The sequence below is a fragment of the Scyliorhinus canicula genome, chromosome 12 (assembly GCF_902713615.1).
Source record: "Scyliorhinus canicula chromosome 12, sScyCan1.1, whole genome shotgun sequence".
Taxonomy (NCBI): Eukaryota; Metazoa; Chordata; class Chondrichthyes; order Carcharhiniformes; family Scyliorhinidae; genus Scyliorhinus; species Scyliorhinus canicula.
Genome location: NC_052157.1, coordinates 70,469,406 through 70,541,494, shown reverse-complemented (window position 1 = coordinate 70,541,494; position 72,089 = coordinate 70,469,406). Strand labels below are relative to the sequence as shown.

At 46.6% G+C, this 72,089-nt stretch overlaps 1 protein-coding gene across 1 annotated transcript; it reads right to left on the bottom strand.

Moving 5' to 3' along the window:
* Nucleotides 1–28,503: 28,503 nt before the first annotated feature.
* On the bottom strand, nt 28,504–67,689 carry LOC119974277 (Schwann cell myelin protein-like). Its single transcript, XM_038813049.1, has 8 exons — nt 67,574–67,689; nt 66,486–66,850; nt 65,585–65,842; nt 49,767–50,057; nt 39,151–39,441; nt 37,885–37,969; nt 33,915–34,002; nt 28,504–28,668 (listed from the first exon to the last, which is right to left on the bottom strand). Exons 1-8 carry the CDS (start codon nt 67,687–67,689, stop codon nt 28,504–28,506), a joined length of 1,659 nt encoding a protein of 552 aa, XP_038668977.1.
* Between the last annotated feature and the right edge of the window lie 4,400 nt (nt 67,690–72,089).

Here is a 72,089-nt window from a genome sequence, read left to right as displayed (position 1 = left end):
CAAAGTGACAGACGAGTTAAGAGTGATAGAGGTGACAGAAAAGGAGTGGGATTGAAAACAAGCACAGAGGCGTGCGAGAAGGTCAAATGGATAATTGGATTTATTGAAATGATAATTGGAGGTAACAGTTCTTACACACACTCATTCACACTCATTCTTGAATTCTGCTAAACTTGGAATCCCAGTCGCTGAATTACACCGAGTGCCAGGGTAGTAATTCATGAAACCTGCACTGCAACATCACGGAAATACCTATTTCCAGCTTTGTAACATCATATATTCTCAACCTTATGACTCAACTAGGCCTTTTTCCAACTCAGTGAAATAACATAACTTCCAGACCACTGTCTGTACCTTTAACTCCCTGTGTTCTTCATTAAATTTTATGGTAAACCAGAAGTAACTGCACATACCCAAGATGAATGATCAGTTATTTCAATGCCATTGGATTGAATGTCAGTTATCCCAATCCATAATTTTTATCCTTTGGTCACGTTCTGGCTACATTATCTGCATCGAATGACTCACGATCCCAGTACTTTTGCAAACTCCTTCAATCTGATCAGCAAACATATTTGGTGGGATTCTCTGTTCCTGAGGCTGTGTTGACACCTAGGCAGGATTTGTGGAGTTCCATGACAGAAAAACAGGTGGCACACCAGGACCGATTCAACGTCCATTAAGGGGCTAGCATTGGCGCCATGTGAAACACAATCAATTCCAATAAGAAACTGCAGGATTCGCCAGATTCATGATTGACACTCAGGAGGCTGACAAGCTGCAGCCACATACACACTTCACTCCCCACACACATCATCTCAGCCAACAAGGTGACAGCGAGAAGAGCAGCACCCCCTTTTATGGACACCGAGCTCAAGACCATGTTGGCTGCAGTGGAAGAGAGGAGGGTGACCCTGTACCCCGGCTCAGGAAGGAGGCTGTCAGCTGCCACTGTTCTCCGTGCCTGGACACAGGTGGTAGAGCCTTCAAGTGCCAACAGCAACATGGTGGCCATTGAAGCCACCAGCTACCCACACCCTGGGCAGCATGCGTCGGACTGTCGAACACTGTGCATTTTCCGCTTCTCCAACTCCCCCCCCCCCTTCCACTCCCCCAGCCAGGAGAAGGCCACCCATAACCGCTGGGCGTGGGAAAAGACTGGAGGGGGACCGCCAGACCAGTGGCCATTCACTGCAGCAGAGCGGGCGACAGTGGACATGGTCGATGGGCCTGAGGAACGGGCGGTCATTGGGGTGGAGATCTGTGCCGGGAGAGAAAGTGAGACCTGCTGAGTTGTGGTTCACCGTGCCACGTGTGTCAACCCACCCCAATACCACCTGCACCCCCCACCCTCACCTCCACACCACACTCATCCACACACCACCGTCACACAGCCCTTACCCCGACCAACCGCATTCTCCCCCACCATCCCAGCCCATGCATATTGTCTTGTGTCTTGCAGGAGCTGCTGGTGATGGGACGGGTCCATCTGTTGTCCCCCTCCCCCAGCCACAGCAAGAGCCCCAGATACTGAGCAGTGACGAGATCACCTCCACGGACGCGAGCCATGGACTGAGACCCAGGACACCCAGAGCTCGAGCCCGAGGATGACACTGATTTCCCATTACAGCCGTCTCCAACGTCCTCCACCATCCCAAAGACACTCCGCTTGGTTGGGTACTTCAGTGAAGACTCCTGGGACACTGTCTGGTGCGCACCACACAGATGTTCCGGCACAGCAGGTGGAGGTAGGAACTCCCAAGGGGCTGGACAGTTGGAGGGTGGGCCGACCCCAGGGACTAGCTGACGTCCAGATGGGTTTGAGGCTTCTGGAATGGGCAGTCCCATTAATTGTGGAGATGCAGTGGCAGAGCCAGGGACTGCATGCGGGGTTGTCGGCGAGCATCTGCTTGTGCAGTTGGAGGAGTCAAACCACATGCAGAAGCAGGAGGTGGTGCCAGGCTGCCGGCCATGTGTGTGACCCAGGCTAACACCGCACGGGTGGCGTTCATGGTGGAGGCCTTGGGGATTTGTCCGTGGATCAGCATGTCCAAGGCCTAGGGCAATCTGTGTAGGTGGTGACTGAGGCCCAGGACAGGGCTGCCCTCTCACAGTCAGCCATGTGCCACAGCCACGTGGACATTGCAGCAGCGCTCCTGAGCGTGGCCCAGTCACAGCGGGCCATGGCTGCGTGCATCACCAGCATTGCCGAGGCACTGGCCGATGTGGTGCAGACACCGTGGGACGTGGCCCAGTCCCCGAGGGAGATGGTTCAGTCACTGGCCGATGTGGTGCAGACACCGTGGGACGTGGCCCAGTCCCCGAGGGAGATGGTTCAGTCACTGGCTGATGTGGCACGGACCCAGAAAGTGATTGCACAGTCAATGGGTGATGTTGTACAGTTCCAGATGAAAGTAGTCAGCTCCCTGTGCTCCACGGCCCTGAGCATGCAGACCCTGGCTGAGATGAGAGTGGAACTCCAGGACTGGTAGCGCCAGGTGGCAGGGCAGCCTCAGTAGATAGGTACGCTCGCACCCTCGTCCCTTAGCGGACCATTGGGCACCCTGAGGGAGGAGGAGATGATGGGTCCTGTGCCAGTACACCCATAAGGAAGCTGCCTGAACACCTGGGCACCTGGGACACCCACCTCCTGTCCCTGGTACACCTGGTCAGCAGCAATAAGAACAGGGTGACACCATCCCACCTTGGATGCCCGAGCAGCAGCTGGGCCCATGAAGGCCGGGTTAACCCAGAAGATCTCGGCCAAAAGGGGACACAGGTCGCAGGGTGGAAATCACAGCACGCCGCTTCCACTCCTGATGTATCATCTGCAAATCCATCTAGGCGTAGTGTTAGGGCCGGTGAGGTCAGAAAAGTAGACACCAGTAAAGTTGGTATTTGTGCAGGGCACAGTTTAGTGATAAGGGTTAAGGCACGTATCTGCATATATGGTTTTACAATGTTACATCCTGCCTCAGTGCTCTGTCAGATGTGTGTGAGGGATGGGCTGATCTGGGTAATTCCTATGCAGCGAGCAAAATACATTTTCAAGATAAAATAAGCCAAGGACAAGGCAAGCATGTGATAAGAAAGCCAAATCGCATTCCTAGCTAATACAAGAATACATTTTAGGTTAATGTTGCCTATAAATGAGTGACAACTAACCCTCAAATCAAACTCATTTGGTTAATCCAAACCAATTAGGATTACATAGGGGTGTAATCAGATGGCTGAACACAGATATGATTCAGCATAACTGTGAAGTTTCGTTCAGCCATTTTTAGCTGGATCATTTTCTCTCTCTCTCTCTTTCCGGAATCAATCTATACTTAGACTTAACTGTTCGCTGTCTTTCATATTTCACTTTCTGACTTGACTTTTGAAGTTATTGCGAGCTGTTTGCCTAAGCAAGAAAATCATTTTTGTGATTCTTTGAAAGTTTCAATTGTCTACAAATTGCCTTTTAAATGACTCTCAATTGTAATCAATAGAAGGTAAATAAAACAATTCTTATTTGCACCTAAGAAGTTTTAACTTAAATTTCTACTGAGATTTAGTGATTCGGATGGTAGCTCTAACACCCCCCCCCCCCCCCCACCCCCTTTCCACCACCCTAGGGAATCTATGAGACCAAGTGATGGAATGGCCAGCACGCATGTAGGGATCACTCAGGTGGATGGTGGAAAGTGTGTGGTGAATGTATTATGCCAGTAATCCACCATTATATTTGTATCTGTGCTGTTACCCTTGTATTTGTATCTGTGCTATCCTGTTGCTTTTGTGGGCTCCTCCGATGGGCCATTGTATGGCATTATCCATAGGGGAACATGTTGGGGCATGTATGGGCTCCGCCTATTGGCTCCTTGCCTTGAAGGGAGGTATAAAGAGCAGTCGACCTGTAGGCGGTTCTCAGTATTGGGTCAGTAGCAGGCAGGCACTGTTCTACGTTGATTAAAGCCACTTTACTTCCACTCTTCACTCGAGTGAATTGATGGTTGCATCAATTTAATCAACTTAAACGCAACTATGGAATCGGCCCTCAAACTTACTGACTGTAACTCGATCCGCAGGCCGCGGAGGCAAAATAAATTTTTTCGCACTGCTTCAAGGCCTATCTCGCAGTCTTCTCCATGCCTTCCGTCACCGACGAACAGAAGCTGAGTCTCCTCCACGCACGGGTGAGCCATCGAATCTCTGTTCAACTCGAAGAGGCCTCCTCCTACGCAGACGCCCTCGCGATGCTCGAACGCCTCTATGTATGGCCCGTGAATGAGGTCTATGCGCGACACATCCTCACCACTCGCCGTCAGCATCCCGGGGAATCGCTAGAAGACTACCTACATGACCTCAAAGTCCTCGCATGCAGCTGCAACTACCACGCCGTTACGGCCACTCAATATATGGAACTCGCCGTCCGAGATGTCTATGTGGCGGGAGTCCGGTCCAACTACGTGAGACAGCGCCTAGGGGGGCCCTGGACCTGGATCAGACGGTAAAGTTAGCCTTCTCTCTGGAAGTTGAGTTCCAGAGCCTTAACGTGTTCCCGGCTGATCACGCGACCCCCCTCGTGGACCCCCGACCAAAGACTACCCCAGACCTGTGCTGCACGGCCGCCCGCCCATCATGAGGGGGCTACCCTGCTATTTCTGCGGCCAGTCCCAACACCCCCGGCAGCACTGCCCGGCCCGTAATGCGAACAGCAGCAGCTGGGGGAGAAAAGGACATTTTGTCAAAGTTTGCCTGGTCAGGTCCGAGAACTCAAACTCACAGGCCCGATCCTCAGACTCACAGGCCCGCAGACCCCGCAGTGTGGCAGCATGTCTGCCCACTCCGCCCCCTGCAGATGCGTCATCAGCCTCGTGCTATCTGTGGGGGCAGCCATCCTCCAGCCCTCACAGCACGTGCGACTCATGGGGCCCGCCATCTTGGACATCCTCCCCCACGCGGTCGGCCACGTGCGATCCATGGGGGCCGCCATCTTGGATGCCATGTTCCTCACCACCCGCCATGCTCGACCAACGGGGGCCACCATCCTGGCCACCATCTGCTCCGCCGCTCTACGCGTACGATCAACAAGGGCAGCCATCACGGAGCCGCCCCAGCCCCTCCGACCACGCCGGCTACCCGCAACTCAGCGCGGTCACCCAGGACCAGTCGTGACCCAAGCACCGCCGGAACTCTATGATGACCGTCCGGGTAAACGGGCACGAGACGCCTTGCCTCTTTGACTCCGGGGGCACAGAGAGCTTCATTCACCCGGACATGGTAAGTCGCTGCTCGCTCACAATTTTTCTGGCGCACCAAACCATCTCCCTCGCCTCTGGGTCGCACTCGGTGCAAATCCAAGGGTGCATTACCGCAACCCTGGCAATACAGGGCGCTGAGTACACCAAATTTAAATTATATGCACTCCCAGGCCTCTGCGCTCCTCTCCTATTGGGACTAGATTTCCAATGCAACCTCAGGAGCCTAACCCTGAAGTTCGGGGGGCCCCTACCCCCACTCACCATATGCAGCCTCGCGACCCTAAAAGTCGAACCTCCCCCACTCTTCGCACAACTCATCACTGACTGCAAACCAGTCACCACCAGAAGCAGGCGGTATAGCATCCAGGACAGGACTTTTATCAGGTTTGAGGTCCAGCATCTCTTGCGGGAGGGAGTCATCAAGGCCAGCAATAGCCCCGGGAGAGCTACGGTGGTGGTCGTCAGGACCGGGGAAAAGAACCGGATGGTTATAGATTACAGCCAAACCATTAACCGGTTCATGCACCTTGATGCGTACCCCCTCCCCCGGATAGAGTACATGGTGAATCAGATCGCACACTACCGGGTGTTCTCCACGGTGGATCTGAAGTCTGCGTACCACCAGCTCCCAATCCGCCCGGAGGACCGCCACTACACGGCTTTTGAGGCAGACGGCCGCCTTTTCCACTTCCTCGGGTCCCCTTTGGCGTCACAAACGGGGTTTCGGTGTTCCAAAGAACGATGGACCGAATGGTGGACCAGTACGGGCTGCGGGCCACATTTCCGTACTTGGACAATGTCACCATCTGCGGCCATGATCAGCAGGACCACGACGCCAACCTCCACAGATTTCTCCAAACCGCCCAAACCCTAAACCTCACTTACAACAAAGAGAAATTCGTTTTCCGCACAACCAGACAAGCCATCCTCGGCTACATCGTGGAAAACGGGGTTCTAGGACCCGACCCTGATTGTATGCGCCCCACCTGCAACTTCCCCTCCCCCACTGCCCCAAGGCCCTGAAGAGGTGCCTCGGGTTCTTTTCATATTACGCCCAGTGGGTCCCCAACTATGCGGACAAAACCCGTCCACTAAACAAGGCCACCATCTTCCCACTGGCAACTGAGGCCCGCCAGGCCTTCAGCTGCATCAAGGTGGACATCGCCAAAGCCGCGATGCGTGCGGTGGACGAGTCTATCCCCTTCCAGGTGGAGAGCGACGCATCAGATGTCACTCTCACCGCTACCCTCAATCAAGCAGGCGGACAGGTAGCATTTTTTTCGCACACCCTCACCTCCTCTGAGATTCGGCACTCCTCAGTCGAGAAGGAGGCCCAAGCCATCGTGGAAGCCGTGTGGCACTGGAGGCACTGCCTCGCTGGTAGGAGGTTTACCCTCATCACCGACCAACGATCGGTAGCCTTCATGTTCGACAATACGCAGCGGGGCAAAATCAAGAACAATAAGATCTTGAGGTGGAGGATCAAACTCTCCACCTAGAGCTACGATATAGTATATCGTCCTGTGAAGCTCAATGAGCCGCCAGATGCCCTGTCCCGCGGCACATGCGCCTGCGCGCAAGATGACCGACTACGAGCTATCCACGACGACCTCTGCCACGCGGGGGTCACCCGGCCTATCCACTATATCAAGGCCCACAACCTGCCCTACTCCACCGAGGAGGTCAGAGCCATGACCAGGGACTGCCAGATCTGTGCGGAGTGTAAGCCGCAGTTCTACCAACCAGATAAGGCCTACCTGGTAAAGGCATCCCGGCCCTTTGAGCGCCTCAGTATCGACTTCAAAGGGCCCCTCGCCTCCAATAACCGCAATACATATTTCCTCTATATTATTGACTTTTCCCGCTTCCCCTTTGCAATCCCTTGCCCCGACATGACCACGTCCACCGTCATTAAAGCCCTACATAGTGTCTTCACCCTGTTTGGTTTCCCCAATTATGTCCACAGTGACCGGGGCTCGCTGTTCATGAAAACAAAAATGAAAATCTCTTATTGTCATAAGTAGGCTTCCAATGAAGTTACTGTGAAAAACCCCTAGTCGCCACATTCCGGCGCCTGTTCGGGGAGGCTGTTACGGGAATCGAACCGTGCTGCTGGCCTGCTTGGTCTGCTTGCAGCATGGTTCGATTCCCGTAACAGCCTCCCCGAAAAGGTGCCGGAATGTGGCGACTAGGGGCTTTTCACAGTAACTTCATTTGAAGCCTACTCGTGACAATAAGCAATTTTTATTTCATTTCATTTCATTTTCACAACAAATAAACTGAAATCCATGCCAAGGAGAATTGCCCAAACCTCGTGGACATCTTTCGTCAAGGCAAAGAGTGCATTCTGTTATTTCACCGCTAATTACACAATTTGGGTTATTGGATTGTTTTAAATGCAACACAGACTCACCAGAAGATTAGCAGCGCTCCAAGCATGAAATTATGGGAATGGTTCATATAGACCAGGCTTTTATTCACTTTGAATTATCACGCAAAATGAACACTGAAGATTGTAAAAGGAATTAATAGGGTTGATAGAGGGTTAACTTTGACCATTGTTCGAGAACTCCAGACTAAGGAATCTCACTGTCACCTATCTCGCTCTGCTGGAAACTTTCTGTATCACACACAGGCATGCAGAGCTCACCTTCAGCAATCTTCACCTTCAGCAATCCCCTCTGTTGGAGTCTCTCTGCATGCACATAAACGTGCACACACCGGCTCACATTCAGCAATCTCCCTCTACTGGACGCTCTCTGTATTACACACACACAGGTTCACCGTCTAAAAGCAAATTACTGCGGATGCTGGAATCTGAAACCCTCTACTGGACGCTCTGTGTATCACATACGCACAAACAGGCTCACCTTCAACAATCTCCCTCTGCAGTACTCTCTCTGAACCACACACAGACATGCGCGCGCGGGACACACAGGCTCACCTGAAAGCAACCTCCCTCTACTGGACGCTCTGTGTATCACACACAGGCTCATCTTCAGCAATCTCCCTCTACTGACGCTCTCTGTATCACACACACAGGCTCACCTTCAGCAATCTCCCTCTACTGGACGCTCTGTGTATCACTCACGCACAAAGAGGCTCACCTTCAACAATCTCCTTCTGCAGGACTCTCTCTGAACCAGACAAACATGCGCGCGCGGACACACAGGCCCACAATACAAAAGCAAATTACTGCCGATGCGAGAATCTGAAACGAAAGAGAAAATGCTGGAAAATCTCAGCGCTCCTGGCAGCATCTGTAGGGAAAGAAAAGAGCTAACGTTTTGAGTCTGATGACTCTTTGTCAAAGCTGTAATGTGTACATTTGGTGTAGTTATCTGCTGCTAATCCCATTCAGAATGGAATAGACAAACATTGCTGTACTTTGTAATTCCTCTGTTAGACATTTCCAATCTTTTTTTCAATGTCTTTTTGTTGACATTTTCCAGTTTTTACAGTTGAAACAGAAGAGAAAAAACCTAGTGTCAATGCAAAACTGGTGCAGCCCAGAACATAAGTCGTTATAACCAAAACCACAGCCCAACACCCCCTCCCCTGAGCACCAAGAAACCCACCACACCACAGCACGAGAGAAGCATGAGAGGAGCCAGGAGATGGTAAAGAGGAAGAGGGGAGCCGGGAGATTGAAAAGAGGGAGAGAGGGAGATTGAAAAGAGGAAGAGAGGAGCTGGGAGATTGAAAAGAAGAAGAAAGGGAGATTGAAAAGAGGGAGAGAGAAGCCAGAGATTGAAGAGAGAGAGAGAGGGAGATTGAAAAGAGAGAGAATGGAGTAGGGAGATTGAAAAGAGGGAGAGAGGAACCGGGAGATTGAAAAGAGGAAGAGAGGGAGATTGAAAAGAGGGAGAGAGGAGCCAGAGATTGAAGAGAGGGAGAGAGGGAGATTGAAAAGAGAGAGAGTGGAGCCGGGAGATTGAAAAGAGGGAGAGAGGAACCGGGAGATTGAAACGAGGAAGAGAGGACCAGGAGATTGAAAAGTGGGAGAGAGGGAGATTGAAAAGAGGGAGAGTGGAACTGGGCGATTGAAAAGAGGGAGAGAGGGAGATTGAAAAGAGGGAGAGAAGGAGATTGAAAAGAGGGAGAGAGGAGCCAGGAGGTTGAAAAGAGGGAGAGAGGAACTGGGCAATTGAAATAGCCAGTGGATAAATACAAATTCAGAAAATGGTGTGGGACCAACCATATCAGCTGACTGGTGAGTAAATCCTGGTGAGTATTTTCTTTCAAACTAATTAATTGCTAATACTAAGGTAGGAAATATAAAATAAAGTAAAACAGTGTATGGAATAGTACTGTACAATTATAATAGAAGTGTTTGGTAAGAAACAAGGTTCCTGGTTAAAGTAAATAAGGCCCGAGCTAACTTAAATTTTTGTTCAACGAGTAACTTGCTTAATCAAGAGGGGCATCATGGCAGGAGACCCTCCTGCACAATGTGGGAAATTAGGGATACTCCAGCTTCCCTGGTGACCATGTGCGCAGAACATGTGTCGAAATGCAGCTTCTAGCAAACTGGATTTCGTAGCTGGAGCTGCGGGTGGACTCATTCTGGAGCATTCGCGATGCTGAGGAAGCAGTGGACAGCACGTTTAGCGAGATGGCCACACCGCAGGTGAGAATTGCACAGACAGAAAGGGAATGGGTGACCATCAGGAATAGTAAAAGATTCAGGAAGGTAGTGTAGGAGCGCACTGTGGTTATCCACCTTTCAAACAGATATACCACTTTGGATATTGTTGGGGGGTTGGCCTCTCAGGGGAAAGCAACAGCAACCAAGTTCAGGGCACCGTGGGTGGCTCTGCTGTCCAGGTGGGTGGGAGAAAAACAAGTGGCAGGGCTGAAGTGATAGAGGATTCAATAGTTAGGGGCACAGACAAAGGCTGGCTGTGGCCGCAAACATCATTTTATTATGTTTTTAAATTTAGATTACCCAATTAATTTTTTCCAATTAAGGGATAATTTAGTGTGACCAATCCACCTAGCCTGCACATCTTTGGGTTATGGGGGCGAAACCAACGCAAACACAGGGAGAATGTGTAAACTCCACACGGTCAGTGACCCAGAGCCAGGATCAAACCTGGGACCTCGGCGCCGTGAGGCAGCAGGGCTAACTCACTGTGCCACCGTGCTGCTCGTGTGGCTGCAAACTTGAATCAAGGATGGTATGTTGCCTCCATGGTGCCAGGTCCGGCATGTCACAGAGCAGTTGCAGAGCATTCTGGGGGGAAGGTGAACAGCCAGTGGTCGTGGTACACATTGGTACCAACGACATAGGTAAACTAAGGGATGAGGACCAGCCAGCTGAGTCCAGGAAGTTGGGAGATAAACTAAAATGTAAACCTTAAATGTAGTAATCTCAGAATTACTTGCAATTTCTTGTGCTTGAGAGAGCAGGAATACAAGGATAGATCAGGTGAATGTGTGGCTGGAGAGATGGCGTAGCCGGGAGGGGTTCAGATTCTTGAGGTACTGGGACTGGTGCTGGGGAAGGTGGGACTTGTACAAACCAGATGGGTTGTATCTGGGCAGAGATGGGACCAATGTCTTTGCAGGGGCTTTCGCTGGTTCTGTTGGGGAGCATTTAGTGTGGCAGAGGGATTTGATCCCAGGAGTAGGATCAGATAGGACAAACTCAGATCAGGAAAATGGAGGTAGAACATTAGCTAGTGATGTAGAAGATGGTGTGATTGACTTGGATTTACAGGAAAAGCAAAGTTTAAAAAGTGTCCAGCAAGGAGAAATGGTGGGGTTAAACTGTTTATACTTCAATGCAAGACAGATGAGCTAAGAACACAGGTAGACACATGGCAACAGGAGGTCATTGTTATAACAGAAACCTGGCTAAAGGAGGGGCAAAATTCACAGCTCAATCTCCCTGGTTACAGAGTTTTCAGGAAGGACAGAGTGGGAGATAAAAAAGGAGGTGGAAGTAACACGAATGGTTAAGGAAACAATTCCAGTTGTGAGAAAGGATGATATACTAAACGGGTCAACAAACAAAGCTTTATTTGTTGAACTTAGAAATAGAAAAGGGGCAGTGACAGTACTGAGAGTATACTATAGACCCCCAAATATTGAAAGGGAGATAGAAGAACAAATATGTGGACACATTTCTGCCTGTAAAAACAAGAGGTCAAGAGACTTTAACTATCCCAATATCAACTGGGAATCAAACAATATAAGAGGAACTGAGGGAGAAAAACTCATGCCGTGTGTCCAGGAAACCGTTCACTCAATTAGTGGCAAACACGAGTGGAGATGCAATTCTAGACATAGTCTTGGGGAACAAAGAATGGCAAGTGGTTGAAGTGACATTTGGTGACCTTTTCAGGGATAGTGATCACAATTCAGTTCGATTCAGTATTACCATGGGAAAAGATACCAAGGACAAAGATAAAGAAGGAGTAAAAATGTTGAACTGGGAGAAGACACATTTTGCAGAAATGAGAAGGGACTTGGTTGAGGTGGACTGCCCAGCACTGCTAGAGGATAAATCCGTGGAAAACCAGTGGGACGCACTAACAGGAGAGATACTAAATGTATAAAGTAGACATGTCCCCTCTGTTGTGTTATGCTTCTTCATGTAGCATAAGCTGCTTCCTTGACATATGCTCTGACAAAGGAAGGTTCAGACTTGGAGATAGGTTGAACACATTTATTGAACAGTTAACAATTCTCCTACTTGAGTTCGACTCTCCTGCTCATCTTGCTATAGTAACTCAATCTAACTAACCAGTCTGCTCTAAGCCATGCGGTGGGTGTGATGCTTCTGATCTGCCCCTGTCCTTTTCTCTGAGTGTCGCCTGTGGAAAGAGAAAGAGCATGTGTGCCCTGTCCTTTTATATGGGTTGCCCCCTTGTGGTTGTCTCATCTCTGGGTGTCTTGACTGCCCATTGGTTGTGTCCTATTCTATATGTTCATTAGCTGCATGCCTGCATGTCATGATATCTCCAGTGCTCCCTCTAGTATTTACTTAGGTGTAGTGTATTTACATTAACCCCTTGTGTATATACAGTGATGCATATCACCACACCCTCCACTCGACCCCCCCCCCAGTTGGATTGGATTGGATTGGATTTGTTTATTGTCACGTGTACCGAGGTACAGTGAAAAGTATTTTTCTGCAAGCAGCTCAACAGATCATTCAGTACATGGGAAGAAAAGGGAATTAAACAGAATTCAAGAAAATACATGAGAATACATAATAGGGCAACACAATATATACAATGTACTACATAAGCATTGGCATCGGATGAAGCAGACACGGGTGTAGTGTTAATGAGGTCAGTCCATAAGAGGGTCATTTAGGAGTCTGGTGACAGTGGGGAAGAAGCTGTTTTTGAGTCTGTTCGTCCGTGTTCTCAGACTTCTGAATCTCCTGCCGATGGAAGAAGTTGGAAAAGTGAGTAAGCCGGGTGGGAGGGATCCTTGATTATGCTGCCTGCTTTCCCCGGCAGCGGGAGGTGTAGATGGAATCAATGGATGGGAGGCAGGTTCGTGTGATGGACTGGGTGGCGTTCACGACTCTCTGAAGTTCCTTGCGGTCCTGGGCCGAGCAGTTGCCATACTAGGCTGTGATGCAGCCCGATAGGATGCTCTCTATAGTGCATCTGTAAAAGTTGGTAAGGGTTAATGTGGACATGCCGAATTTCCTTAGTTTCCGGAGGAAGTAAAGGCGCTGTTGTGTTTTCTTGGTGTTAGCATTGACATGAGTGGACCAGGATAGATTTTTGGTGATGTGCACCCCTAGGAATTTGAAACTGCTCACCATCTCTACCTCGGCTCCGTTGATTCTGACAGGGGTGTGCACAGTACTTTGCTTCCTGAAGTCGATGACCAGCTCTTTAGTTTTGCTGGCATTAAGGGAGAGATTGTTGTCGCTGCACCACTCCACTAGGTTCTCTATCTCCCTCCTGTATTCGGACTCGTCGTTATTCGAGATCCGGCCCACTATGGTCGTATCGTCAGCAAACTTGTAGATGGAGTTGGAACCCAGTTTTGCCATGCAGTCATGTGTGTACAGGGAGTAGAGTAGGGGGCTAAGTACACAGCCTTGTGGGGCACCGGTATTGAGGACTATTGTGGAGGAGGTGTTGGTGTTCATTCTTACTGACTGTGGTCTGTTGGTCAGAAAGTCAAGGATCCAGTTGCAGAGTGGAGAGCCAAGTCCTAGGTTTTGGAGCTTTGATATGAGTTTGGCTGGGATTATGGTGTTGAAGGCGGAGCTGTAGTCAATAAATAGGAGTCTGATGTAGGAGTCCTTGTTTTCGAGATGCTCTAGGGATGAGTGTAGGGCCAGGGAAATGGCGTCTGATGTGGACCGGTTGCGACGGTATGCGAATTGAAGTGGGTCAAGGCGTTCCGGGAGTATGGAGGTGATGCGCTTCATGATCAGCCTCTCGAAGCACTTCATTACAACTGATGTCAGGGCCACCGGGCGGTAGTCATTGAGGCACGTTGCCTGCTTCTTCTTTGGTACCGGTATGATGGTGGTCTTCTTGAAGCAGGTGGGGACCTCGGAGTGGAGTAGGGATAGGTTAAAGATGTCTGTGAAAACCTCTGCCAGCTGGTCCGCGCAGGCTCTGAGTGCACGACCGGGGATCCCGTCCGGGCCCATCGCCTTCCGTGGGTTCACTTTCAGGAAGGCCGATCTGACTTCGGCAACTGTGATGGTGAGTATGGGTGAATTATGGGTTGCTGGGGCACTCGATAGCGGATTGTTGGTTACCTGCTCAAACCGAGTATAGAATGCATTAAGTTCATCGGGGAGGGGTGCACTGCTGCCAGAGATACTGCTCGGCTTCGCTTTGTAGCCCGTTATTGATAGAGGAATACAGGGGGCGATCAAACAGAAAAGGAAAGTGCAGGATAGGCACAAAGAACTAAGCACTGCAGATAGCCGAGGTGAATATTGAGATGAAGTCAAGAAGGAAGTCAGGAAATCGAAGAGGGGGCATGAAAAAAGATTAGCAAGTAAAGTTAACGAAAACCCAAAGATGTTTACCAATTTATTAATGGGAAATGGTTAGTTAAGGAAAACATGAGACCTATCACTATCAGAGAAGAAGAAGGGAACTTGTGTGTAGATGCAGAAGCTGTGGCAAGGGCTTTAAATGAATATTTTGTCTCTCTGTTTACAAAAGAAATCAGTGCTGCAGATATAGTAGCCCAGGAGGAACACTGTGAGATATTGAATGGGATATTCAAAAAGAGAGAGGACGCACTCGAAGGATTAAAATCCTTGAATATTAAAAAGTCGCAAGAGCCAGATGGATTGTTTCCAAGGTTACTGAAGGAGGTCAGGAAGGAGATAGCAGATGCTCTGAGAATGATTTTCCAACCCTTATTGGATACAGGAGAGGTACCGGTGTACTGGAGAAATGCAAACGTGTGGCCATTGTTTAAAAAAGGATCAAAGGAAATGCCAAATAATTCTAGGTCAGTTGGTCTTTTGCCAGTAGTGGGCAATTTAGTGGAACTAATCCTGAGAGATAGGATTAACTGTCACAAAGAAAGGCATGGGCTAGTCAGGGATAGTCAGCATGGATTTGTTCAAGGAAGATCTGGCTTCACAAATATGATTGAATTCTTTGAGGAAGTGACAAGAAGGGTTGATGAAAGTAGTGCAGTGGATATGGTGTATCTGGATTTTAGCAAGGCGTTTGGCAAAGTCCCACATGGCAGATTGGTCAAGAAAGTGAAAGCCCATGGGATACAGGGAAATGTGGTGAACTGGATAAATATTGGCAAACAAAGAGTAATGGTCGATAGCTGCCCTTGCAATTGGAAAGTTGTTTCAAGTGGTGTCCACGGGGCTTGGAGTTGGGATCTGTACTGTTTGTGTTATATATTAATAATTTGGACATGAACATGGGGAGCACGATTGGGAAATTTTCAGACAAAAACAAAGATTGGCCGAGTGTTGGACAGTGTAGAGGATAGCTACAATCCTCAGATTGATAAAGATGGATTGGTGGAGTAGGCAATAAAGTGGCAAATGGAATTTAATACATAGAAATGTGAGGTCATGCATTTAGGGAAGTCAAACAGTTATAGGAAATAGACAATACATAGGAATATACTAAGAGGGGTAGATGAAGTGGGGGATCTTGGTATACAGGTACACAGGTCCCTGAAGACAGCAGTTCAAGTAGTCAAGGTTGTTAAGAAAGCATATGGTATACTCTCCTTTATTGGCAGATATAAAAGTAAGGGGGTGGTATTCTCTCTCCCCCCACGCCGGGTGGGAGAATCGCCAAGGCACCGTGCATGTTGCGCCATGCCGCCCCGACACCCGCACGTGATTCTCCCACCCCCCCGAAACCAGCGGCACGAGAATCACACCGGGCTGCTCAGGGAATCACCGCAAACGGTGAGCGGCGATTCTCTGGCCCGGATGCCAAGTGGCCGCTCCGACACGACAGGGTCCCGCTGGTGCCATCCACCCCTGGTCACTGCCGACGGGCACTCTGCAGGAACGCTGGCCCCAGAACCACGGCGCCATGTTGGTGAGGGGCCGGCGCATGTAAGACGTTCCCCGCGCATGCGCAGGATGGCGCGGCACAACTGCGCATGCGCAGGAATGAGCTGCCCCAACTGCGCATGCGCGGGTTGGCGTGGCGCCCATTTGGGGTGCCCTGTGGGGGCCAGAATAGGTCGTGCCTGGGCCCTGTTCATGCCGTCATGAAACGCAACGCCATTCACGACGACACGGGCACTTAGTCCCGGGAGCGGAGAATACCGCCCAGGATATAATGTTGGAATTGTATCAGACACTGGTGTGACCACAACTGGAATATTGTGTTCAATTCTGGTCACCACGTTACAGGAAGGACGTTATTGCTCTGGAGAGAGTGCACAGGAGGTTTACAAGAATGTTGCCAGGGCTAGAAAAAAGTAGTTACGAAGAGAGATTGGATAGGTTGGGGTTATTTTCCTTGGAACAAAGAAGGCTGAGGGCTGACTTAATTGAGGTGTACAAAATTATGAGGGGAAGAGATAGAGTGGACAGGATAAAATTGTTACCCTTCTTTGAGAAATCTAGAACCTCGGATTCAAGATAAATGGCAGAAGTTGTAGAGGGGACATGAGGAAGAACCTTTTTACGCAGAGGGTAGTGGGTTTTGGAATTCACTGCCTGAGTTGATGGTGGAGGCAGAGACCCTAAAAACGTTTAAAAGGTTCCTGGATATGCACCTTAAGTGCTCTAAGCTACAGGGTTATGGTCCGGATGCAGGAAGGTGGGATTAGAAAGGGCGCATGGGTGTCCTTGGGCTGGCATGGTCAAGATGGGCCATATGGCCCCTTCTGTGCTGTAACCTTTCTATGCTTCTATGACCACTCAGAAAAAATGAGTGGGGCTACCACAAGAACACTTATCCAAAAGGGCCGCTCATTCATGGTGCTGAGATCACCACGTTAAAATCCCCATACGTGCTAAACAGAAAACCAAGGGCAAAGTGAGGGATTCAATGGAACCGCAAAGAAGAAACAAAAGCCGAGACAGAGCAAGTACTATGAGAACTAATCATTCCAGCAACACAGCTGCCCAGGCTAGTGCTCAATTAATTAAAAATGGAAGGGAACCTGCTAACGTAACCATAGAGGGACCTCGCTCCTACTCCGGGTAAACAAAAAGGATAATACTTGGGTACAACGCTTGTCTGCTCAATGCTCGCCCAGGTGCCAGAACCACCCATACCAGCCTGCTCCCCTGCGGGCACCCTGAGAGAGGGCACCCCCTCCCCTCGTTCCTTGTGGATACCAGGATACCAACCAGGGCATTGGGCCTGACCTAGCACAGCATGATCAGAAAGGATTGAGAGCCTCCCCCTCACCCCCGCCAGGAACTTGGATATAACACCAATTCTTGCACCCCACCGAGGTTGCACCAAACCAGTCTTCTTCAGAAGACACAACCCCTCCATCCCCACCTCACCCCCCCCCCCCCCTACCCGCCACCCCCCCTCACCCCATGTAAAACCTAAGGGACATACAAATTGACCCTAACCAATGGGGAAGATCAGCACTGAGGAAGAAGACTCATCGAGACACCCACTGGGAGAGGAAAATCTGGTCCTCTCCACCTGACACCATTTGGGGAGGGGGGGGGGGGGGGGGGTGGACAGCCACCAGGATCACGGAACTACCATCTCAAAAGGGATATTCAGGGCCATCCTTGCCCCCAGTCAGGTTTCCACAGCAACAAAAGCAGTCAGCAAGGGAGACCCATCTCAACCCAAGGGAAGAGATAAATACAACGCAATCCTCTTCTGGACAACAGGAAGTCTGTGTGGGCCTAAAAAGGCAAAAGCATCGATGCTCTGAATCAGAACTGAAAGAAAAACTAAACAAAACTGGTTAGCTCTAACTGGGAAGACCTCCATCGATCAGAACAAGGAAAAACTAACCTGACCAATTATGCACATTTTACAGCATTTATATACAAACAACTCCCCCCCCCCCCCCCCCCCCCATTTGCCCTGCCAGTTATAAATCTCCACAAAAGCTCAAACAGAATTGTCAGGGTTGACTCTGGTGACACATGTAGGGCCGTTCCCCAGACACAATAAATACAGAGGCTAAACAATAGCTCTGTTATTCCTGGAACTGTTAATATCCAAAATACACAGGTTGGTTAAAGTGATTCTGTTCCAGAAGTGAAATGTTTTTCTTTTTCAAACTCTCAATCTCAGACTGCACACATACACACATTGAATATGTTGTAATCCATTATGAAGAAAGTAACAGCAGAGCGTTTAGAAATAGACGATTTAAAAAGTCAGAGGTAGCATGGCTTCCTGAATGTAATCTTGCCTGACAAATTCAGCAGAATTATTTGAGGTGGTAACAAATAAGATGTAAGAGGGGAACCTGTTACTGTAATATTGCGCTGGATTCTCCTCCACCCCGACACCGAAATTGAGTTCAGCGACGGGGCGGAGAATCCGTTTTGACGCCCAAATCGGGAAGGGTGGCGGTTTTTGGATTCTCCGCCCCCTGGAAAGCGGCGTACTCCAAAGGTGCACCGCGTATCCACGGCCTCAGGCCATAGCCTCAGGCTTCATTGGGGGTTGTGGCCACTGTGGGAGGGCGGTCCGGGGCGTGCGAGCGGCCGAAGGGGGGAACTATTTTGGCGGTCCGGCTCCGCGGGCTGAGTCACCGTGAAGCACGGCCGCGGCAGGCCGCCACCGTGCGCATGCGCAGTCACGGACCCGGAAATGCTGCAGGCCGTATCGGCAGCTAGAGCTGGGAGCCAGAGCTGCCTCCCTGCTGGCCTCAAGCAAACTGGGCAATCGGTGGCTGTTTTGCACCAGTTTTCCTGGCGTAAAGTACCACCGTTTTCACGCCGGCATGGAGACTTAGTCTCACAAACGGAGAATCCAGCACCAGACACTTGGATTGCCAAAAAGGATAAGGTACCGTGCAAAAGGCTGCTTAATAAGATATGATCTCATGGTGTTGGCGGTACTGTACTAGGATGTATAGAGGATCGGTAAACTGAAAGAAGATGGAGAGTTGGGATAAGAAGGATATTTTCAGGATTGCAACCTGTGACTCGTGGAGTTCCACAGGGACCAGTGCTGAAGCCGCAACTAGTTACATTATGTTTTAAGGACTTCGATGAAGCATGTGAATGTGCCGTTGCCAATTTTGCAGATTAGTATATTACATGTATTTACGGCACTCTCCGTATAGTAGAGGTACATGGCGGTGTATAAATGTGTGTGCTCTCCTGTGCTGCAGCCATTCTGGTTCCACCTACAGGAGGCACCACATCTTGCTCAATAAAGCCTCGATTATTCCACTACTCTCGTCTTTGTGGTAATTGATAGTGCATCAATTTATTGAGCAAGAATTTTTAAAACGATGGATCTCCGCATCAAGCCTGATCGCCTGCAGCTGAGCCCTCAAGCAGCCAATGCTACATCTGCCTTTGACCACAGGTTAGTCTGCTTCGAAAGATACCTCCAAACATCCACGGACTTCCAGAAGCTCCAAGTCCTCTATAGGAACTGTGACTGCCAGGCAGTTTTGGCAGTCCAGCACACCGAACTTTTAATGAAATTTGCGTGCATCCGCCAACGGCTACTGGAAGGGGGTATGCTTGATCTTGCGGGAACTAGGCAGCCCGCTAACTCATTAGAAATGGCTTCCCGTAACGTTCAATCCTATGCCCCCTACCCTCATCGTGGGCCCCACCAGCTGCCGACTCCAGCTCACCACAAGCCTGCGCCGTGCGAGAGCCAGCCAACTCTGGGGGCCCAAGTGCTATTTTTGCGGACAAAGCAAACACCCCAGGCAGCGCTGCCCAGTGCGGAGCGCGACCTGCAATGGCTGTGGGAAGAAGGGGCATCTTGTTTGTGTTTGCCAGGCATGGTCAGTCGCCGCTGTTTCCAGGCCCGGCGTTCCTACACCCCCCACATGCGACACAGGGGCGCCACCATTTTTCCCTTTGCAAGCCACGTGCGGCCCGTGGGCACGCCATCTTTGATGACACCCGCCATGTGCGCCCCGTGGGCGTCACCATCTTTGCCGCCATTTTGGACGGCGCCTCAGGACCACTGCTCATCTGGCCGTTCATCGTCTGCTGCTGCCTCTGCCACCGCTGACCAGCCCGGAGCCTCCCAGCATCTGCCGCAGCTCGACTCTATCACCCTGGATCAGTACCGACCCTGCAACCTCGCTACGACGATGGTGAAAATCGATGGGCACGAGACAACCTGCCTTTTTGACTCCGGGAGCACAGAGAGCTTCATCCACCCCACTACGGTAAGGCGCTGCTCCCTTGCTGTACACCCCATCACCCAGAAAATCTCCCTGGCCTCCGGATCCCATTCTGTGGAAATCCGGGGGTACTGCATCGTGACCCGCACCAGCCAAGGCATAGAGTTCAGCAACTTCCGGCTGTACGTCCTCCCCCACCTCTGCACTGTCATGTTACTCGGCCTGGACTTCCAGTGCCACCTCCAAAGCTTAACCTTAAAATTCGGCGGACCCCTACCCCCACTCACCATTTGCGGCCTGACGACCCTTAAGGTCGATCCACCTTCCCTGTTTGCAAACCTCACCCCGGATTGCAAACCCGTCGCCACCAGGAGCAGACTGTACAGTGCCCAAGACAGGACCTCCATCAGGTCGGAGGTCCAACGGCGTCTGCGGGACGGCATCATTGAGGCCAGCAACAGCCCCTGGAGAGCCCAAGTGGTAGTAGCGAAGACTGGGGAGAAACACAGGATGGTCACTGACAGCAGTCAGACCATCAATCGGTACATGCAGCTCGACGCGTACCCCCTCCAGCGCATATCTGACATGGTCAATCAGATTGCACAGTATCAGGTCTTTTCCACAGTGGACCTGAAGTCCGCCTACCACCAGCTCCCCATCCGCCCGGAGGACCGCCAATACACTGCATTTGAAGCAGATGGCCGCCTCTATCACTTCCTTAGGGTTCCCTTCGGCGTCACTAATGGGATCTCGGTCTTCCAGCGAGAGATGGACCGAATGGTTGACCGATACGGACTGTGGGCCACCTTCCAGTACTGAGATAACGTCACCATCTGCGGCCACGATCAGCAGGACCACGACGCAAACCTCCAAAAATTCCTCCAGACCGCCAAACTCCTTAACAATAAGGATAATAATGCGTGTTCCGCACCAACCGCTGATGCACCATCAATCCGGCATGAGACGAGAGGTAGTTCCAAACGACAGGCTTTAATACACTAGATACGTCCCCGACAGTAGACGTACAGAGAAAGGCCGACTGCCAACCGGTACGGGTTCTTATACCCCACCTCGTAGACGGAGCTACCTACCTCTCAGCCAATCGGAGGGGAGGCACATGACTAGCCTCAGCCAATTGCCAGAGAGGCACATGACTTGCCTGGGCCAATGGGCAGCGAGTCTTCTGCACCAATGGCAGCTTGGTTCTAGGGTACCGTAATCTCCCTCGTCATACTACCACAACCACTCAGCCATCCTCGGCTATGTCATGGAAAATGGAGTTCTAGGGCCCGACCCCGACCGCATGCGTCCCCTCATGGAACTCCCACTCCCCCATTGCCCCAAGGCCCTGAAACGATGCCTGGGGATTTTGTCCTACTATGCCCAGTGGGTCCCTAATTATCGGACAAGGCCCGCCTACTCATTCAGTCCACAGTTTTTCCCCTGACGGCTGAGGCCTGCCAGGCCTTCAACCGCATTAAGGCAGACATCGCCAAGGCCACGATGCACGAGGTCGACGAGTCCCTCCCCTTTCAGGTCGAGAGCGATGCATCGGATGCATCTGGCCGCCACCCTCAACCAGGCGGGCAGGCCCGTGGCCTTCTTTACCCGCACCCCCCATGCCTCTGAAATTCGGCACTCCTCTGTCGAAAAGGAGGCCCAGGCCATTGTGGAAGCTGTGCGACATTGGAGGCATTACCTGGCTGGCAGGAGATTCACTCTCCTCACTGACCAACGGTCGGTTGCCTTCATGTTTAATAGCACACAGGGGGGCAAGATCAAAAACGACAAGATCTTCAGGTGGAGGATCGAGCTCTCCATCTATAATTATGAGATTTTGTATCGCCCGGGGAAGCTCAACAAACCCCCTGATGCCCTATCCCGCGGTACATGTGCCAGCGCACAAGTGGACCGACTCCGGGCTGTCCACTCTGACCTCTGCCCCGGGGGTCACCCGGTTCTTCCATTTCATCAAGGCCTGCTACCTGCCCTACTCCTTTGAGGAGGTCAGTACCGTCACCAGAGACTGCCAAGTCTGCGCAGAGTGCAAGCCACACGTCTACCGGCCAGATCGAGCGCACCTGGTGAAGGCCTTCCGCCTCTTTGAGCGCCTCAGCGTGGACTTCAAAGGGACCCTCCCCTCCACTGACTGCAACACGTATTTCCTGAATGTGATTGATGAGTACTCCCGGTTCCCTTTCGCCATCCCATGCCCCGATATGAATTCTGCCACAGTAATCAAAGCCCTGCAGTGTCTTCACTCTGTTCGGTTTGCCCACCTATATCCACAGCTATCGGGGATCCTCTTTTATGAGTGATGAGCTGCGTCAGTTCCTGCTCAGCAAAGGCATCGCCTCGAGCAGGACGACCAGCTACAACCCCCGGGGAAATGGGCAGATGGAGAGGGAGAACGGGACGGTCTGGAAGGCCGTCCTGCTGGCCCTGCGGTCTAACAATCTCCCGGTTTCTTGCTGGCAGGAAGTCTTCCCCGATGCACTCCACTCCATCCGATCGCTCCCCTGCACGCCTACGTGGTGCACCCCGACTGGCACCAGGAGACAGTCTCCCTCTGGGACCTGGCACCCACTGGATCCCCATCCACAGCCCGCGACCTGACACTGCCCCCCCCCCCCCCAGTTGCCTCATTCACCCCTGCGCCACTCACCCTCCCTCCAGCAAACCACACCGCAGCCCCCACCCCAGTGAGATCCGTCCTCCCACTGGTCCCACTCAGGGTTGACGAAGACGAGGACAACACGCTCCCCGAGTCACAGAGGACCAAGTCGGCGCCCACATCACCACCAGGACTGAGGCGATCACAGAGGAGGGTCAAGGCCCCCGACTTAACTTGTAATGTTTTCCACCAACCCCAACGGACTCTTTTTTTTAACAGGGGGTGAATGTGGTAGTCACCACTAGTTGTATATTACATGTATTACGGCGCTGTCCATATACTAGAGGTACATGGGTAAATCCCTGCCTGCTGGCTCCGCCCAGTAGGCAGCGTATAAATGTGTGTGCTCGCCGGTGCTGCAGCCATTCTGGTTCCAGCTACAGGAGGCACCACATCTTTCTCAATAAAGCCTCAATTATTCCACTACTCTCTTCTTTGTGGTAATTGATTGTGCATCAGAAAGCAAGTGGTGAGGATTGCCCAAAAAGGCTACAATGGTTAAGTGAGTGGCCAAAAGCATGGCCGATGGAATATAGGCCTGCAGCGGGAAGCCAGGGGTTCCCATTTAAAAATCTACACACTTACCTGTCCTCCGATGATGCGTGAGACCTTCCTTTCCCTTCGGGAGCCTGGGGCCTCCTGGAGGGGTGCAGCTCCGCCCTCTTATGACAGTTTAGGAACGCCCACTGAGGGCAGGCATTAAAACAATAGGTTTAGGTAGAAAACAACAGGCAAGTATTTTAACATGTGTTTTAAAGGTATGTAGACATTTCTAAACAGTTTTTTTTGCTCTTTTAAACAGGCATTATTATTGTCGTTGATTCTTTTAAAGAGATTTTAAAACATTTTTAGGATTCAGGGTGATTATTTATAAATGAACATATGTTTGGTTACTTGTTTTAAATCTGTGAACCTATTTAAGTCTGCACTATATTATTATATAATTGTACATGTGGCATGCTTAAAATGTCTGTATGTTTTAATTTAGATTATGGTCATAAGATTTTAACAGCGCTACAGGGTTTTTTGCTGTCACTGTCCTTGTAACACCAATTTATTTTTGATCAGTGTTTACATAATCAGTGCAGTGCAGAAGAAAGCATTGCCATTCCAAAAGAGCACACTACACAGGCTCAGACCCCCGCCCTATCCTCATAATCATAGAATTATTGAATTTACAGTGCAGAAGGAGGCCATTCGGCCAATCGAGTCTGCACCGGCCCTTGGAAAGATCCTCCTATTAAAGCCCACGCCTCCATCCTATTCCCGTAACCCGGTAACCCACCAGACCTTTACCCCACCATTGGACACTAAGGGGCAATTTAGGAAGGCTTATCCACCTACCCTGCACATCTTTGGACTGTGGGAGGAAACTGAAGCAGCTAGAGGAAACAGAGGTGGCACGATGGAGCAGTGGGTAGCACTGCTGCCTCACAGCAGGGGCCCATGTTCAATCCCGGCCTTGGGTGACTGTGTAGACTTTGTACATTCTCCCCATGTCTGCAAGAGTTTCCTCTGGGCGTTCTGGTTTCCTCCCACAGTCCAGAAATGTGCGGGTTAGGTGGATTGGCCATGCTAAGTTCCTCTTAGTGTCCAGGAATGTACAGGTTAGGTTCCGCGGATCGGGCAGGGGAGTGTTTCCAGATAGGGAACTCTTTCAGAGGGTCGGTGCCGACTTGATGGGCTGAGTGGCCTCCTTCTGCGCTGTAGGAATTCTACGGTTCTATTTAATGGTTCTCAAAATCCCATGCAGACACAAGAGAATGTACAAACACCACAGGGTTACCAAGTCCAAATTGAAAATGGATCCCTGGTGTCAATGTGAGGCAGCAGAACTAACTAATTTGCCAATGCGTTAAATATGTTTCTGCCTTGTTTACTTAAGTTATCTTATTCACTTATAATTATCTCAATTAAAAGTTATGGTCTGATATGCCAATAAGACATTTGTAGAAGCTTGTAAAGTTTAACGTAAAACATTTATTGACAAAAATTATTTTATAAACACAAAACTTTGAAACCAGTTAACATTTAACTACACATCTTTATCATCTGAACAATGACATAAAACTGCTTCAACTTGTCCACATTTCTTGCAATAAAATGTATTTTCCCATTTAAACATAACGGTCCCATCTATTTGTAATGGGGAGAGAGGGAAAGGGGAGGGAGGAAGAGGACGGAAGGATGAAGAGGACGGGGGGATAGAAGGAGGGAAGGGGAGGGTTTTGAAAATTGTTAATTGACAAGCTCACTGTCCGAAAACAGCAGCTGCTGGAGTACAGTGTCCTGACATACATCGCCTCTCACATCATTTGGGAGGTCCTTTGATAGAATGCTCATTGGGGTGGGTGATTGATTTGCTGCAATACCTGTCAGACAGATAGTTCACATTAGCTTACAGGAGGCTTCCATATACCAATTAAGGCATTAAACTTTGTTAAAGCAGTTGAAATAGTCACTGAGGCTTCGAAGGATGAGTATTACATCAGGGAGACTTGTAAACAACTCAGCATAAAATGCTTCGCTAAATCCAAATGAACTTTACCTGTGAATCAGCTGGGAGGACAGGCGTGCTAACATTAGTGCCCTTGATGGAGTCAGTAGTACCAGTATCCAAAACCAACTCCGCTTGGCTGCTCAGATGCTTAGGATGTCATAGTCTGGTCCGCCAAAGCAAATCTTCTTCAACCAGCTCAAGAAAGGATCCCGAACAAGAGGAGGAAAAAGGAAGCTCTTCAAAGACACCTTGTTGGCTCACCTCAAGAAGTGAAACATAGATGTCAATACCTGGGAAGCCTTTGTTCAGAAGAGACCTACTTGGAGGAGCTTCCTGATTGAAGGGTCACAATTCTTCGAGAACACCCAATGGCAAGAGGAGGCCTGGAAAAGGAGCTTGAGAAAGGAATACCTACGAATTAGCATCCAAGGACCGATCCCACCTTTTGGACATCCCTGTGGCTTCAGGATCAGGTTCATCAGTCACACAAGGACCCACAGACCCCCTGACCAGTAACACAGAGTATTTTAGGTGGACAATCAAACCCGTTAGAGAGTGGTGACCGCATTCTATCCATTATAGTTTTAATGGAATTAACATCTTCAAGATAAACCAAAGTTTTTAATAAAACATTCTTTCCCCTTCTGTGTCTTCAGACTCACTTTATACAGTAAAGTACCCTTTTAGTGGAATTAACAGCCTTATGACAAACCAAAGTAAAAAAATATATATCTTCCTTTCATTTTATTTGCATTTTAAACATATGTATAAACAATAAACACTAATAACATAAAACTTCAAACTACCAAAATATGTCTCCTGATGTCTCTTCACTCTGCTAGACTGAAACTATTCCGTGTAAATTAAAAGATGTAAAAACTCACCCAACATCCGGGTAAGTGGCCCAAGTTAGGGCTACAGCTGGACTATTTATTCAACAGCGCAAGCCTTCAAACAGGGGAAAAAACTGCCTGGAATTTAAATGCAGCGTGCTTTCAGCATGCATGCCCGAAAGTCTACACTTCCGGGTCACTAAGCCACGCCTGTTCTGTACACCAGCAACTTAAAGTCGCAAATCCCACAAGAGGTTATAGATAATGTCGGAAAATGTGAAGTTGTGTCCTTTGCTCATGAACCCAGGTTCAATTCCAACCTTGAGTGACTGTCTGTGTGGAGTTTGTATTTTCTTCCCGTGTCTGTGTGTGTTTCCTTCAGCTGCTCCTTTTTCCTCGCACAGTCCAAAGATGTGTAGGTTAGGTGAATTGGCCATGATAAATTTCCCTTTGTCTTCAAAGATGTTCAGGTTAGGTAGAGTTATGGAGTTGCAGGAATAGGCCAGGGAGAGGGCCGAGATAGGGTGCTCGAGGTTCAGTGCATACTTGGTGGGCAGAATGGGAATTTTGTGGTACTTCCATGACACGTCTGTTAAGAATAAAGGAGCTGAATATTATTTAAATGGAGAAAGACTGCAGAAAGCTGCAGCACAGAGGGATTTTGGAGTCATCGTGCATAAATCACAAAGAGGTACGTTTAACAAGTTAAAGGGAATGCAAATGCAATGCCTGTCTTTATTTCACAGGGAATGGAGTGAACAAATAGGACATAATCTCAGGGTGAGGGGGTCGCCCATTTAGTACAGAGATGAGGAGGAGCTTCTTCTCTCAGATGATAGTGCACTTTCACACACACTCACTCACACATGCTAACACTTGCATGCACACACGCATAGACTCACAGCAGTGCACACACTCACATAGGCAGGGACACTGACAAAAGCATGCACATTCACACAGTGACACAGGCACACACTCATTCATACACACAGTCAGAAACACTCACACATACCGTCATGCGTGTGTCCCTTTAAGAAAGGTTTTTGCCTTGTCATATGGCTTCAGTGATGCCATTTTGTGGGTGGAGCTGGGCTGTGGCTGTCAGGTGTTTGGGTTTCAGTTTCAATTTGATTGCTTTGGGCAACAGAAGGAGAGATGTGTAATTTTTCCCTGTCTTTCTATGTTTTCATTTTCAAAGCTGTTCCAGTAAAACACATTAGGTGTGGCTACCTGCCGTGGTAACTTTAAAGATATAGGGCGGGATTCTCTGACCCCCCCGGGGGGGTCAGAGAATCGCCCGAGGCCAACGTCAAGCCTGCCCCCACCGTGTCCCGAATTCTCCGCCCCCCCGAGATTCTGACAGATTCTGACTGTCAGACCTCTCCCGCCGGCGTGGGTTAAACCACCTACCTAACCAGCAGGATTGGCGGCGCGGGCGGGTTCCGGGGTCCTGGGGGGGGGGGCGCGGGCGATCTGACCCCAGGGGGTGCCCCCACGGTGGCATAGCCCGCGATCGGGGCCCACCGATCTGCGGGCGGGCCTGTGCGATGGGGACACTCTTTTTCTTCCGTCTTCGCCATGGTCTTCACTGTGCATGCGCCGGTATGATGTCAGCAGCCACTGATGCTCCGGCGCATGCGCGGACTTACGCCGGCCGGCGAAGTCCTTTCGGCCCCGGCTGGCATGGCGCCAAAGGCCGTTCGCACCGGCCGGCGGAGTGGGAGCCACTCCGGCGCGGGTCTAGCCCCTCAATGTGAGGGCTTGGCTCCTAAAGGTGAGGAGAATTCCGCACCCATGGGGCGGCCCAACGCCGGAGTGGTTCATGCCACTCCGACACAGCGGGACCCCCCGCCCCGCCGGGTAGGGAAAATCCTGGCCATAGTTTGCTTTCCAGAAGGAAATGCTGAGCAGCACAGAATGAGAAATTGAAGGTGGAGTCTGTTAGCAACCAGCTTAATAGTGAATTCAAAGATCTGAGCATCGATCCAGAATTGAATCAGTTAATCTAGGGATTCTCTGAACTCTCAGCTTCACCTTTCATAGCATCTGCCCTTCTCCATGATGTCAGTGAAATATCAGTAAATGTTGAAGGAAACTGCTGTTAGTTGGCACTAAGACCAGCCTTCATTTCACTGGACTTGGAAACAATGTCATTCTCTAATAAAGCTACTGGTCAAGGCAAGGGAGAATCCAAAAAAGGACAATGCTCAACAGACAGAACAAGTGATGTTTTTAAAAAGACTCCAACATCCTAATGAATGGTTACATTGATCTTCAGAGATACACCTTTGCTCCATTTCAGCAGTATGTTGGGAAATGGAAACTCCTTTTGGACTGTAAGTCAAATTTTATCACGGTGAGATTTTAAAATGTTAGCAAATAATATTTGAAATATCGTCATTCCCAAAGCACTTTCTACAATATCAACTTGCTGTTCCAAGTCGTAACATTAGTTGCTTGATGCTATTGCTGATCTCCATTGGTGAGAATTGGGCCACTTCCATTTCATTTATATTTAATTGCAGCGTATTCACTGGGCTCCTCAATCTGGAGTTGGATTTCAGGTTTCCGGATGTTGGAGATGTTCAGTGCTGCGTACAGAACCTCCTCACATTGAGCTGGTTTTGATGCAGCCCCTGGACCATCAATATTACTGTCCAGGCCTTGGCTCTGTAACAGAAAACTGGGTTTAAGACTTGGAGCCAGTGGCGTGGATGTGACTGTAATGTCTGTACCAGAATAATCTGCTTTATTCAATCTCTGATACCCACATATTCTTCATACTCATTTGGTGGAAAACAAATTCCCTTCATCTGCCGGTCAAAAATGGACTGAGTTCACAGGCACATGATGTACATCCCTTGAGTTTGGGGGGGGGTGGAATGTAACCAGTTTCACCCTAATCCTGATGTACACCCTTTATGTGTTGCTGCATCAAGCTGTGTGTAGATCCTTGGTAGGCAAACAAACAGTCCGGATTCCCCGTGTGGGAGACTATGTTCCTGCTAGGACTGAACAGCGTGAGATCTACGCTCTCACTGCTGAGGCCAAAGGTAACGATAAAGAGCCTGACAGCGGAGCTGTTTCTAAGCTCTCCACTTACACACATATACTGCAGTTATGAAGGTGGCTCACAGAAGACCTGCCCCCCCCCCTCCCCCCCCTCCCCCCCCCCCCCCTCTCCCCCCCCCCCCCCCCCCCCCCCCCCCGGTTCGGGAGTCTGAGGTGGACCCATAGCTACTATATGTCAGTGAGGGACACCCTTTCCCTAGGGTGGGCCGCAGACTCCTGAACTCCTGCCCTCCTGAGCATTCTCGTACCAGCCTCCCCGAACAGGTGCCGGAATGTGGTGACTAGGGGCTTTACCCAGTAACTTCATTGAAGCCTACTCGTGACAATAAGCAATTTTCATTTCATTGCCTGGCAGGTGGTGGCAGCCTCACCAGGAGGAGACAGCTTGTGATCCTAAGGAGTGGGCGTCACAGATGAATCTTCTGCCCTGAGAGGGGCAAAGAACCAGGGAGGGCTCCAAAGGCCACAGTACAGCTGTCCTCTGGTTGGCGTGTGCTCTGCTGATACCCTGCGTCCTCTGCAATGGGGCAGCACTTCTGAAGAGTGCTAACACCTGTTGGGCCCCTGATTGAGCTTGGTCACATCCATTCCCTTGATTAAACAGCTGGGTTAAAAGGGCGGCCAGAGGGATGGTCTGGGTGTGCTCCAGTTGACCAGAGACTCTCTGAGCATTCAAAGGACATAGGCAGCATCCAGCAGTGTGAGAAGCCAGGAGCCTGTAGGTAGCACCAAAGGGATGCATTTAAATCACATACTACAACATTGGCGGTCTGAGTCAGGCCACCCCAATCCCGAGGGGACATCCCAAGTCCACAGACCTGGCACCACGTTGTAACCCATTACTGCCACCAGCATGCACAGCCACCCCCCCAGTAGGCCCGGCAGGTTTTGATTTTTTTTCAGAGTTTTTCTAGCCTCCCGTTCCCACTCCGCAGTCATGGCACCCAGTTCCCAGTTGTAAATACTTACACTAACCTGCGCCTGTGAGACTTCCAACTAAGAGGCGCAGAGCATCATGAAAGGGTAGAGCATGATGTTTCCAAGCTGTCAATGACATTAGAATCCATGCAAATGACAGTGTTGCATGGATCTGCTGGTGTGGGACGCAAACTTCAATATCACGGCCAGCGACGGAATGGAGCATGGCTTTTGAATCGGTGTCAGGGGCAAAACAGATTGATTTCCATTTTGTGAAATTCTCCACCCGATTGCAATTCTCAATTCTGGCGCCACAAAATGGAAAATCCAGCCCCAAGTGTCACTAACTCTGAGGTTCTACCTGCCCCTAATGTTGCAAAGGGTGGATCTGGCCCTGTTGTCAGGGATTATGCTGTGCCACCTGTTTCCCACAAAAGAAATTAAGAGTAACTCCTTTGATCACAAGTCCATCAGGCAGTGGTTCCGCACCTAATGGCCTCTTGGAAAAGGAGATGGTGGATCCTGTCGGCTGGTTCCATGAGCAGACTGGCAAGGTCATTTGGCAAAATGCCTCATCATCAGAACTTTCAAACCAGCACCAACACCTGGCTTGTCTGGTGGGGAGAAAAGTCCTTCACTGCCAGATCTTTCTTAAATGCCCAGATTTATATCCCATTCACATGTTGCCCTCCAGATCAGTGTGGTGGGAAGTGACTGGTGTCCACCTCCTTCTGGAATGGGTCTTTACAAAAAAGGTCTGGAGTGAGAGGAGATGGTTCATGTCAAGGTTCATCCGAGCAGCTCCATGACACAGGACCCTGTGCCCTATGGGCTGCTCCCAAGGACAGACATCGAGACAGACATCGACTGTTGTTGGTGGATCATCAACTCAGTGAAAGGCACTCTTTAATCTGATATTCCACTGCAATGAATTGTCCCTGACCGGGTGTTGCAGACTGACACATTCCAAAGTCCAGGACTATGTGCTGAGGGAGGCACTAAGGCTTGGGGCAGCTGCCAGAGAGGGGCAATGGGGAAGGTCGCTGTTGAAGACCTTTCAATCTTGATGAATTGAGAGGAGGAGAATTGTATAGAACCCTCTCGGGCTGTATAACACACATTGAATGCATACAGTGAATAATACGTTTAACAGTATTATATTGAAGTGTGGCAATTACCCACTTCAGGTATTTGGGGGTGCTGGTGGTTCGGAACTGGGCCTGGCTGCACAAGTTGAATTTTATGAGCTTGGTGGGTGTGGTGTTCTCTGCATTGCGAAATTCAGGATGGTTAGCGTAGTGTTCACAAAGATCACAAAATAGCTTGAACTTGAACAAAGCTATAAATTTATTAACACTACTAAAGAACAAAGAACCAAGAACAAAGAAAAGTACAGCACAGGAACAGGCCCTTCGGCCCTCCAAGCCTGCGCCAACCATGCTGCCCGTCTAAACTAAAATCTTCTACACTTCCAGGGTCCTTATCCCTCTATTCCCATCCTATTCATGTATTTGTCAAGATGCCCCTTAAATGTCACTATCGTCCCTGCTTCCACCACCTCCTCCGGCAGCAAGTTTCAGGCACCCACCACCCTCTGTGTAAAAAACTTGCCTCGCACATCTCCTCTAAACCTTGCCGCTCACACCTTAAACCTATGCCCCCTAGTAATTGACCCCTCTACCCTGGGAAAAAAGTCTCTGACGATCCACTCTGTCTATGCCCCTCATAATTTTGTAGATCTCTATCAGGTCGCCCCTCAACCTTCTTTGTTCCAGTGAGAACAAACCAAGTTTATTCAACCTCTCCTCATAGCTAATGCCCTCCATACCAGGCAACATCCTGGTAATCTCTTCTGCACCCTCTCTAAAGCCACCTGTTTGGATTCGATACATACTTCTAAATAATACAATGTTGACTATTAACATATAAACTACTCATCTACAACTAATCTTTATACTGTTATAAACTATGATCTGCTCTTACTCACACTGCCTGCTTCTAGATAACTCCTGCAATACTCTCTCCCACAAGGCTTAGCATCAATGCTGTATATATCATTGGCAGCCGGGTGCAGGCGATAAAGATTGATGCTTTTAATTTTTATTCCAGTGGTAACTAGGTTTTTTGCCGAAGGCGTTTTTTTGTGAGGGTCGAAGGGTTGATTTTGTAGCGAGGATTTGTAAGATGGTGCTTCAGAGAGGGCGACAATCGGGGAGTTTGGCTCTTCCAAATCTTTTGTATTATTATTGGCCGATGAATGCCGAGAAGGTGGGGGGCTGGAGTAGGGAATCGGAGGCAATGTGGGTAAGGATGGAGTCAGGCTCTTTTAGGGGGACAGGTTTGCGGGTGCTGGCAATGCCACTGCTCCCATTTTCCCCAGGGAAATATTAGGGTAGCCCGGTGGTGGGGGCCTCGCTGACGATACAAAGGCTGTTTCAGCAGCATTTTAATTTGAGTTGAAGCTGATGCCGGTCTGAGGGAATCATCTTTTTAAGCCATCGTGATTGGATGCTAAGTTTCAGGTTGGTGGCGGAAATGAAGGACTTATTTTTGGAAGGGTGGTTTGCGCGTTTGGAGATGTTGACAGAGAATTTTGAGATTCCGTGGGGAGGGGAGGCCTTTAGGTATATGCATGTACGGGACTTTGCAAGGAAGGTTTTCCCGACATTTCGGTGACACAGCCCTCCTTGTTATTGGAGCGGGTATTATCGGTGATGAGGTTGGAGAGAGGTGTCATATCGGTGATTTATGGAAGGACTTTGGAGGAGGATATGCCATAGCTGGAGGGGGTTAAGACCACATGAGAGGGGGAGCTCAGGGAGGCACTGGAGAAGGGGTTGTGGTGTGAGTCATTGCTGAGGGTGAATGCCTCAATCTTTTGAGCAAGGCTGGGGTTAATATAGCCAGAAGTGGTGCACAGTGCACACCTGATGAGGTTGAGGATGAGCCATTTGGTGGAGTGGAGGATATTTGCGAGTGGTGTGGGAGAGGTCAGGTCAATGATGTACATATGTTCTGGTCCTGCCCAAAGTTGGATAAATTTTGGAGGTCATTTTTCAGCACCATGTCAGCATTCCTGCACGTAGACATGGAGTCCAGACCCCTGGGGGCCATATTTGGTGTGTCGGACCTGCAGGAGCTGTGGACAGGAGCGGGGGCAGATGTTTAGGCCTTTGCCTCACTGATTGCTTGCAGGCAGGCCTTGTTGGGGTCGATGTCAGCTTCTCGGTCCTCTGCCTCTGCATGGCTTGGGAACCTGTTGGAGTTTCTGCATTTGGAGAAGGTTAAATTTGCTGTGAGGGGGTGATTTAGGGGTTCCACAAGAGACTGGGTCTGTTTATTCTACACTTTACAGAGTTGGTTACTGTCAGCTGTTATGAGGAGAGGCTTGATTCGGGGAGGTGTGGGTTGCTTTCTTAACATTATTGGGGTGTTGGCTGATGAAGGTGCGAGGGGGTCTCAGTTGTTTTTGCATTTATCTATTTAAATAATGTAATCACATTTACACCATTTGTAATGACCATTTTGAAATGTCTGTAATGTTTCTTTGACCGTATTGAAACACCCCAGAGTGCACCTGATCTATGTAGAAAACGTGAATATTATTGCACTATGTTTGATAAACATTTTGAAATGTTTGTTATGTTCTTTCAGACATTTTACGAGTAAAGTATAATTTTGCAGAAAAAAAATTCTACGTTTTAATAGGGACTCAAATTTTCTGGGCAGGAAATATCCATTAAATATTCACCAAGACAATGACCATCACCTCCAGTCCATTGTTTAATAGCCCAGTAAAGCAGGGTTTTACAATACCCTTTTAATAGTTGGTTTGATGTTTACCTGGTTAACATTTGTTAGAAACAGATTTATAAGCAATGCGGTATCTCCTTTGAATATTGGTCAGTTTTATTTCCCTCCCTTACCTGGGTGTTCAATGGGTGTTGCAACATAGCGTAAGTCACCGAATCGTTGTTGGTTTCTGGGACACAAGCAATGGCACTTGTCTTATTCCTGGTCAGTAAACAAAATGAATACAAATCACATAATTGTTAATAATGAAGTTGAATATATCTACAAATGCTTAACTGTGGCTGGGTACTACACCATCAGGAACTTGGTTTCTATCGTTTGCTGATTAGCATTGACACAATTTGACGCCTGTTTAATTATTGCCTTAATACCTCCGTCTTTCCAAATGAAGATTTCTCTCCATCTAAGAAAACTGATCTTTGGGAGACTTTATCAATCAGTAGAGTGTCTCTTTGCAGGTATAGAGAGTGTTTCATCTGCTTGAATGTCAGGTATCGTCATTCAGCACATTAAGTTCGCATCATTTGAAGGATAAATCAAAACGTGTACACACTTAATACATGTAACCCTAACCCTAAAATATTAAAACATGCTGCTGTGCAGAGAGACCAGGGTGTGCTAGTGCATGAGTCTCAAAAAGTTGGTTTACAGGTGCAACAGGTGATTAAGAAGGCGGATGGAATTTTGTCCTTTATTGCTAGAGGGATGGAGTTGAAGACTAGGGAGGTTATGCTGTAATTGTATAAGGTATTAGTGAGGCCACATCTGGAGTATTGTGTTCAGTTTTTGTCTCCTTACCTGAGAAAGGACGTACTGGTGCTGGAGGGTGTGCAGAGGAGATTCACTCGGTTAATCCCAGAGCTGAAGGGATTGGATTACGAGGAGAGGTTGAGTAGACTGGGACTGTACTCGTTGGAATTTAGAAGGATGAGGAGGATCTTATAGAAACATATAAAATTATGAAGGGAATAGATAGGATAGATGCGGGCAGGTTGTTTCCACTGGCGGGTGAAAGCAGAACTAGGGGGCATAGCCTGAAAATAAGGGGAAGTAGATTTAGGACTGAGTTTAGGAGGAACTTCTTCACCCAAAGGGTGGGAATCTATGGAATTCCTTGCCCAGTGAAGCAGTTGAGGCTCCTTCATTAAATGATTTTAAGCTAAAGATAGATAGTTTTTTGAAGAATAAAGGGATTAAGGGTTATGGTGTTCGGGCCGGAAAGTGGAGCTAAGTCCACAAAAGATCAGCCATGATCTCATTGAATGGCGGAGCAGGCTTGAGGGGCCAGATGGCCTACTCCTGCTCCTAGTTCTTATGTTCTTATGTAAGGGAGAGTTTCTCTTTGTTAATGCTGTCTTTGAAATGTGTGTATGAGTTTCATACAGAGTGGTAACAGTGTGTTAAGTAGCAAACACATGTTACATGCAATAGGTTCACATCGTGTTCTTCAGTCGGATTTTCTGGCATTGTCTACACAGAAAATCAGATAGATTACTGTAATATCCTAAATATATATTCCAAAATTGCAGGCAGTACTTTCATGTACAAATAACAAACATTAACATTAAGGACAATCAAAGTTAGCCCATCATATGTGAACTTTATGCCAAAATATTCCTGCAATTAGTCTCTCCCTCCCTCCTTCACAGTCACTCCTGCAGATCCAGGGAGCGTGGCAGAAAGGGCGAAGGCTCCCTTTACCGTTCCTCTCAGACCTCATCAGATTGTCTAACCCAATCCAGGAGATTACTTGGACCAGGTTTTACCTACAACTATAATTGACCCCAGCCCCAGAAAGAACAAATGCAAATTGCTGGAGAAGGCAGGAATAGTGTTCTGCCCCAGTCACATCAGCTGACAATGTATTTAAAATACAAATTATCAGGGCAGCATGGTGGCGCAGTGGTAGCACTGAAGTCTCATGGCGCCAAAGTCCCAGGTTCGATCCCGGCTCTGGGTCATTGTCCCTGTGGAGTTTGCACATTCACCCTGTGTTTGTGGGTTTCGCCCCCACACCCAAAGATGTGCATGGTCGGTGGATTAAACACGCTAAATTGTCCCTTAATTGGAAAAAATGAATTGGGTACTCTAAATTTATATTTAAAAAAATACAAATTATTGATATTGCACATGTTAAATACAGATCATTAGACATTAGCAATATTTTTTCTCATTCATTTGGAAGTCCGAATTATGTTTTTAAATTTGTTTTCCGAATATTTTTGTCAAATTTAAGTGGACAAGTGTATCTTCATTCTGTCCTGTTTCATTCAAGGTAATAGACCATTTCATTCACACAAGTATGTCAGAGCTGATTGATGCTGTTGACGCTGTCTGTCCTGGTTTTTAACCAGACTTTAGGATTAGAGAGGGACCGAGTCTTTCTTTTCAAACACAAGTATCTCCTGTGGTTTCGTAAAATATCTTTGCATTCAGCGGTTTCTGAATTGTCCAATCCATTCAATTCCCTTGCTCCCAGTTGATCTATCTGAGTCTTTTAACAGCTCATTTTTATTTCCAATTTAGAAATTCAACCAATATCCTTCAAATGAACACACTGAAACTAAATAACTTGAGCAGAAATAAATACGCTTTGTGTCTTGAAAGTTATTTGAGAATACATGTATTAGTTAATGTAAGACTATTCTCTAGATATGAATAGTCATATAATTATTTTTTATACATCCTTCCATGCATGCACCCCAATTTGAGGCACTTGAATAAAATCCACCCTTTCAGACTCTTCAACCTTATTTGCAGCTTTTAATTTTCTCATTTGCTTCACCTTCCCCTGGTAGACGTACCTTCAATCATTTAGCCCACACTGGAATTACCTCCTTTTCACTTCCCTCATTTCCCTGAAGACCCTCCGCAAACAAATATCTTTGTACAGGATTTATCATCGCTGCAGCAGTACAAATTGTTGCTTCAGTATCAAGGCCCATGTGGTGAATGTAATATGATAATTCACACTATGTCTTTGTAAGCGCAGTAGCGTTATCCAACCACTAGGGGGAGTAGCTCTGGGAATGCTCAGGAGATTGTACAGGGCTCCACCCTTGGCTCCGCCGACGACTCCTCCCCCTAGTGCTGCTGTATAAATACCCTTGTCCAGAGTCAACCTATAGTTCACTGAGAGTTCATCAACGGGTAACAGGCTGGCTCTGTAGTAAGTCGATTAAAGCCTATATTCATATCGGAAACACGTGTCTGGTGAATTGATGGTTCCATCAGCCCACACCCACAACAAGGAACCTGAGGTAGCTTGAGGAGACCACTCTACATTAAGTGTGCCTAGGCAGGAGCCTCTCCTGGAGACACACTCTGCCTATCTGACAGTGTCATAAACATGCTCTCCTTGGTCATCAAATCATGGGGTGGGATTCGATTCCGCAGCTTCTGGCTCGAGAGGCAGGAGTGCCGCCAATGCGCCACGAGACTCTACCTTTACTGAATTATGTCCCTAAAGCTTTTCTCGTGTATTTTTGAAGCTTCTATATTTTCCAACGGAAACACAAACAGTGAGGTGACAACTGGTGAGTTGTGTTCGGTTGACCGAGGATATATGTTTGGAATGCCAGTGAGAGAACTTCAGTCCTCTCCCACCAAAACTTTTGTGGGATCCTTACCACCTGTCTGTGCTGAATGAGGGCATTTTGGGTGATATGTCTGTTCGGAAAGGCAGCATCTCTTACAATGTCCTGCTGCACTACAGTGTGAGCGAAGATTCTGTTTCTATACTTTATTCTGAAATCTAAATCTACAATTTAGCCACATGGAAAGAAAAGACACCAACCCAAGAAATAAAATAGAATTATTCTGATTTGCTATTTTGCTGTCTGGAAAATCAGCAACAGACCAGTGAGAGACTAACCAGGGGACCTGGACCCTCTGCCATTCCTCCTATTTCCCCACATAAGGACCTGGCCCCATTTGCTCTCCTTTACACAACACAAAGCTCCTTTCCTGGGTCAGGGAATCTCAGGGCAAAACAATTAAAGCAACAGCTCCGAAGATGCAGAAATCCTGGGGCCCAAAAGCCTTTCAAATCTGTGTTTCAGTGTTTATGAAGCTCACCCGTACCTCTGGACCTTCGCCACGATCACAATTAGAATGGTAACTGCGGCAATTGTTCCAACTACGATGACAATTATCCACAGGAAGTTTTCTAAAATATTCAAAAAGTACCTTGTTATTTCTTTTAGTTCTGCTGAAGGATCAATGGACACTAAACATTCATTTAATGCTGTCAGACCTGCTGAGCTTTTCCAGTGACCTCTGTTCTTTCAGATTCCAGCACCCACAATATTTTGCTTACCTTCTTATTCAATATTGCTCTGAATGATATGTGAATATATATACATATTTCATACATTCTGACTTTCAAAAATACAGGAGTTTCAATTATTCTATTTTTTTTAAATTTGAAGTGCCCAATTTCTTTTTTTTTCAATTAAGGGCTGTGGTGAATGTAATATATGTATATATATGATAATTCACACTGTCTTTGTAAGCGCAGTGGCGCTATCCTACCACTAGGGGAGTAGCTCTGGGAGTACTCAGGAACTTGTACTGGGCTCCACCCTTAGCTCCGCCCATGACTCCTCCCCCTTGTGCCGCTGTATAAATACCCTTGTCCAGAGTCAGCCTGAGTTCACTACGAGTTCATCAACGGGTAACAGGCTGGCTCTGAAGTAAGTCGATTAAAGCCTATATTCATATCGGAAACACGTGTCTGGTGAATTGATGGTTCCATCAAGGGATAATTTAGAGTGGCCAATCCACCTACCTGCACATCTTTGGGTTGTGGGGGTGAGACCCGCTCAGACATGGGGAGGATGTGCAAACTCCACACAGATAATGACCTGGGGCCGGGATCGAACCCGGGTCCTCGGCGCCATGAAACAGCAGTGCCAACCACTGCGCCACATTGCCGCCCTTGTTTCAATCATTCTATAATGTATTTAAAGAAACAAGGGTTTAATCTAATTTAAAAATCCTTGTTGTGATTTTGTTAATGTTCTCGGAACTCTTAACCATACAAGGATAGGAAACATTTGGTATCAGATTTGGAGAATCAGATGGCAATCCTTCAACGTTATTTTAATTTGAAAGAAAATGCAATGTTCAAGGTAGTTGGCAAGTTCCAGGTGACTGAATTTTAAAATGGATGCTGCTAAACAACTGTTAGTCTCTGATTGGCCACTGATGGCAAGTGAATCTTGTGCTAATTAAAGGTAGATTCAGTAGTGAATTGTTGAATTGAATTAGCTTTTGCTGACACTATTCGAGTTGAGTTAGAGACTGAGCAGTGACTCCATTCTCGTATTCAATGGACAAAATATGTACCTTCAGTGTGGAGCTGGAATTTGCTGATAGAATCACCGTGTTTGTTTGTTGCTTTACATGAAATCACGTTTCTAGTTCCTGTTGGTGGAAACAGCCTCAGAGAGCTCTCCACCAGGGACCTATTCACCAGGGCCCAGGAGGTGGTTTCCACATCTGACCTGAACCCTGGGAGGATTATCCCATTCAGTCTCCATGTAATATTTGCTGGTGGATTGGCTCTGACCGTGCAGGTACAATTAGTTCCATTTTCAGAGATGGTACAGATCGGGCCCGCAATTATTCTGGGTTTATCTGAAAAAGATGGAAACAATTATATTTTATGTTTCTAAACACAATGGGTGCAATTCACCCCCCCCCCCCCCCCAACACGCAAGTCCCAACACGCCGCCCCGGCACCCGCACGCGATTCTCCGACCCCCCCCCCCCCCCCAAACCGGCGCGCCGTGATTTACGGCTGGCCGCTCGGAAAATCGCCGAGCGGCGATTCTCCGGCCCGGATGGGCCAAGAGGCCTGCCCAGTATGACGGGTTCACGCCAGCGCCGACCACACCTGGTCGCTACCTGGTGAATGGCGCGGGAACGCTGCGGGGGTGCCCTGCCCTGTTGGGGGGGGGGGAGGGGGGATCGAGCACCGGGGGGGCGCTCAAAAGGGGTCTGGCCCGCGATCGGTGCCCACCGATTGGCAGGCTGGCCTCTCTGAAGGACGCACTCCTTTCCTACGCCGCCCGCAAGATCACTACGACATTTCTTGCGGGGCGCCCGCGGGGAGGACGGCAACCGCGCATGCGCAGGATGGCGCCGGCTAGCTTTCTCTGTTTAGAGAAAATCAAGTTCGCCTTGAGAGGGTCACTGTTAGGGTTCACCCAGAGGTGGCAACCGTTCATCGACTTCTTCGCGGGAAATTAATCGTCAGCAGAAGGGGGGGAGATTAGTTTAGCTTCGAGTAGGGGGTTAATAAAGGTGGGACCAGTAAGCAAGGGAGACAGCTTTTACACTGTGTTTATAGTTTCATGTACATTGTTTATTTTGTTGTTGTTACAATACCAAAAATACCTCAATAAAATGTTTATTAAAAAAAAAGAAAAAAAAAAGTTACACAAAATGTCAGTTAACTGAGTTAGCAATACTAAAGAGACAAAATGGCCTTTAGCTGAATTAGCCACATTCCTGAACAACCATTAGCTGGGTTCAGTTACAAACTGGTATAAATAACATCATTTAATTACAGACAGCAGAGTTTGTCAGGGAAACAAGGATGATTGATATTAAGGCATTTAAGAATAACAGGAATGCGGAATATTTGGCTAATGGTAAAATTATTGGTAGTGTGGATGAGCAGAGGGATCTCGGTGGCCATGTACATAGATCCCTGAAAGTTGCCACCCAGGTTGATAGGGTTGTGAAGAAGGCCAATGGTGTGTTGGCCTTTATTGGTAGAGGGATTGAGTTCCGGAGCCATGAGGTCATGTTGCAGTTGTACAAAACTCTAGTACGGCCGCATTTGGAGTATTGTGTACAGTTCTGGTCGCCTCATTATAGGAAGGACGTGGAAGCTTTGGAACGGGTGCAGAGGAGATTTACCAGGATGTTGCCTGGTATGGAGGGAAAATCCTATGAGGAAAGGCTGATGGACTTGAGGTTGTTTTCGTTAGAGAGAAGAAGGTTAAGAGGTGACTTAATAGAGGCGTACAAAATGATCAGAGGGTTAGATAGGGTGGACAGCGAGAGCCTTCTCCTGCGGATGGAGGTGGCTAGCACGAGGGGACATAGCCTTAAATTGAGGGGTAATAGATATAGGACAGAGGTCAGAGGTGGGTTTTTTACGCAAAGAGTGGTGAGGCCGTGGAATGCCCTACCTGCAACAGTAGTGAACTCGCCAACATTGAGGGCATTTAAAAGTTTATTGGATAAGCATATGGATGATAAGGGCATAGTGTAGGTTAGATGGCCTTTAGTTTTTTTCCATGTTGGTGCAACATCGAGGGCCGAAGGGCCTGTACTGCGCTGTATCGTTCTATCTATGTTCTATGAATGGGAAACAGATATGGGAGATTCTTGGGAGGCAAGGGAGGCGTGCACAGAGAAGTGATAAACAGCATCCACAGGACAAGGAGCATTTTTCATCCTTGCCAGCCCAAGATCGCCGATGCAGGCAGGAGAGATACTTTTAACAGTTAGTGTGAGTGACTTCTTCATGAAGTCAGGGGCTGGTAAGGTACCAACCCACTTTACCTAATGTCAAATTTAATTGGATATATAACTAATGTATGTAATCTATAATCAATGTTATTGGACAAGGTCCAGCCGAAATGGGCTGTGTAACTGTTTAGATAAATGTATAAGAGTGGATGTTTTCCTTTGTTCGGTGGACAGATGGTCTGGATCTTTAACAGACGCCATCTCCCCGCTGGTGAAATAAACCGTTTGAGGCAAGGACCAGAAGCCCCGAGAGTTGAGTGATTTCTTTGAGATTCTCTCCTGCTAACAGTTTGATGCCATGACTCGGATTCTTCAGTTGACCGATAGCGTCAGAGACCCTAGTGAGTACATTTACTCATTATAAGTATGTTATTCTCTAAATCTGAATAAGGATTGTAGACTTCCAGTTAACACAAATACTTTATTCAATGGGTTTGTTCTGTTTCCAGAGCTTAACTAGATATAATACAGTCAAGAGGTATGACCAGTGAAGCTGAGGTAAACTGCCTATCTGCTGTCTGTCTGTCTGCTGCTGCTCACTAGCCCTGTGCTTCTGGAAGAGGCGGATCCTCCCTGGGGCTGGACCCGTCTCTGATGCTGCCCTCTAGTGATGCTGTGGCTGTTACATCTGTCTGTAGTCCTTGGTGTATTTGCAGATGTATGTACAGATGTACAGATCACTACATCCCCCCCTTTTATTGGAAATGTTTTCTAGCCTGGCCTCAAGAAAACTGTACATAACAAGTGGTGAGAATATGCAAATCTGCACACCGTGAGAATGATAAAAGTAATACAGAAACAATTAACTATGTTGTGAGAAATGTCCATATTCGTATTGTGCGTATGTTGATGTGTCATTACAAATCTAGTGGTCGGGTGCCTTACGGCTTCTGCTGGAGTGTCTTAATGGTGGTAGTAGGGATGATGGTTTGATGTCATCAAGAGTACTGTCTGGCGTTGTGTGGTGAGGAACGTCCTGTGGACAAATGGACTCGGTCAGGTCCAGTGTGGGAAATACTGGCGTTGTAGGTCGAATCTCTAATAGATCCCGGCGGTTACACCGAAAAAGTACTCCCACTGACGATTTGACAATGTAGGACCGTCGTGCTTCCTGCCTGATCATCGTAGCTGACTCAGACCATCCGCCTTCTGGGTCCCTGTTTCTGATGGCATCACCTATTGCCAGTGGCTTGAGTGGGATCGCATGTTGATCGTAGTATAGTTTTTGTTTGGAGCATCGTGCCCGCACGTCGTCGAGAACCGGTGAGTTGCCGTAGTCTCGGAATTGCTTTGCCGGTAGGGTTGTCCGAATGTCTCTGCCGAAGAGCATTTGCGCTGGTGACAGTCCTGAGCTCAATGGGGTTGCTCGGTGCGATAACAGAGCTAGGTTGAGGTCGGAACGTGACTTGGCTGCTTTGCTGATGAGTCGTTTAATGATGTGGACAGTTTTTCCCCTGTTCCATTTGATTATGGGTAGTGATTCTGTGTCGCACCGTTGTCTGACCTCGACTTTTTCCTGTTTTGTGGTATGGATTCTGTATGTCATCATCCATGAAAGCTATTTTGCTTGTTTGTTCTGGAGCAGATGTAAATTCGTGAGATTCTTTATCATGCCATGGCATGTTTGTAGTCTTGTCATTGTTTCACAGTGTGCTGTGGCATTGTCCTTCAAGTGCAGAGTTGTACCATGTTGTACAGGTCATTGTTTCATTGTTGTTGTTTCTGTCATTTCTGTCTTGGTTGTTTTCGTTGTTGTTCTTGTTGTTTTTGTTGTTTCTGTCTTGGTTTTTTTCGTTGCCGTTCTTGTTGTTCTTTTTGTCGCACTTGTTGATTCTGTTTTCGTTGTTTTCGCTTTTATTCTTGTTCTTTTTCTTGTCATATTTGTTGTTTCTGGGATGCTTCTTGTTGCTTTTGTTGTTCTTGTTATGCTGCATGTTGTTTTTGTTGTTGCTGTTGTTCTTGTTTCTGCTGTGCTTCTTGCGGTTTTTGGTGTTCTTGGTGCACTCAATGAGTGTGCCCTGTGGATGATTTGAGTCATTGCCACAGTTATTGGTGTCAGTGTCCTTTATGGTATATGCTACATTGAGCATATCTTCTGAGAATTGTGAGAATGATCTGGTGTTCCATTGATGTTGGTGACATCAGTCTTTGTGGTGGATTCGATTCCTCTTCTTTGCTTACTTGGTGCTCCTCTTCTAGAGTCATTTCTGGTTCACTTGAATCATTATTGATTTCTAGGTGCTCTCTTTTGGAGTCATTTCAGGTTCACTTGAATCATCTGTGATCTCTTTGTGCTCCTTTTCTGGAGTCAAAATCTTCACAATTTCATTTTGTTGTGGGTCATAGTGCTCCTTTTCTGGAGTCAAAATCTTCATGATCTCTATCGACGTGGTCTCTCTGGACTCTTGGTGCTCCTTTTCTGGAGTCAAAATCTTCAGCATTTCTATTGACGTGGTCTCTCTGGACTTTTGGGGCTCCTCTTCTGGAGTCAAAATCTTCAAGATTTCAATTGACATGGTCTCTCTGGACTCATGGGTGCCTGTCCTCTGATTATTGAATGCTTCTGTGCAGACGAGCTGATATATGTCAGTCTCGCTGTATTCCTGCACATCCTGTATGGGAATTGTGATTCCTTCATCACTTGTCTCACATACAGTGGGTAGACATTCAGTGTCTTCTTCTGGTGGCTCAAATAAGCTTGATAGATCTTCATGCATGGTCTTGTACATGCATGGCGCTCGCTATGGAGTATTTGCTTGCTTCCATTTTTGAGTCTGTCACTTAGCTGTCTGTGGCGGCTTGCATCACTCTCTTTGTGGAGGCTTGCGTCGCTCTCTTTCTGGAGTCCTTCATCACTCTCTGTGGAGTCCTTCATCGCTCTCTCTGTGGAGTTTGTCATCGCTCTCTGTGTGGAGTCTGTCATCGCTCTCTCTGTGGAGTCTGTCACGCTCTCTCTGTGGAGTCTGAAATCGCTCTCTCTGTGGAGTCTGTCATCGCTCTGTTTGTGGAGTCGTGCAGTGTTCTCATTGTAGAGTTGATCTGTGCTCTCTCCATGGAGTTGTTCTGTGCTCTCTGTGTGGCGTCGTCTTCATCTTGGTATTGCTGACATCCAATGTACCGACGATCTGCCATGGAACCATGGTATTGGATTCATCTACCATGAGAAGAGTCGTATTGAGCTTTTCAGCCGTGTTGCTGATGTTGTGATCAGGCTCTCCGAATAACTCAGCCATGTCTGAGCAGTATTGTGTGTATTGTTCATTGGACAAATCATCGCTTTCTGTTTCGGAGTTGTGATCATTCTCTTCATGTTCAATGAACAAATCATCTTTTGTGGAGGCTGGGACCCTTCATGATGCATGGACAACTCTCTGTTTCTTGGCGTCAGGCTGCAGCATATTCCTGCACTCACGAGTTGGGATGTCATATATGCTGGGCTGAAGATTCCCCATTCTGAAGAACTCATCGTTGGATTCTTCACGGTACAACACCTCTAGTTGCGGTTTGGATTTGGTACCAGAGTAGCAATCTCGCAAGATGAAATCTTTGTCTGAGTCATAGTCTACAAGGACCATATCACCTTCTAGGGCAGTGCTAACTGCTTGTTCCAGGGTGTTGTGAAAGTTATTTTCAACTGCTGGTGTAAGTTCGAGCATTGTTCTGTCTTTTGGGGCAAGGAAATTGGGTTTTGCAGCTTGAAATTTCTTTTTGTTCATTTTCGTGCATTTCCCTTTTAAGTGGGCGGAGTCCTGGTCCTCTGATATCATGACGCTTGTGACATCATGAGTAGGACTCGATTGATCATGCACACACCGAGTTTCCTGTACTGTGCCCTCTTTTCGTAACTGAGCATGTGCAACTCCTTTCCCTAGATGGCTGCCACTCAGAACCCCTGTCTTCCTCCAATTCAACCCTGCCTCCGCCTCGTGGTGAATGTTCGCTCCATTTTTACCAATTTTGTTTTCTAAATGATGATTCTGTGTTTGTAGAGACTCAAAGTACTGATTTTGTTTTTGTTCATAAGCAAGGCATTTTTGTATAGTGATTTCTAGACTTAGATACTTATTTTATGAATGTTCTTCCTTCAAATTTTTATCAGATAGTGCAGAAATTAATTGATGCATTATTACAGTGTCTCTGAAATCAGCATAATCACAGCCTTGTGGTATTAACTTGAGATTTGAAATAAAATCAGAGATGGGCCCTCCGTTTCTCTGACAAGAGTTAAACCTTTCCAGCATCTCACCGGGCCGACTGTTACAGTGGTCAGCAAATTTTTTGAGTATAACGTCTACTTTGCATTTGTCCTCACCTTCTAAGTAATTAAAGCAATTATAGATTTCTTTAGCTTCATGCCCTCTTGTTGAGAGTAGTAGGGCTATTCTCGTTGCATCAGAGGCAGTGCTTAAATCATTAGCTGTGATAAATATTTGGAACAGCTGTTCAAACATTTTCCAGTTATAACTTAAATTACCGGATGTTTCCAGCTGCCGTGGAGTTCCAACAAGTTCCGTCGAATCAGTTAGTCGTCGAGGATCCATTTGCTGCAAAGTCTTCCACAGTCAAATATCCGGTTTAAGTTTTACTTCTCTTGCTGGTGTCCAGCCAGCTTTCTGAAATCACTCCTGGTATCAAATGTTATTCTCTAAGTCTGAATAAGGATTGTAGACTTCCAGTTAACACAAATACTTTATTCAATGGGTTTGTTCTGTTTCCAGCGCTTAACTAGATATAATACAGTCAAGAGGTATGACCAGTGAAGCTAAGGTAAATTGCCCTGGTGAGCTGTCTCTATCTGCTGCTGCTCACTAGCCCTGTGCTTCTGAAAGAGGCGGATCCTCCCTTGGGCTGGACCCATCTCTGATGCTGCCCTTTAGTGATGCTGTGGCTGTTACATCTGTCTGTAAACCCTGGTGTATGTGCAGATGTATGTACAGATCATGACAATAAGTATAAACCTATCCCGGACACCGGACAGTATTCAGTGGCTGTCGAATTCCGAACCTGTGAACAGGGTCTGACCAGCAGTCAAACATTCGTGGGTAGTTCGTTAAGGGACGTCGATGTTGTCGGGTATTGTCTGAAATTGCTTTGAAGTGTGTGAAAAATAAGTGACTGACTTGTGATCCAACAACAAGCTAAGAGACGTGTCTACTAGTAATTGCCCTCGAGTAAAACTGGACCTCTGAGAGTAGATTCCTGACGAATCTAGCCCCACCCAGTCATTTTTTTTTTTTTTTTTTTTAAATTTAGTGTACCCAATCATTTTTTCAATTAAGGGGCAATTTAGCGTGGCCAATCCACCTAGCTTGCACGTTTTTGGGTTGTGGGGGCGAAACCCACGCAGACACGGGGAGAATGTGCAAACTCCACACGGACAGTGACCCAGAGCCGGGATCGAACCTGGGACCTCAGCGTCGTGAGGCGGTTGTGCTAACCACTAGGCCACCGTGCTGCCCTTCCCCACCCTGTCATGACAAGTAAAAAGATAGAGCTGGAGTGGGGACAGGAGTGCCATTTGGCAGCTAGACCAAAAGTTTATCGATAAAATGTTTAAATCCAATTTGAACTTTATTGAGTGGTGAGGTTTCCTGCGAGGGGGACGCCCTGAATTTGCACAAAGTTTAGATCTTCAATCACCATTTACATTAAAAGGACATGTCAAAAAAAAGAAAAGAGAAAAAATCAAATAAAGCTAAATCCAAAAGACAGACCACGGGTTCATTGAGGAATGAGGAAGGGAAGATACAATGTCCCTTTTCCGCATTGTAAACCAATTGAAAAAATGTGGGAGCCGGGTGGATTTCAATGGACTCTCCACTGCACAGTGAAAAGGGCTGGAAAGCTCAATAAGCTTTTTCCAAAAATATCTGGGGATGACAGATCAGCCTAGCCGCATGCTGGGCACTGCAGCTGACCTCCTCCCAAAAAAAAGGGAGTAAAGTAAATAGAAGATTTAGGTTAGAAACAGAACAAATGGGTTCCTGTCTAAAAGAAATTCAGATTGTTTCAAATATTCAAGATCGGATTTAAGGTTGAGATAAAGCCATTTAAGTCATACAATTCGTCCAGGCCAGCGCCTCCGAGATAAACTCGGCAGTAATCCAATTCATTTGAGTTAAAAAAACAGGTAAGATTTCTTTCAAGCATTGGTTAAGTAGCGAACATTGGGAATTGAAATCAGTTTCACGAACAAGAAAGAAATTTGAGTAAAATTAAAGGAAAGAACAAAATAAGTTTTTAGGTCATGTAAAGGGAAGCGATGGCATTCCAACTCCTCCACACACTCTCAGCTCCTTTATATTCTGTGGGAAAATTAACCATTTAAGCAGACAGTTGAATTCTTCCAAATAGTCCAAAAAAATATACGTCTCTAAGAATGGCTAATGCCAAGAAAATCAGTCATTGGATATTGACTTAAATGGAATAAAATAAACAAAAGCTTTAGGATGAAGGCAAATGGAGAATCTTGTTCAGTATTTAAATTAAGCGATTTTGAAATTGCCGTCTCTTTGAGAATCTGTAGCCATGATAGAAGGCTAACAGTTAACTGTGATACTTGCGAGCTGTGAGAATGTATGTGTTTAGTTTGTGGATGTTCATGCATCTCTACTAAGATTTATCTTCTGGGAAGCAACCTTGAGTTTACAATTTGGAAGTTTAGAATAGGAACCACAAGGACGTTTACCTAATTAATTTTGGTCAAAGCACTGAAGTGCTCGGTTCCTTTGTGAGTGTGGTAATATATGTGTGTCGTCTGATAGTGTGATTTTGAGATCATAGTTTGAGTGGTTTGAGTCAAACTGATAACTAACTGAAATGTAATTAACAAATCTTTCTTTTCAAAAGTTAGCAACCTAAATCCATGTTTACTGATGATTCCAGGGTATTTTTGATACTCAAGGAATTTTAATCAGGATATAAATTCACGTACGTAAGAATAAGAAAATATTGGTTTGATAGGTTTAATTGGAAGTTGGGATAGTTGAAATGCATATGGCCAATCCGGTGTTGGATTAGTCCAGGGTTAAAACTTCCCCGACACAACGCAGAAGGAATAATTCTGAGATTGCAGAAAGAAGTGTAAAGGACAGATGGGTAAATAAAATAGGTCCATGATGTTTATTGTTTAAACAAAAGAAGGGTGGTGACAAAATTATGTCTGGTAGAGAACTCTTACTCCACTCCTTTACAAACCAGCAGAGAATTGATCCTTGCTTTTTAATGCCTGGATCTGGTATGTCTCTCTTATAGGGACCATTAATTGGATTCAATTTGGATTGGTTTTTGGAGCAGACAAGGAACTGGATTAGGGGTTTGCCCCTTTCCACACTCTGAGCTCTGGCTTTGTAGCTCTGATAAAGTAATAAAAAAACAGCTGAAGATATATTTTTAATTGGGAATTACAAACCTTTATTGTCAGATCTTTTCAGATTAGTTAACCCACTCTGCCCCAAGCAGAATGGATCTTTAGTGTTTTACTTTACAAGTAACTGCAAGTGGAACAAGATTTGCAGTAGCTTCAGGCATTTGAGATAGTTGGGGAGAGGATATGGATTATAATAAGGTGGCTAACTAAACAGGCACAAGCATGTCAGGGTAGGGTTCAAGTGCAACCCCGAGGAAAATAGATAAGAAAAGATTGTAAAACATGAGAACTATTAACCCCTGAATAACAGACGTGTTTGGCCCATACAGGCAAAACCTAACACCTGGTGATGACCTGGACCCTTTTCCTTTAAATTTTCAGATTAAACATTCAAAAGGATGGAATGACAGTGACTGCTTCAGCTGTGGGGACTCGTGATGGCTCTTGAGACCTCAGAACAACTACAAGCACATAAGAGTGCCGGAACATCACTGATTTTGCAACGGACACAGGATGAACGTAGTTACATGAACTATGGTGCTTTATACAATTTTGGGGCCGATCCTGGGGCCGGGATCGAACCCGGGTCCTCAGCGCCATGAAGCAGCAGTGCTAACCACTGCGCCACATTGCCGCCCTTGTTTCAATCATTCTATAATGTATTTAAAGAAACAAGGGTTTAATCTAATTTAAAAATCCTTGTTGTGATTTTGTTAATGTTCTAGGAACTCTTAACCATACAAGGATAGGAAACATTTGGTATCAGATTTGGAGAATCAGATGGCAATCCTTCAACGTTATTTTAATTTGAAAGAAAATGCAATGTTCAAGGTAGTTGGCAAGTTCCAGGTGACTGAATTTTAAAATGGATGCTGCTAAACAACTGTTAATCTCTGATTGGCCACTGATGGCAAGTGAATCTTGTGCTAATTAAAGGTAGATTCAGTAGTGAATTGTTGAATTGAATTAGCTTTTGCTGACACTATTCCAGTTGAGTTAGAGACTGAGCAGTGACTCCATTCTCGTATTCAATGGACAAAATATGTACCTTCAGTGTGGAGCTGGAATTTGCTGATAGAATCACCGTGTTTGTTTGCTGCTTTACATGAAATCACGTTTCTAGTTCCTGTTGGTGGAAACAGTCTCAGAGAGCTCTCCACCAGGGACCTATTCACCAGGGCCCAGGAGGTGGTTTCCACATCTGACCTGAACCCTGGGAGGATTATTCCATTCAGTCTCCATGTAATATTTGCTGGTGGATTGGCTCTGACCGTGCAGATACAATTAGTTCCATTTTCAGAGATGGTACAGATCGGGCCCGCAATTATTCTGGGTTTATCTGAAAAAAATGGAAACAATTATATTTTATGTTTCTAAACACAATGGGTGCAATTCACCCCCCCCCCCCCAACACGCGAGTCCCAACACGCCGCCCCGGCACCCGCATGCGATTCTCCCCCCCCCCCCAAACCGGCGCGCCGTGATTTACGGCTGGCCGCTCGGAAAATCGCCGAGCGGCAATTCTCCGGCCCGGATGGGCCAAGAGGCCTGCCCAGTATGACGGGTTCATGCCAGCGTCGACCACACCTGGTCGCTACCTGGTGAATGGCGCGGGACCGCTGCGGGGGTGTCCTGTTGGGGGGGGGGGGGGAGGGGGGATCGAGCACCGGGGGGGCGCTCAAAAGGGGTCTGGCCCGCGATCGGTGCCCACCGATTGGTAGGCCGGCCTCTCCGAAGGACGCACTCCTTTCCTACACCGCCCGCAAGATCACTACGACATTTCTTGCGGGGCGCCCGCGGGGAGGACGGCAACCGCGCATGCGCAGAATGGCGCCGGCTAGCTTTCTCTGTTTAGAGAAAATCAAGTTCGCCTTGAGAGGGTCACTGTTAGGGTTCGCCCAGAGGTGGCAACCGTTCATCGACTTCTTCGCGGAAAATTAATCGTCAGCAGAAGGGGGGGAGGTTAGTTTAGCTTCGAGTAGGGGGTTAATAAAGGTGGGACCAGTAAGCAAGGGAGACGGCTTTTACACTGTGTTTATAGTTTCATGTACATTGTTTATTTTGTTGTTGTTACAATGCCAAAAATACCTCAATAAAATGTTTATTAAAAAAAAAGAAAAAAAAAGTTACACAAAATGGCAGTTAACTGAGTTAGCAATACTAAAGAGACAAAATGGCCTTTAGCTGAATTAGCCACATTCCTGAACAACCATTAGCTCGGTTCAGTTACAAACTGGTATAAATAACATCATTTAATTACAGACAGCAGAGTTTGTCAGGGAAACAAGGATGATTGATATTAAGGCATTTACGAATAACAGGAATGCGGAATATTTGGCTAATGGTAAAATTCTTGGTAGTGTGGATGAGCAGAGGGATCTCGGTGTCCATGTACATAGATCCCTGAAAGTTGCCACCCAGGTTGATAGGGTTGTGAAGAAGGCCTATGGTGTGTTGGCCTTTATTGGTAGAGGGATTGAGTTCCGGAGCCATGAGGTCATGTTGCAGTTGTACAAAACTCTAGTACGGCCGCATTTGGAGTATTGTGTACAGTTCTGGTCGCCTCATTATAGGAAGGACGTGGAAGCTTTGGAACGGGTGCAGAGGAGATTTACCAGGATGTTGCCTGGTATGGAGGGAAAATCTTATGAGGAAAGGCTGATAGACTTGAGGTTGTTTTCGTTAGAGAGAAGAAGGTTAAGAGGTGACTTAATAGAGGCGTACAAAATGATCAGAGGGTTAGATAGGGTGGACAGCGAGAGCCTTCTCCCGCGGATGGAGGTGGCTATCACGAGGGGACATAGCCTTAAATTGAGGGGTAATAGATGTAGGACAGAGGTCAGAGGTGGGTTTTTTACGCAAAGAGTGGTGAGGCCGTGGAATGCCCTACCTGCAACAGTAGTGAACTCGCCAACATTGAGGGCATTTAAAAATTTATTGGATAAGCATATGGATGATAATGGCATAGTGTAGGTTAGATGGCCTTTAGTTTTTTTCCATGTCGGTTCAACATTGAGGGCCGAAGGGCCTGTACTGCGCTGTATCGTTCTATCTATGTTCTATGAATGGGAAACAGATATGGGAGATTCTTGGGAGGCAAGGGAGGCGTGCACAGAGAAGTGATAAACAGCATCCACAGGAAAAGGAGCATTTTTCATCCTTGCCAGCCCAAGATCGCCGATGCAGGCAGTAGAGATACTTTTAACAGTTAGTGTGAGTGACTTCTTCATGAAGTCAGGGGCTGGTAAGGTACCAACCCACTTTACGTAATGTCAAATTTAATTGGATATATAACTAATATATGTAATCTATAATCAATTTTATTGGACAAGGTCCAGCCGAAATGGGCTGTGTAGCTGTTTAGATAAATGTATAAGAGTGGATGTTTTCCTTTGCTCGGTGGACAGATGGTCTGGATCTTTAACAGACGCCATCTCCCCGCTGGTGAAATAAACCATTTGATGCAAGGACCAGAAGCACCGGGAGTTGAGTGATTTCTTTGAGATTCTCTCCTGCTAACAGTTTGATGCCATGACTCGGATTCTTCAGTTGACCGATAGCGTCAGAGACCCTAGTGAGTACATTTACTCATTATAAGTATGTTATTCTCTAAATCTGAATAAGGATTGTAGATTCCAGTTAACACAAATACTTTATTCAATGGGTTTGTTCTGTTTCCAGAGCTTAACTAGATATAATACAGTCAAGAGGTATGACCAGTGAAGCTGAGGTAAACTGCCTATCTGCTGTCTGTCTGTCTGCTGCTGTTCACTAGCCCTGTGCTTCTGGAAGAGGCGGATCCTCCCTGGGACTGGACCCATCTCTGATGCTGCCCTCTAGTGATGCTATGGCTGTTACATCTGTCTGTAGTCCTTGGTGTATTTGCAGATGTATGTACAGATGTACAGATCACTACATCCCCCCCTTTTATTGGAAATGTTTTCTAGCCTGGCCTCAAGAAAACTGTACATAACAAGTGGTGAGAATATGCAAATCTGCACACCGTGAGAATGATAAAAGTAATACAGAAACAATTAACTATGTTGTGAGTCCATCGTGAGAAATGTCCATATTCGTATTGTGCGTATGTTGATGTGTCGTTACAAATCTGGTGGTCGGGTGCCTTACGGCTTCTGCTGGAGTGTCTTAATGGTGGTAGTAGGGATGATGGTTTGATGTCATTATGATTACTGTCTGGCGTTGTGTGGTGAGGAACGTCCTGTGGACAAATGGACTCGGTCAGGTCCAGTGTGGGAAATACTGGCGTTGTAGGTCGAATCTCTAATAGATCCAGGCGGTTACACCGAAAAAGTACTCCCGCAGACGATTTGACAATGTAGGACCGTCGTGCTTCCTGCCTGATCACCGTAGCTGACTCAGACCATCCGCCTTCTGGGTCCCTGTTTCTGATGGCATCACCTATTGCCATTGGCTTGATTGGGATCGCATGTTGATCGTAGTATAGTTTTTGTTTGGAGCATCGTGCCCGCACGTCGTCGAGAACCGGTGAGTTGCCGTGGTCTCGGAATTGCTTTGCCGGTAGGGTTGTCCGGATGTCTCTGCCGAAGAGCATTTGCACTGGCGACAGTCCTGAGCTCAATGGGGTTGCTCGGTGCGATAACAGAGCTAGGTTGAGGTCGGAACGTGACTTGGCTGCTTTGCTGATGAGTCGTTTAATGATGTGGACACTTTTTTCCCCTGTTCCATTTGATTATGGGTAGTGATTCTGTGTCGCACCGTTGTCTGACCTCGACTTTTTCCTGTTTTGTGGTATGGATTCTGTATGTCATTGTCCATGAAAGCTGTTTTGCTTGTTTGTTCTGGAGCAGATGTAAATTCGTGAGATTCTTTATCATGCCATGGCATGTTTGTAGTCTTGTCATTGTTTCACAGTGTGCTGTGGCATTGTCCTTCACGTGCAGAGTTGTACCATGTTGTACAGGTTGTTGTTTCATTGTTGTTGTTTCTGTCATTTCTGTCTTGGTTGTTTTCGTTGTTGTTCTTGTTGTTTTTGTTGTTTCTGTCTTTGTTTTTTTCGTTGCCATTCTTGTTGTTCTTTTTGTCGCACTTGTTGATTCTGTTTTCGTTGTTTTCGCTTTCATTCTTGTTCTTTTTCTTGTCATATTTGTTGTTTCTGGGATGCTTCTTGTTGCTTTTGTTGTTCTTGTTATGCTGCATGTTGTTTTTGTTGTTGCTGTTGTTCTTGTTTCTGCTGTGCTTCTTGCAGTTTTTGGTGTTCTTGGTGCACTCAATGAGTGTGCCCTGTGGATGATTTGAGTCATTGCCACAGTTATTGGTGTCAGTGTCCTTTATGGTATATGCTACATTGAGCATATCTTCTGAGAATTGTGAGAATGATCTGGTGTTCCATTGATGTTGGTGACATCAGTCTTTGTGGTGGATTCGATTCCTCTTCTTTGCTTACTTGGTGCTCCTCTTCTAGAGTCATTTCTGGTTCACTTGAATCATTATTGATTTCTAGGTGCTCTCTTTTGGAGTCATTTCAGGTTCACTTGAATCATCTGTGATCTCTTTGTGCTCCTTTTCTGGAGTCAAAATCTTCACAATTTCATTTTGTTGTGGGTCGTAGTACTCCTTTTCTGGAGTCAAAATCTTCATGATCTCTATCGACGTGGTCTCTCTGGACTCTTGGTGCTCCTTTTCTGGAGTCAAAATCTTCAGCATTTCTATTGACGTGGTCTCTCTGGACTTTTGGGGCTCCTCTTCTGGAGTCAAAATCTTCAAGATTTCAATTGACATGGTCTCTCTGGACTCATGGGTGCCTGTCCTCTGATTATTGAATGTTTCTGTGCAGACGAGCTGATATATGTCAGTCTCGCTGCATTCCTGCACATCCTGTATGGGAATTGTGATTCCTTCGTCACTTGTCTCACATACAGTGGGTAGACATTCAGTGTCTGCTTCTGATGGCTCAAATAAGCTTGATAGATCTTCATGCATGGTCTTGTACATGCATGGCGTTCGCTATGGAGTATTTGCTTGCTTCCATTTTTGAGTCTGTCACTTAGCTGTCTGTGGAGGCTTGCATCACTCTCTTTGTGGAGGCTTGCGTCGCTCTCTTTCTGGAGTCCTTCATCACTCTCTGTGGAGTCCTTCATCGCTCTCTCTGTGGAGTTTGTCATCGCTCTCTGTGTGGAGTCTGTCATTGCTCTCTCTGTGGAGTATGTCATCGCTCTCTCTGTGGAGTCTGAAATCGCTCTCTCTGTGGAGTCTGTCATCGCTCTGTTTGTGGAGTCGTGCAGTGTTCTCATTGTAGAGTTGATCTGTGCTCTCTCCATGGAGTTGTTCTGTGCTCTCTGTGTGGCGTCGTCTTCATCTTGGTATTGCTGACATCCAATGTACCGACGATCTGCCATGGAACCATGGTATTGGATTCATCTACCATGAGAAGAGTCGTATTGAGCGTTTCAACCGTGTTGCTGATGTTGTGATCAGGCTCTCCGAATAACTCAGCCATGTCTGAGCAGTATTGTGTGTATTGTTCATTGGACAAATCATCGCTTTCTGTTTCGGAGTTGTGATCATTCTCTTCATGTTCAATGAACAAATCATCTTTTGTGGAGGCTGGGACCCTTCATGATGCATGGACAACTCTCTGTTTCTTGGCGTCAGGCTGCAGCATAATCCTGCACTCACGAGTTGGGATGTCATATATGCTGGACTGAAGATTCCCCATTCTGAAGAACTCATCGTTGGATTCTTCATGGTACAACACCTCTAGTTGCGGTTTGGATTTGGTACCAGAGTAGCAATCTCGCAAGATGAAATCTTCGTCTGAGTCATAGTCTACAAGGACCATATCACCTTCTAGGGCGGTGCTAACTGCTTGTTCCAGGGTGTTGTGAAAGTTATTTTCAACTGCTGGTGTAAGTTTGAGCATTGTTCTGTCTTTTGAGGCAAGGAAATTGGGTTTTGCAGCTTGAAATTTCTTTTTGTTCATTTTCGTGCATTTCCCTTTTAAGTGGGCGGAGTCCTGGTCCTCTGATATCATGACGCTTGTGACGTCATGCGTAGGACTCGATTGATCATGCAAACACCGAGTTTCCTGTACTGTGCCCTCTTTTCGCAACTGAGCATGTGCAACTCCTTTCCCTAGATGGCTGCCACTCAGAACCCCTGTCTTCCTCCAATTCAACCCTGCCTCCGCCTCGTGGTGAATGTTCGCTCCATCTTTACCAATTTTGTTTTCTAAAAGATGATTCTGTGTTTGTAGAGACTCAAAGTACTGATTTTGTTTTTGTTCATAAGCAAGGCTTTTTTGTGTAGTGATTTCTAGACTTAGATACTTATTTTATGAAAGTTCTTCCTTCAAATTTTTATCTGATAGTGCAGAAATTAATTGATGCATTATTACAGTGTCTCTGAAATCAGCATAATCACAGCCTTGTGGTATTAACTTGAGATTTGTAATAAAATCAGAGATGGGCCCTCCGTTTCTCTGACAAGAGTTAAACCTTTCCAGCATCTCACCGGGCCGACTGTTACAGTGGTCAGCAAATTTTTTGAGTATAACGTCTACTTTGCTTTTGTCCTCACCTTCTAAGTAATTAAAGCAATTATAGATTTCTTTAGCTTCATGCCCTCTTGTTGAGAGTAGTAGGGCTATTCTCGTTGCATCAGAGGCAGTGCTTAAATCATTAGCTGTGATAAATATTTGGAACAGCTGTTCAAACATTTTCCAGTTATAACTTAAATTACCGGATGTTTCCAGCTGCCGTGGAGTTCCAACAAGTTCCGACGAATCAGTTAGTCGTCGAGGATCCATTTGCTGCAAAGTCTTCCACAGTCAAATATCCGGTTTAAGTTTTACTTCTCTTGCTGGTGTCCAGCTAGCTTTCTGAAATCACTCCTGGTATCAAATGTTATTCTCTAAACATGAATAAGGATTGTAGACTTCCAGTTAACACAAATACTTTATTCAATGGGTTTGTTCTGTTTCCAGAGCTTAACTAGATATAATACAGTCAAGAGGTATGACCAGTGAAGCTAAGGTAAATTGCCTATCTGCTGTCTGTCTGTCTGCTGCTGCTCACTAGCCCTGTGCTTCTGAAAGAGGCGGATCCTCCCTTGGGCTGGACCCATCTCTGATGCTGCCCTTTAGTGATGCTGTGGCTGTTACATCTGTCTGTAAACCCTGGTGTATGTGCAGATGTATGTACAGATCATGACAATAAATATAAACCTATCCCGGACACCGGACAGTATTCAGTGGCTGTCGAATTCCGAACCTGTGAACAGGGTCTGACCAGCAGTCAAACGTTCGTGGGTAGTTCGTTAAGGGACGTCGATGTTGTCGGGTATTGTCTGAAATTGCTTTGAAGTGTGTGAAAAATAAGTGACTGACTTGTGATCCAACAACAAGCTAAGAGACGTGTCTACTAAAAATTGCCCTCGAGTAAAAGTGGACCTCTGAGAGTAGATTCCTGACGAATCTAGCCCCACCCAGTCATGACAAGTAAAAAGATAGAGCTGGAGTGGGGACAGGAGTGGTCCCCTTTATGCCATTTGGCAGCTAGACCAAAAGTTTATCGATAAAATGTTTAAATCCAATTTGAACTTTATTGAGTGGTGAGGTTTCCTGCGAGGGGGACGCCCTGAATTTGCACAAAGTTTAGATCTTCAATCACCATTTACATTAAAAGGACATGTCAAAAAAAGAAAAGAGAAAAAAATCAAATAAAGCTAAATCCAAAAGACAGACCTCGGGTTCATTGAGGAATGAGGAAGGGAAGATACAATGTCCCTTTTCCGCATTGTAAGCCAATTGAAAAAATGTGGGAGCTGGGTGGATTTCAATGGACTCTCCATTGCACAGTGAAAAGGGCTGGAAAGCTCAATAAGCTTTTTCCAAAAATATCTGGGGATGACAGATCAGCCGAGCCGCATGCTGGGCACTGCAGCTGACCTCCTCCCAAAAAAAAAGGGAGTAAAGTAAATAGAAGATTTAGGTTAGAAACAGAACAAATGGGTTCCTGTCTAAAAGAAATGCAGATTGTTTCAAATATTCAAGATCGGATATAAGGTTGAGATAAAGCCATTTAAGTCATACAATTCATCCAGGCCAGCGCCTCCGAGATAAACTCGGCAGTAATCCAATTCATTTGAGTTAAAAAAACAGGTAAGATTTCTTTCAAGTATTGGTTAAGTAGCGAACATTGGGAATTGAAATCAGTTTCACGAACAAGAAAGAAATTTGAGTAAAATTAAAGGAAAGAACAAAATAAGTTTTTAGGTCATGTAAAGGGAAGCGATGGCATTCCAACTCCTCCACACACACTCAGTCCCTTTATATTCTGTGGGAAAATTAACCATTTAAGCAGAGAGTTGAATTCTTCCAAATAGTCCAAAAAAATATACGTCTCTAAGAATGGCTAATGCCAAGAAAATCAGTCATTGGATATTGACTTAAATGGAATAAAATAAACAAAAGCTTTATGATGAAGGCAAATGGAGAATCTTGTTCAGTATTTAAATTAAGCGATTTTGAAATTGCCGTCTCTTTGAGAATCTGTAGCCATGAGAGAAGGCTAACAGTTAACTGTGATACTTGCGAGCTGTGAGAATGTATGTGTTTAGTTTGTGGATGTTCATGCATCTCTACTAAGATTTATCTTCTGGGAAGCAACCTTGAGTTTACAATTTGGAAGTTTAGAATAGGAACCACAAGGACGTTTACCTAATTAATTTTGGTCAAAGCACTGAAGTGCTCGGTTCCTTTGTGAGTGTGGTAATATATGTGTGTCGTCTGATATTGTGATTTTGAGATCATAGTTTGAGTGGTTTGAGTCAAACCGATAACTAACTGAAATGTAATTAACAAATCTCTCTTTTCAAAAGTTAGCAACCTAAATCCATGTTTACTGATGATTCCAGGGTATTTTTGATACTTAAGGAATTTTAATCAGGATATAAATTCACGTACGTAAGAATAAGAAAATATTGGTTTGATAGGTTTAATTGGAAGTTGGGATAGTTGAAATGCATATGGCCAATCCGGTGTTGGATTAGTCCAGGGTTAAAACCTTCCCCGACACAACGCAGAAGGAATAATTCTGAGATTGCAGAAAGAAGTGGAAAGGACAGATGGGTAAATAAAATAGGTCCATGATGTTTATTGTTTAAACAAAAGAAGGGTGGTGACAAAATGATGTCTGGTAGAGAACTCTTACTCCACTCCTTTACAAACCAGCAGAGAATTGATCCTTGCTTTTTAATGCCTGGATCTGGTATGTCTCTCTTATAGGGACCATTAATTGGATTCAATTTGGATTGGTTTTTGGAGCAGACAAGGAACTGGATTAGGGGTTTGCCCCTTTCCACACTCTGAGCTCTGGCTTTGTAGCTCTGATAAAGTAATAAAAAAACAGCTGAAGATATATTTTTAATTGGGAATTACAAACCTTTATTGTCAGATCTTTTCAGATTAGTTAACCGACTCTCCCCCAAGCAGAATGGATCTTTAGTGTTTTACTTTACAAGTAACTGCAAGTGGAACAAGATTTGCAGTAGCTTCAGGCATTTGAGATAGTTGGGGAGAGGATATGGATTATAATAAGGTGGCTAACTAAACAGGCACAAGCATGTCAGGGTAGGGTTCAAGTGCAACCCCGAGGAAAATAGATAAGAAAAGATTGTAAAACATGAGAACTATTAACCCCTGAATAACAGACGTGTTTGGCCCATACAGACAAAACCTAACACCTGGTGATGACCTGGACCCTTTTCCTTTAAATTTTCAGATTAAACATTCAAAAGGATGGAATGACAGTGACTGCTTCAGCTGTGGGGACTCGTGATGGCTCTTGAGACCTCAGAACAACTACAAGCACATAAGAGTGCCGGAACATCACTGATTTTGCAACGGACACAGGATGAACGTAGTTACATGAACTATGGTGCTTTATATAATTTTACTGACGGGGTATGCATCCCAGCAGCCAGAGACTGGAAGAATGATAGAACTTATTTTAATGCGTGGCTGCAGGTGCATTCGGGGAAAGACAGCAGATACGTGTACAAAATTGTGCCTGTACTTCTCGCGGGTTCAGATGTCGGGATATTGTTCATAACTTGAAAGAAATATATATAGTGTTTTAAGTAAGGTTGTAATGAAGCAGGCTGCCAATGCCATGGGTGCCACTAGATTTTGAGGGCAGGACGACACACACATATAGGTAAGAAGGGACATAATTAATGATGCGGTGACGGGACTTAACACAGGAACTTCTATGGTAAAGTCTCTAGACATACAAGGGTTAAATACAAAGATGGAACAACTTAAAGGAATAATGAAGGGGATCTTAGAGAAAGCATAGAAAGGTCTAGCCAGGCTGGGAGAAGAGGTCTTGGGTATACAATTGGATGGGGTAACAGTGTTAGAGGCCTATATTAAGATAATCAAGAAACTCATTGACCGAGAAAGGGAGAAAGCAGAAAGCTCCGGCAGGGGCAGCTGAGGCACAACCTTGATCTGATCCAAAAGGGGTAGGTACCTAATTGGATAGACAGCCCACAACGGCTAAGCTAGACAATCAACAAGGCACGCAGGACAACTGTACACTGAAAGGACTAACCAGAATATACTCAGCAATCCCCGCCTGCAAAATGGGCAATATAACGGGGTAGGGATGGTCCTGATGATCCATATCACCACACTGGACTCAAGGCAATTCCCTCACAACTAACTGGAGAACATTGGAATCATGCGGCTAACACCTCCCTCTGGTACTATCTCACCGAGACCTCTGCTATACGTAGGAACAATACACTATATGGGATTGCCCTCATGGTGTGTTAACAGAAAGGGGACATTACAATGTGCCTCCACACGATGAGACAGGGAGAGCTGGACGAATGTCGGTTCATCAGAATTCTTGGTTGTATTTTTGAGATTACCTGCCCCCATGCACTGTAAAGTTACGGAGGGAAAGGAAAATACTGTGTCTCCACCACTGTAACTTCCTATCGCTATAATGATCTGTAATGCACGATCCCCCAACCTAACTTTTGTTCCCCTTAGGCCCACCACTATGGGCCTAGCAAGGATCAGTCGAGTTAGGATCATAAAGAGCCAGAGATGGCTCCCCATCCTACATCTTGCAGAAACTCTGAGGGAGCTAGGACTCAGGTTTGGTCACTCAGTTAAGCTTTACCACCAGTTATAGACAAAAATCCATGCTTTGGAAAAAGACACAGAGGAAGTACTTCAGAGTGAAAGTTGGTGGCAGAGTGTGTGGGACTGGGGATTGAATGTTAATATACAAACTTGGATTAGAATCATTTCACACATAATTGTGGGATTGCAATTGCTACTAGCCCGAGCATGGGGCATTACAGTTTGCTGATCGTGCAAAAGATACCAGCAACCTAAGAGGGTTAAGGCCACTGCTAAGGCCTTATGTGACATGACTCAGTTGGACAGGCAAACTAATTCAGACTAATTTCTATTGATATAACCAACCGGTATTCCTCAGATTACGTGACTGCAGCGTAATGAGGCAGGGAATACCGAGCGAACCAAAATCTGTAATATACATAAATTTTTACGGGTTCAGTTTCGGGGCTGGGGGTCAGCCCCTTACCAAAAGGGGGGATTGTTGAAGTCAGATTTAGAAAGAATGTTTTTAGACAAAAGGTACCCATTGGCTTAAATGCCTGTATAAGAGGCAATTTGCAGGAATAGATTGTGTATAAACAATGCGTGTGATTTTATAACCTAAGAATTACTAATATCAGAAAGGACAGACATACAATTAAATGAAGTTACACAAAATGGCTGTTAGCTGAGTTAGCAATATTAAAGACACAAAATGGCCTTTAGCTGAATTAGCCACATTCCTGAACAACCATTAGCTGGGTTGTGTTGCAAACTGGTATAAATAACATCATTTAATTACAGAGAGCAGAGTTTGTCAAGGAAACAAGGATGATTGATATTAAGGTATTGAATTGAGAAACAGACACGGGAGATTCTAGGGAGGCAAGGGAGGTATGCACAGAGAAGTGATAAACAGCATCCACAGGACAAGGAGCATTGTTCCTCCTTGCCAGCCCAAGGCCACCAATGTTGGCAGGAGAGATAGCTTTAATAGGCAGTATAAGTGACTTCTTCATGAAATCAGGGGCTGGTAAGGTACTAACCTACTTTCCGTAATGTCAAATTAAATTTGATATATAACTAATGTATGTAATCTATAATCAATATTATTGGACAAGGTCCAGCTGAAATGGGCTGTGTAGCTGTTTAGGAAACTGTATAAGAATGGATGTTTTGCTTTGTTCGATGGAGAGATTGACTGGGGCTTTAACAGATGCCATCTCCCCGCCAACAAAATAAATCTTTTGATGCGAGGACCAGCAGCCCTGAGCATTGAGTGATTTCTTTAAGATTCTCTCCCGCAAACACGTATGAACAAAGATAAACCAAAAGGGAGGACTCTAACATTACAGATAGTTTCGGTATTGGGCTGCTAAGTGGAGCGGGCATTGACTGACACTATTACAGTTAGGTTAGAGACTGATCAGTGATGCCATTACAGTATTCAATGGATTGAACACCTACCTTCAGTGTGGAGCTGGAACGTTCTCATACAATCACCGTGTTTATTTGCTGCTTTACATGAAACCAGATTTTCAGTTCCAGTCGGAAGAATTAGCCTCAGGGTGCTCTCCAGTAGTGTCCTATTTATTGCCCAGGATGTGATTTCCATGTCTGACCTAACCCCAGGGAGGATTCGCCTATTGAGGCCCCATGTCACGTTTGTTGGTGGATTCGCTCTGATCCTGCAGGTACAATTAACTCCATTGTCAGAGGTGGTGCAGATCGGGCCCATGATTATTCTGGGTTTGTCTAAGAAAATGAGGGAAGTATCAGAAATGATTACATTTAACAGTTGCTGTTTCTAGATATTGTTCAGATTTGAAGTAAAAGCAATAGTTCTGACAGTTTTTTTTTTTAAAAAGGAAACAATCGATATTGTAGCAGATTAATGGCATATTATCTTTAGGCTGATTATCAATAATATTCCCAAAATGTGTTTCATTTGGAGTGCTCGGGAAAAAGCTCAAGTAATTTCAATATTTGCCCTAGTCTTTCGAAGATATATCACCTGCCACGTTTCTTCAGATGGTTAGCTAATAGGACGAGAACTGGACATGAATAAGCTAGCAGAATAGACAGACTAATGTCAAATGGAATTTAATATAATAAAGTGGGAGGTGATGTCTTTTGGCAGAAAATGGTGCTAGAGACGATATGGAGTAAATGCCACAGCTCTTAAGAGAATTTGGGCCCAGAGGGACCTGGCGTGCATAAGGATAGATAATTGATAGCGGCAGTTCAAATTGATAGGGTAGGTGGCAAAGCATTTTGAGATCTTGGGATTCATAAGCAGGGATATTAAGCACAGAGGCAGGGAGGTTATGGTGAAGGCCGACAAAACTCCACTTAGGCCACAGTTACCTGATGTGTCCAACTCTGGAGACTACACCTTATGAAGCATGCGAGTGAGGGTCCTTGAGAAGGAGCAGAGGAGATTTACCAGCAATGGGGGACTTCCATTGCAATGACAAAATGTAGGATTGGAGGTCGGCTCTATTGACAGCAAAGCTGTGGAACATTTTATGGAGATGATCTAGATTATGATTGGTGTCACGATGCACGCTGATGTTATCTGCGAGCGTATCCCAACTTGGAATACCAGGTCATGGGGGTGTATAGTTTTCTTTTGTTTTGGTGAACGGAGACCAGTGAAACCCCAGTGAGAATAAATGATAATTACAGACTATTCATTATTGTGAAGAAAAGATAAATAGACACAAACAGGATTATTGCACTCTCACGCAATTAAGATGTATGAATTATTCAAGACACACAGTTTATATGGAACATCCTCCTTGTTACACAGTATCTCCGCTACCTGAACTCTGTAAGACATCCCGTGTTCCCCAAACAACAACCCAACTGAATATAGTTGCCACTCCATACAGGGGTGATATGCAGATCTGGGAACCGTCTTTTACCTGCTCCAGTGAAGATATTTTAAACCAGCGCTGACTAATTATTCTGCACTGCCTTGTGTAAGACTTTGAATCTTGTTTGCTGTAAACTTGGCCTTCAGGCTTTGTGGCTGGAAACTGACCGGTTTCCTTTCTGAGACTGATGGATGGTAACTGTTTCCCTTCCTTATTTAAAAAAAAATTAGAGTACCCAATTCACTTTTTTTCCAATTAAGTGGCAATTTATCGGGGCCAATCCACCTACCCTGCCCATCTTTGGGTTATGGGGGTGAGACCCACACAGACACATAGAACATAGAACAGTACAGCACAGAACAGGCCCTTCGGCCCTCGATGTTGTGCCGAGCAATGATCATCCCACTTAAACCCACATACCCCTAACCCAACAATCCCCCCATTAACCTTTACACTACGGGCAATTTAGCATGGCCAATCCACCTAACCCGCACATCTTTGGACTGTGGGAGGAAACCGGAGCACCCGGAGGAAACCCACGCACACACGGGGAGGACGTGCAGACTCCACACAGACAGTGACCCAGCCGGGAATCGAACCTGGGACCCTGGAGCTGTGAAGCATTGATGCTAACCACCATGCTACCGTGAGGCCCCACAGGGAGAATGTGCAAACTCCACACGATAGTGACCCTGGGCCGAGATAGCCACCGGGTCCACAGCGCCCTGAGGCAGCAGTGTTAACCACTGTGCCACCGTGCCGCCCCAAAATTCTTCCCTTCCTTCTAATGCCTGGTTAATTATAACTTTGTTGTTTTTAACAATGCCGCCAGTCTATTTGGCTGTCTGTCCCCATCAAGTTCCGAAACAGTAACCATATCTGTATCTCAGTGACCCTCCCAATCACTTATAATCTGTTTCTTCTCCATTAGCAATTCACACTTGTTTATTATCTAAACTCTTTATTGGGAGAGACACGGACTAACTGCAGCCATTTGAATACTGTCCACTGCTGTCTCCAGGTAGATTCATAACACCGGGAGCAAAGAAAATATGTTCCATTAGCCGCTGGGACAAGGGGACAGGATTATAGATTTTGTTCAAATGATCCGGTGGAAATATGAGGAATAACTGAATATTGTCAAACTTGAACTCACTGCACCCGAGATGGACGGAATGCAGACAGTACTGAAATCAAACGAATATTGAATTGAGACTTCTGGGCAATCAATGATTTGCTTGACTGCATTGTTGTACAGAGAGAGCGATAGCACGGACTCGATTGCCCTAATGTTATCATTCTGTACCATGAGGGACTTTATCACTTTGTGACCTGCAAAAGTTATGTTCTTATCATTGATCAGATATTTTTGGGAGAATTTATACTTATCGCTGTGCGAAATGTTAATTCTTTGGAAAGAAAAATTAATTACTTTCGGCTACCAGCTTTACAAGTGAAGAAATAGATGCAGAATAATGCTTGCACTGTAATAGCTTGTGGTACAAAAGCGTGAAGGTCCCAGCCGGTGAATTAATGCCACAGTGAGTAACATTCCTCTCCCGTCATCCTGAGCCAGGCAGCCAGCTTTATTTCCAGTATTGAAACAATGCATGTGATCCTGAAATAAAAACAGAAAATGCTGGAAAATCTCAACAGGTCAGGCAGCATCTGGGGAGAGAGAAACAGAGTTAACGATTCGAGTCTTTTTGCCTCCTCTTCAGAGCTGCTCCTGCTGAGCTGTGCCTGTAGGACAGGTCCCGGCTCTACCTGTGTCTCAGCCTTTCAGCAAGGGTACAATGGAATGTTAGATTTTGGTGCCGGGCCCCTTAAAAGCAAGGCAAATATCACCTTGAGGAATTCTCACACACTTACATTGTACAGAGATCTGCGTGGAGCTGTTCACGCTATCGTTGTTATAGTTAGCCACACACCAATATTCACCATCATCTTCAGCAGTAATGTTGTAAAATATCTGCTTCAAGTCTCCACTGGAAGACGTGCTGATCTCTTCGCCGTTCCTCACCCATCTTAAACTGACGGCTGGTTCTCCCCGCACAGTGCAATGTAACAGTGTGGAGCTACCTTCCATCGCGACTACAGAGGAGTTCACTGAAGGTTTTACCATTCCACCTGAAACAGACAAAAATGTAAAATATGAACGAGGCAAAAATTTGATTCAGCTCCAAGAGAAATCTTTATATTGGGTTAAGTCTTGTCTCAGTTTGGAACTCTCACGGATTCTGAAGCTGCAAAGAAGAATATATTTCTTTCTGTCAGTCTCCATTCCACTACACACGTTGGCTGATTTTTGGTGTGTCGACATTAACCCGCGTCGTCCACTCAGGTCAATTCTGAAGCCCAACCTGTGATGGGATCTGATGTTATTGAAGACACCAGCTTTAGATGCTGATTTCCCGTCTCCATTGTCAGAACTCCCTTATTACTAACTAAACTCCGAACATCACTGGGAACTCTGAGAATCACAAAGGCTAAACACTTTGAGTCCCAACATTTATTCTGGAACTGGACAGCGACATGTGCTTCAGAGCATTCCTCAAATGGAGGAGAAACTGCACCATGGATGGACACTTTTACTGGTGGAATTTGTTTGGGATGTGAACCATTGAGTAACCATGGCCTCTCCACCCGGTGTTTCAAATACATTGAACGTTCAGAAGAGGAAATAACAACATTTCTCATTCCAAGCACGACTTCATTCATTCAGACTGGAAAACTGATTGACAAAATATAAAGGACCATTATAAAGACTTACCGGTAACAGACAGGCGGACTTCAGAACGGCAAATATGTTCCATAGAAATACTTGCCATGGAGTTGATTTTCACGATGAATTGATATGTCCCCTCATCACTCTTCCCAATGTCCTTTATCAGGAGGGAGCATTGACCATTTTCAAGGTTGCCTTTGAACTGAACTCCCCCACGAGGGTTATTATGTTCCGCGTCTGGGTTTTTTGAATCATAGATTGTTAAAGTAGCGGAGTTGCCAGAGTCCATCTTCAGCCATTTCCCATGCCAGCTGACGATGTTACCTACATAATGAAATCTACACGGGATCTCTGCATCTGAACCCAGCACGGCTGATACATCCTCTGGCATCACCACCGAGAGTGGGAAACTACAAATAACTGAGAGAAATTAAATAATAAAAACAGCTGACCCTGTTTAGACATTTATTGTCCAATAAATATTTGTCACTTGACAAATAATCTCACAACAGAATCACAATGTACGAATTAGTTATTGGATTTTCCGATCAAGTAAAACACTAATTAAATGACCATCGAATTTCACTTGAATTATTTAATACATGGAAAGTAACAGCCTATAAATCCGCGGCAAACCATTCAATAAATATAATTAGAAGTATCCAATATTTAATACAATTGGAATAGGAAGCTGAACAGCCATATCCAAATATCCAATACACTCCCGTTACCCCCAACTCACCATTTTCAAATTAACCAACAGAAACAATTCTAGTGTGCATTTTCTTCCTAATTTTCTACTAAATATAAATCAATTTCTGTTAAAATTAGCACAAACATTAGTAAATTCACCTTCTGTCCACAACACGAGGTAAACAAAGAGGCAAATCCACATCTTGGAAACAAATGTTGATTTCAAAGTCGAAGGAATCAGTTTCATCGTTCGTTCCGTCTGTGAGTCAGTATGATATGATGGTATATCTAAAAGTTATACAGTGATTTTCAATACAGAAATAACCTATAGATCTCCATATCAAGCACGTTCATACCAGACGTACCGTCATTTATGAATTAATAAATTGGAATTAGCATCCTAATGAAGTAGCCCAGGCTGGTCGCCACCTCTAACTCACAATTCAAACCTGTTAGTTTTGTGATAGCTGATTCGATGTTGACCAGATTTGTAGCTACAGTTAATTTTCCGCAGTGGGTCGACCTGTGGTTTTAAGATCTCGGTTAATCTGTGCATTGCTACCCATTTGTGACGTCGTAGATAGGAGCTGTTTAACATTAAACATTTCTCGTTGTGGTCAACGGGTATTTTGTTAACTGATTTTGTTAACTCTGCGCCCATCATTGAGCTTATTGAACTGCGGTTCGTACATTTCGATCTCATACGGATGGCGGGATGTCGCTGCTTCTAGCGGCAGAATTATAATGGGGACGCTTCTGCTGACTGACGCTCAATTTGCATTCTCTGGGATCAGCACAGCCTTGGTTCAAACATGGAGAAAAGAGCTGAACCCGGACTTCCGGTAGTGGGTGTGTGCTGAGCAGTCACAGGAAAGGTAGCTCTCCACCTGGAAACCTGGATTTTGGCACATTTCGCCCGAAAATAAGCCACTAAACCAGCAAAGTCTGACCCCCCTCCCCCACCACCCTCCTCCACAAACATCGTGGCCACAAAGAAGATGCCCCCAAACCAACCAAGAGGCAAAAAAGGCAAGGGGTGGCACGGTAGCACAATGGTTAGCACTATTGCTTCACAGCGCCAGCGACCAAGGTTCGATTCCGGCTTGGGTCACTGTCTGTGCGGAGTCTACACCTTCTCCCTGTGTCTGTGTGAGTTTCCTCCAGGTGCTCCGGTTTCCTCCCACAAGTCCTGAAAGACTTGCTGTTAGATGAATTGGACATTCTGAATTCTGCCTGAGTGTAACCAAACAGTGTGGCGACTAGGGGATTTTCACAGTAACATTATTGCAGTGTTAATGTAAGCCTACTTATGACAATAAAGATGATTAATTGAAAAAATTACAAAGATGGCAAAATAAGCTCGGGCCAGGAGAAAAGTTCAATGGATAGAGCTCCTAACTACAGGAGCACCTTAAACACAGGGGGCGGGATTCTCCGACCCCTGCCGGGGTGGAGAATCGCCGGGAGTGGCGTAAATCCCGTCCTCGCCAGCTGCCGAATTCACGGCGCCAGGGATTTGGTGGGACCGGGATTCGCGTTGCGCCGGTCGGGGGCCATTGGCAATGCGCTCCACCCCCCCCCCCCCCCCCCCCAGCGATTCTCCAGCCCGCGAAGTGACAAGTGGCCGCCCATTTACGGCCGGTCCTGCCGACGTAAATAATAACAGGTACTTACCGGCGGAACCTGGCTCCACGGGCGGCTCCGGGGTCCTCGGGGGGCACGAGGGGATCTGTCCTCGGGAGGTGCCCCCACGGTGGCCTGGCCGCAATCGAGGCCCACCGATCCGCGGGCGGGCCTGTACCGTGTGGGCACTCTATTCCTCTGCATCGGATGCTGTGGACCTCTGCGATGGCCAATGCAGGGATGAACCCCCCTGCGCATGTGCTGGGATGACGGCAACATACGCAGCGCTCCCGTGCATGCGCCAACTCACGTGGAGGCCCTTCGGCGCTGGTTGGCGTGGCGCCAAGCCCCTTACGCGCCGGCCAGCATGGCGCAAACCACTCTGCCGCCGCCCAAGCCCCTGAAGGTGCGGAGGATTCTGCAACTTCGGGGTGGCCCGACACCAGAGTGGTTCATGCAACCCCTTAGCGCCGGAGTTGCCCGCCCCACCAGTTTTCACAGAATCCCACCCAGGATCGCAATCAAGAAGGAGATGATGGTGAAGACGGCAGTCACAGATGCCCTGGCCCCCTTTAAGGAGGCACTGGAGAAGATGGAGCAGTGGCTGGAGGCGCAGGAGCTCAAAAAGGAGGCTACTGACCAGGCTGACTAAATCACTTGATTGAAAGTAGAGGTGGAAAGCATCCCAGCGAATGCTCAGGGGGGAGGTGGAGGGCCAAGAGAACCGGTCACTCTGCCAAAACCAAAACTTAACATTGTGGATCTGTGGGAAGGTATGGAGGACAGAAATCCCACGGCGTTTGTGGCTCAGATTCTGGACAGGCTGTTGGGGTGTGTGTGGATCCAGAGGAGGGGGATAACTTCCCAACCCCCAGAAATAGAGAGGGCCCACAGGTCGAACTGGCTGAGGCCAAAAATAGGGGAACAGTCAAGGGCCATCATAACCAAATTCCACCAGTTCCAAGATAAAGAACGGGGCTGGGATTTTCCGTTAGCTGACACTGAATTCGAGGAAAGGTAATTGGGCAGAGATTCAGTTCCGATGCTGAAATCGCTGCAGGTGCTGATTTGACTCCAAATCGAAATGCGCAGCAACTTGACACTGGTGTCAATGCATTTCGGAATGCACGTAGGGCAGACATCATTTGCATGTCATTAGCGGGCCTGACCCGGTATTCTCCGGGGCCGCCACAGTTCTCTTCCTTCGATGGGCCGAGTTCCCGACAGCGTGGCTCACTTTTGCTTTTAAAAATTGTTAATCCGTCATGGCGGCTACTTCCATAGTTCGCTGACAGTTGTGCAGCTGGTTGGGTGACTTCTGCCAGGACCAGGGGGAATAGTGGGGGCGGCCAGGTGGTGGCCTGTGGGGTTGGGGTGGACTGGCATGGAACACCATTGCTTCAGCTGGCAAGGCAGCCATGGAGCTGCAGACACCACTGGCAGCCCACTTTGAACCTCGTGCCATGGGTCATATAGGTGTCTCCCCAGAACATCCCCTGAGTGCCCTTTGGCCCCAGCCAACCCACCAGCTGAATGTCGCGTTCCAGCCCAAACAGTTGTCATGTGAGAGTGCCTTTGAGAAATACGTGTTTATCAAATAGCTGCAGTGGATGTACCTGTAAGAAATGGGTGTTTATCAAATAGCTGCAATGATGTCAGAGTGTTGGTGGAGCTAGGCTGTCTGTCTGCTTTACTTGCGTTTTTGAGCTAGCAGCCAAAGGGTGTGCTTAGTGTTTAGAGATTAATTGTGATCTCTCTACAGGTCAAGAATATTTTCACCTTTCCTGTGACTGCTCAGCCCATACCCACTACCTGAAGTCCGGGTCCAGCTCTTTTGTCCATCTTTGAACCAAGGCTGTACTGATCCAGGAATATCTTCAGATCACTTGCTAATTTAAAAGTGATAACTGCTCTCAGTAGAGAATTTAAAACCTGCTATCTTTGTTCAAGAGGGTATGTCTTACGGATGTTGCTGGGAAAGATTAAGGGTTATTTACAGAGTACTGTATTCTTTTGGGGGAGTATTTGAGTTGATAGTTGCTAATAAGTTTACTGTGCGTTCATAAAATGTTTACTGGATTCATAGAGAAACATTGTTTCGTTTTAAAAATGCTTTAAATCTTTGTTGCATCACACCTGTAGAGTGGGCCCTTGTGCTCCCCATAACCAAAATCTATTTAACGTTGTGGGTCAGGTAAACTCCATGATACACTTTGGTGTTCTCTAAACCCTGGCCTACAACACAGTGCCATCTTTGTGGCTGGGATAAGTGTGTGTGGCGAGTGTAATGTGTATGTGTGGCTGCAGCTTGTCAGTCTCCCGAGTGTTGATCATGGTCCTGGCGAATCCCACACTGTTTTTCATTGGAATCAATTGTGTTCCACGCAGCACCAGTGCTAGCCTCTCAACCGTAGCGGAATTGGTCCAGGTGCTGCGCCAGTTTTTCTGTCGTAAATGTCCATGGAATTTGCGTTGGCGTCAACACATCTCAGAAACGGAGAATTCCGCCCCAGATCATGAACTGGGCAAGACACACGTGGTCTTGCAAGTGGGAAGGGCACACAATCCGTATGTATTAAGACATTGGGACAGACTGGGCCAAATGCCAGGTCGAATTTAATGCTGCCAAGACAGCCCTATATAAAAGTAAGGTACAGTTCGGGATGCTGTAGCCAGACAAGCTGTGGGTAACCTTCCAGGGAAATAAACATTGTTTTCCACACTGGGAAGGGAGGATAGTTTGTGCACAAACATGGACTGGCGTAGCGACAGCAACAGTGAGAACAGTTTCAAATGAATAATAGGGATAAAGGTGCTTTGCTTTCAAACGGTTGGAAGTCCCTGGAGGGAGGGGAAGAGCACAGAAAGGTGCAAAAAGAAGTGCAGGGCGGGGAGGAACACAATGGGCACGGGAATCAGAGATCGTTCCTGGGGGGGCTTGGGCCCCACATTAGTGAGCAGGCTAGCACTGGGAAGCATGGGGGAGGGGGGCTGGGGCACAGCTCACGATGGGGAGCTGAGCAGAAGGGGGGAGGTGTCAAACACTGGATGGAGGAGCATGGGGGGAGGAACAAGGGGGTGGGGGGGGGGGAGGACAGGGGAGGAGGACCACAGGGGCATGGTGAGGGGGGGTCAGTATGGTTGACCCCACAGGAGGGATGGTATGGGACAGAAACACCCCATAAGGATGGTCACTTGGAATATCAGGGGACTCGACAGCCCTGATCTGCCTGCAGGACCATGGATCCAGCCTTAAAACAGGGAGACAGTCAAACATGGTGAGAGATCTTAAATGACTTTATGGAGCAGATGAGGGCAGTGGAGATTTGTAGA

Excerpts from the sequence above, each read along its gene's own strand:
- LOC119974277 (XM_038813049.1), bottom strand. The coding sequence starts at position 67,689 with ATGCACAGATTAACCGAGATCTTAAAACCACAGGTCGACCCACTGCGG. Across the intron at positions 66,851-67,573 it reads AAAACTAACAGGTTTGAATT|TTTCCCACTCTCGGTGGTGA; the intron begins GTGAGTTAGAGG and ends AGTTATTTGTAG. Across the intron at positions 65,843-66,485 it reads AGTCCGCCTGTCTGTTACCG|GTGGAATGGTAAAACCTTCA; the intron begins GTAAGTCTTTAT and ends TGTCTGTTTCAG.